At 37.9% G+C, this 72,089-nt stretch overlaps 1 protein-coding gene across 1 annotated transcript; it reads left to right on the top strand.

The window, feature by feature from the left end:
• Window positions 1–8,716: 8,716 nt before the first annotated feature.
• LOC149785226 (heat shock 70 kDa protein 12A-like) lies at window positions 8,717–25,847 on the top strand. Its single transcript, XM_089979057.1, has 6 exons — window positions 8,717–8,832; window positions 10,820–10,979; window positions 13,188–13,340; window positions 20,617–20,838; window positions 21,654–21,810; window positions 22,459–25,847. The coding sequence occupies exons 2-6, from the start codon at window positions 10,836–10,838 to the stop codon at window positions 23,520–23,522; spliced, it is 1,740 nt and encodes a 579-aa protein (XP_089835183.1). The 5' UTR covers window positions 8,717–8,832; window positions 10,820–10,835; the 3' UTR covers window positions 23,523–25,847.
• Window positions 25,848–72,089: the final 46,242 nt, after the last annotated feature.

Here is a 72,089-nt window from a genome sequence, read left to right on the forward strand (position 1 = left end):
ATTAGAATAAATAGGACAGAAAGACGACGAAAAGGACAATGATTACACAAAAGACAGCTATGTGTTACTTATCGGCACGATTTCTTCCAGAAATATTGTTGAAGTAAAACTTTTAATTAAGTTTGGTGATTAGAGATCTATCAAGATTAGATACCATTTACACCGCCAAGACAGACGTACCGTGGTATGATCATGGTCAGTATGTATTGAGGATTAAGGTTTTAATTCGCAGAATATTCGTAACAATATCCCCCCGATGGTAATGTATTTTATGGAGTGAGAAGAGGTTGTCCTTGTTTATCATTGTTAAAATATACATTTTCTTCTGCGTTTCTTCGTCTCTTCTTCTTGTGTATCTTTTTCGGTGGGTAAAAACACGTGTTTGCAAGGCTCTATTCATATCCTAGTATCTTATCTTACAACTTACAAATCGAATTAGTGAGTGTAATGAACAACTGAAAAATGAACTACTCGTTGGTGATGATATTTTTTTTCTTCATAAAACAACCTGCGGATCTAATTCCAGTTGCCGAGCTACATTCAGATGAGCATACAATAATTGTCTTGATGACCTCCCGCTTATCAACAGCGAGATGGATAAGATAAAATCTTACTTTTCACTTTGAGGACAGAAAATGTAATGCAGTTTATCTAGCACAAGGTTTCTATAACGCCGGTCGATTTATCAGGCGAAATACAGGTTGTTTTGTATTATTCGCTGGACTCAACAACATTGACGTCGAAACTATAGCGCGAGAGCAGTGCGGAGATGTATTAAAATTTAAATTTGCTGAGCGTCGGAGCAGCCAGCTGCTCAGGGAAATCACAATTTCGTTTGTTTTTATTTTTTGGATCAGCTAGCACGTGATCAAAATACATGTTTAGATGTGGAATAAACAACTTTTTAGTTTGTGAAAATTAATCTGACAGATACTTATAAAAATGGACGTGAAACGAATAGAGCTTCTTAAGAAGTTTGTTGCAACGGGAGCCGCATTTAATAAAAAAGTTGAACAGGAACGTCGAGGACAAAAGGAAACTGCAGAAGACGCTAAAGGAATTTTTAAACCTGTTACTGAAGCTGTACTTGGCAAACACTCAGATATTTATGCGGTATCACCAGAAGATTAAAACTAATTTTTGAAGAAAGGACTACTTGGTCTGGTTGAAGAAGAACAGATGAAAATTAAAAAACAAATTATTGAAAAAATTGGAGATCCATTTGCATGACAGGCTGAGTTACTATAAAAAATAGAAGATCGCGAAGAAATAAAAATATAATTTCAGGAGTTGATGAGAAAACAGTAGGAATTACCATATAAAGAAAAAGATATTTCTGGAATTATAGTTCGAAAAATGTTAATAGAAGAAAAAGTAAGGCTTATAGAGAAAATACAAAAAGATGAAATCTCTGAAGCAGATTATGAGAGATTTCTTGAAAGATATTATTCTACTGAATATCACAATCTTAATAAAATTCGCGAATGGCAAGACGACAAATACAAAAGATTTATTAAAAAAGTTGGTAATTATTCCAAAAACAGGCACAACGCTGAATAAAGCATTATTAAGGCTGTTGCATGTTTAGGCTCGAATAAACTGTAACACAAGAAAGAGTGAAAACATCACGCTTTGAAAAATTTAACAAATTATATATTTCCCTGGAAAAACACAGTAAAATGGAAAAAATAAGAACTTTTAGAAGTCCAAATAATGAAATGTTCTAATGAATTCAAGTTCGAGTCCCGACGAAGAATCAAAGATGGAAGGCGCTTACGTATGCTGTATCCGGTACAGCACTCCGGTGATGGAAATCAGAATAAAAGTTTTAAGAAATGTCTTTGTTCAAGAATTCTGTATGAACACTCAAAATATTTCCAGGAAAAAAGAATCAATCACTTTGAATCCAAATAATTCGAATAAACATAAAATACCTCCAAACTGACACAACAGAAGAACACCTTGACATCAAGTGTTTAAAGCCCAGACTGTGATTATTTCTAAAAAGCAATGAATATGCAGTGATTTTGAGCGCAGAATGGGTGCCCGTATGAGGGTCACATGATCATGTTTACATCACGTAGTCAAAACATGGCCCTGACGAAAAACAATAATTTTTACTCCGAGAAAATAAAATGGTTTACTTCACTAAAACTATTTAAAAGTCGAGGGTCACGTATCCAACATAGCCTCGATCTCAGCCTTATGATTCCCACAATAAACTTTTTCCAAAAAAAAAGAACTTGTTCACGTGGCTGTACTAATTTTGAATTAAGGTCGGGAACCAGGTCATCCTTAGGTGTTTACAAATGAATCAGTCAAGGTCAAACTAATTTCTGAAATAATTTCCAAATCACGTAAACAAGATTATGTTATAATAGCATGCACAATAAAATGAATTTTTTTAAAGCTAACAGACAATAAAATTAAAAGGAATATGAATTAAATCAGATACACGCAACAAAGCAAAAACAGAATAAGAACTTTTGGAATCGTGTGATGAAATTCCTAATTGAATTATTGCTGATGCTATGTTCCAAGCTGCTAGTCAGTACAGAACTAGAAAAAAAATTACGATAAGTCATGGCCATTTTACTGGCCATTTAACCAATATGAAACAAATCGTTTTAAACAAATTTTAAAAATAAGATCAGGCTCTGGCGTTAAGGTCTATAACTCTCAAGCTGAAATAGTTGATCGACTAATGATATTATTCTCGTCAATAGAAGCCGGTAATGTGAACACAGAAATCGACAACGAAATTGTTGAAATTTGAGATAATCTCAGATCGAATGGTTATCTAACATCCGACGAATATTATATTTTATATAGTGATCTTATCACAGCGAATTAATTCGCCGCAAAGTAATTTATAACCACAAAAGTACTCCGAGTTTTATCTATCAGATAAAAAAAAAATGTTATCAACTACATTACTATTTGACTTATCTCAAACTACGTCGGACAGTGCAAACTTTTCTGTATTTTACAACTCAGCTATTGAACCTGACAGCGATAAACAATATGAAATAGGATTAGCATCGTCTACTGTCGGGCACTCAATGGCAAATATTAAAGCTAGCATCAAACATTATTTTATATTTGAGATAAAATCCGGTGGCGTCATCGTATGGAACTATGTTAAGATAAAAAAGGCGCCTACATCGTTACAGGTCTCAACAAAATAATAAAATATCTTTTAACAGCTGGCAGCAGCGGTATTTCATCAGATAATTTCGAACTAATTCCAAACTATAACACATTACGATCAAGAATAACACTGAAAAACAACTTGTTCATAGATCTCAGTAAACAAAATACAATCGGATCATTACTCGGATTCAACAAACAACAGTACGGATCTGAAACAGTTGCAACAATACCGTATGATAGTGAATCAGCTATCAACATCACATATATAATCATGATTTTAGTGAACTGCTCTATTGCAGCTGGATCGTATTCAGCACGAGGTAGCCAATGACAAATCATTTATAGTTTTTCTTCTGATGTTCCACCAGGTCCATTGAAGCAAGTAAATCCAAGACAGATAATATACTATCCTGTTAGTGCCGAAAATTAAATATCGTCTATCACAACGAGGCTCACTGATCAATCAGGTCGACAGATCGATTTAAACAGTCGAATTGTAACCTATTATTTCCACTTGAGGTCAGTTAACTAATCACAGTATCTGATCACAATAAATTTTATCAGACAGTTTTCTATAACAATGAAGGTTTCTTTGGAAACATGTTCTCTAAAATAATTGAAACTATACCTGGAATGGCAAATATAGTAGCACCTATTGCGTTAGACGTATCAAAAGCTTATACCAAAGAAGCCGCCTCTTCAGCAGGTACAGCTGTCGGACAAAAGATTGCTGATGAAATAAAGAGAACTCCACCTATCGCAAGCGAAAGGGATATAAAAAAAAGCAATTTCTGAAAGAGCACCAACATCAGAAACAGCTACGACGTTGATAAAAACGACAAAAATAACTACTATATCCGCTATGAGAAGAAATTATCAGAAAATTAGAAACTAAAACTAGACCACATCCAGATATTGCCGCATTTTAGTGGGTTGCCTTTACAACCTCAAAACGCAAAGTGGTTCGCGATTTTATGTAAAAAATTACAAATCGAAAATATCTATCAAAAATCACTTTGAATTAGCCGAGGAAATAGCAAAAGATAATTCAACAACAGACTTTGAGTATGTTTAGTATAGTGATGAAAATTGAAATGAGCTTAACACAATGCGCATACCTGTAACACACGTGACGAAGATGTGTTTTTCTTGCCGCATAAAGCCGTACTTGAAGTACAAGGTAGATTCCGAACGACTGCTAATCCATCTGGAAATATTGCTGCTGATACACTCGTGAATAACGGTAGGAGGATGTTTAAAATCGCAAGATATCAACTAACTAATCAAACTGTAGAAGATATTTCTATGCACTTGCCAATAGCATGTACTATTCTTTACCGTGTGTCTTTTGTGAAGATTACTTGAGATCTGTTGCAACAAATATGATGTGGTTTAAAGATACAGGACCTGGCACAACTGCTGGAAAAGAATTCATTCCTTACAATATAATTAATGGTGGTTAGAATCTGCTTCTGATCTAGTTTTGGTAAGAACTTTTCATATTGATAATACTTTATCTCTTGGAATTGCAATACCAGCTGCTGATGCAGATGCTGATGATGTTAGAGCATTACTAACTACCGCATGTACAAATAACGGATTTACTGCACCAGGTGCTGCAGATACATCAACAAAAATGATATCTTTCACAAATAAATTAATAAAAATATAAAGTAAGTACTAAAACGAAGGTTATTCTAAACGACGAATATTTATAGATAACTCAAGTCAAGTAATAATGATACTTCCGCTTAGCACAATATTCGGATTTTACAATAAGGTATTTAGTGCTAAAAATATACACTTATACTTGACCAAGCTGATCATGACGATTGTCTGATGGAAGCTGCAGGTGTCGTTGATGCTCAATGTATAATTTCACGACTAGCTCTGTCGTTCCGTTTATCAATAAAACAATCGAACTTGAGGCAATCTAACAGCATTTCCAAGAAAGTTTTTTTTTAATGCAAAACAAAATTTATCAAATAGCAGTACCAAATGCGGTAAATAACACATGGCGAATAACAACAGCACCAAGCGAACAGTTACCAAGACATGTGTTTATCGTCTTTCAAAAAAGACAAAACCCGACTGGTAGTCAAGAGCAAAACAATTCGGCTTTTGAAAATACAAATGTCAGACAAATATTTGTCAGAATAAACTCAAAACAATATCCAGAACGAGCGATCGAATGTAATTTGATACTTGGAGATGATAGAAATATATCTCATGCGTATATGCACCTTATGGAAGCATTGCAAAAGTGCAATTTTGTCTAACAATCAAATATAAAAATGACTTCATATTGGCTCAAGTGCAGAAGTAAAACAGAAAACACAATCGAAACTATGGAAACAACTAAAAATAATAGACTAATGCTGAAAAGTGTTTGTGCTACCTGTGCCAGGAAAAAGAGTATGTTTCATAAACGTGACTCACTACCTGGATGAACGCAAAGAATTCCTGATGTTATTGTAGTCGACGATGAAACTATAATGAAAATGCAGAGCACTTCATGCAAATGTAAAGCTGACTACGATCTGTCAGTTATAAACAACTGTCAGTGTTATAATCAACAAGCTTTAATCGGATCCCGCTTCGATATTGACAAGTTAATTGCAAATTCCCTAAACCCAGCAAAGGATGGCATTGCCACGTCATAGGTATACTGGTCCTTGGAATCCGTTCGATAAACAACTTGATAAAAATGAGAACCCAATTTCGGGTCAAGATCCGTATAAGCAGGTAGATGAAATCGCAATGCGTCATGACATATGTTACCGTGACAACGAAAACGATAAATCTGGTTGTGATCGTATTATGCTTGACGAGCAAAGAGATATGGAACTGAAAGGCGGCCTGTTTCACAGACTGCGAGAGCAAATAGGTCGTAAGCTAGTGCACGGTATTATGGGAACAAAATAAAAACTTGGACTTGATAATAAACTTTCTCTAGTAAATTTTTCTGCAAAAAACGTAATTCATCTACTTCTGCCAACAATTAAATCCGAGCTTGCCGCACACAAGGGTCTAAACAATACTGCAGTTTCATATTCAGTTTTCTAAGCTAAACATCTATTCGGGGATTCAAGAATCTTAGCAGCTTGCGTCTAAACAGCAACGCGAGGAATTTGCTGATCCTTATATCACATCAAAATCTCGTCTAATTTTAACTGGGACAGTTTTGATGTCGTTCTCAGATAATATATTTCAGGAAATATGGAAAAATCTATGAGTACACTGCATCAGGATCAGTTTGGAGATTTGATAAAATAACAGAAATAAGAGATATATCTTTAACACCTTGAAATAAAATCCATTGCGAGGTAGCTCATATGCTAAGCTTCCAACTAAAATATAAAGCTGAAAATGTTGTTTGAATATTACGAACAGTGACGACATGTATTTTTTCAATGGGCTATATTATCAGTGTTATTTCCAGCACGAGATCATTTTTATCGAGTATCGAATTATATTAGTCATATTAACAATCACAATCTAAACTTTAGCTGTTAAACATTCCATGGATAATACATTTTAACGGGCTAGTCGGAGGTCAGTACAACGAGCATAAAAAATATAAATATTTCTATGGGACTCGATCGGCTGCAAAAACTTGTGTGATTATCATGACTTGTGTCTTATCACAGATGTGTTGTTCCTCGCAGAAATATCTGAAAATTCAGAAATGTCGGCGCTGATATTTACGGACTTGACCCAGCTCGGAATTTTTCTGCACCGGGACTAAGCTGGGATGCATTACTGAAACACAGCAAAATAACACTGAATTTGCTAACAGACTCGGACATGTTCTGTTTCATCCAGCGGGGAATCAAAGGCGGAACAAGTGTCATAACAAACAAATATGACAAGGCCAATAATAAGTATTTACACGATAATAAGGCGCCACCAAATTTTATAAACAATATCCACAGCAACAACATGCAAGAGTATGAAATGTCAGAGTCTATGCCGTTTTGTGGCTTCAGATGCATCAGTCAAAACGAGTTTTTGATGAAAATGATAAAACTATACCGGATGATATTAGTTATTTTATTTAGGTGGATCTTGACTATCCTGTTGAGCTGCACGATAAACATAATGACTGTCCGTTTTGTCCAGAGTAGATGCTGATAGATTACAATTTATTATCTGATGAACAGAGAAATTATTCGCAGGATAAATCTATCTCAAACAATTCTGCTGTTCATAAACTAGTTCCTAATCCGCTTGACAAACGGATATACGTTTTACATTATAAAAATCTGAAACGGCACGTGCTAATGGTGTGGTATTTAAAACAAAATCAACGTGTGCTAAAATTTAATCAGTCACGTTTAACGAAAGATTATAGCCGAAGAGCAGTTACAACAACGGAATTTGAAAAAGAACTTTTTCTAGCTCATGAATAACAGCGTCATTATTGAGATCGTTAATAACGTGGACCAAAGTAATAAACTTGTTGCATCTGATGATTTTGTTAGCATGAAAATATTTAACGAAAATCTAGTAGCCGTTCAACAACGAAGGACCTACTTGAAGTTGAACAAGCCAGTTTATGTCGGTATGGCAACACTTGAGATATCAAAGACGTTAATGTACTGGTTTCACTACGATGATGCCGAGAATTATTTGATCTTTCAGATTATCAAAAAAAAAAAAAAAAAAAAAAAAAAAAAATCACCGGATTTCGATGTGACAATAACAAAAAAGTTATAGGAATGTTTAAGGACGAAGCACATTTTGTTCGTTCTATCATCGAATCCATATGATTGCGAAGTAAAATGTACTGTTTAAAACTAGCCGATGATAAAGTTAAACTTGCCAAAGGAATCAAATAAATATGGTTGGTAAGGAGATAGGAGTCAATAAGGCTACGCTAGACGAATTTTCTGGTTATGTTGAAATGATGGCAATAAGATCAAATCGTCATAAATTTGAGACTAATATTATCATAAAATCTGGTCTGTGGAATTTTGATGATAAGCGATATTGTTCTGATGGCATTAACACATTCTCGTTAGGATATAAAAACTAGTCTGATGTTGACTTTAGCAAAGTGGAATCTTTAGTTTCGTCATTGCGGTAAATTTTGTGTGAATATCACAAATAGGAATAGTAAACTTTTGTATGAAATATAAAATGAAAACCGCATTAGTGAATATACGATTTATGGTTTTTGAGCCAAACCTATTTATGTTTGACGCATATGATGATTTCCATGATAGGTCCTCAAGTTAGGTAATCCATAATGAAATCGACTCTATTGAATCAGCAAAGTTGTTTTCGTATTTTGTTTAGACTAACCCGGGGGATCTGGGAGGTGATTAAAATCAAACTGTCGCCCTAGTATAAAATAGATGCTTGGTTCAGAAATCCCCATTAATCTCCTACTGTGCCAAATATGAGTAATTTAAATGAAAAATAAAAAGGTGCATTTTCTAGGAAGAATTTGACACCGATTTTGAGATTCACTGTGAGCGAAACCTATTTGAAGTTTTTAGTTATAAAACTATGTTTTCTATGATTAATCTTCATTGTACTAAAGCCCATAATAAAACGAAAAGTACATGACGAAGCCATCAATTGCACGTAAATAGCTTCCGGGTTTATTTTAGAGCTGACGACATGGAAGTTCATGGAAAATTTGTATGAAAGGAGGTATTAACACAGATACAGGTTTGTATAATCCTGAAAGAATTCATTTGTTTTACTTGAAAATGATTTAATATTGGACTATGATGTGACTGGATCTGATAATGTCAGAATAAAAAGAACATCGCAAAAATGGGTTATGTGATAATATGTGGGATTGCAAAGCACCTCTCTCTCTCTCTCTCTCTCTCTCTCTCTCTCTTAACAGCTTTGCGGGCGGCACCGTTGTTAAATCAACGGCCGTAACAACTTTATACCATGTATGTACCATGCATGTATACATTCACTGATGTTGATAAATATCCATCTTTAAAGCAAAAGGCTTATAGATCAAAACACGCATTTTAGCATTAAAGTCGAAATGTCGATTCTGTATTGGTAAGGAGTGGCTGTAACAAGCCAAAAAATAAATAAATAAGGCGGCAACATCCCTGATACTCCATCACCCACTTTTTTTATCTCTCCCTCTAGCGCTCTTGCACGCACAACCACCGACCCACCTACCAACATTAACATAGAGGTTTGATTCAAGAGGATAAATTCAGCTGAGATAAAAAATGTCATGTATCTTAAAGAATACGAGACGCGTATAATCGTGTGTACTTAGTTAAATATATGTAAATATAACTAAAACACATCAATGTCGTTGTTGTCGTTGTCATCATCATCATCATCATCATCATCATCATCATCATTTTAAAGATTTCTGTTACGTTATCTTATTGCTTAGCGATTTATAGACTTTCTAGATTTGTTGTTTAATGATTGCAATTTAGTTTCAAGCTTTTCTTAATCCGCATTCAATCGTCCGTATTAGATTTTTGTTTGTGTTCACATTTATTTTCTGTATAGACTCAAGGGAAGTAACACGTCTGGTTACTCTGACTTCTTTCCCTTGAAATTTGATAGTAGTAGTAGTAAGTATTTAGCCTACTAGGATATTTTGGAGAATATTGGATCGATTTTGATTAAAATAGGTATAAGAGATGGTAGTACAATGGCCTGTAGCACTAGAGATCCGATGATCTTATCCACTATTATTAAAAAGTGTTACAAAAACAGTAATAGGTTTATCATCCATGCAGAAGCAACTTGGGTACCTACAGTACAAGATGGAAATATTTAACATATTTCACACTGAAGCACGACAAAGAACAATATAGCTTCATATAAAGCTGGTCATTCAATTGTCGAAAATTCGTCCTTTTGGGGCTCTTTTTTCTGACCTCATATATATTTTAAACCTAGATCGATTGATTTTCTCCACTGACCTTACAGATTTTGAAAGTAATCTTATTAAGTTTGTATTGTTTCATGTAATTGGCTCTTTCTTATATCTTTGGATCAAGCACTTTGAAATTTTTTCCTTAAGCCAAGGTAGACTGGTATTTAAAAAAATCTTCAGCTGAGAAGAACATAGTAAAGAAGATAATCAAGCACTTACAGCTTTATTTTTCCATAAATAGTCTCCGATCAAAGAACACCTGATTTTTACATTGGAAATCTCTTTCGTTCAAAATGTCTGATACTTATTGCACTTGGCTGGATACTGTTCTGAAACAGAACAAGATTTGCATAGTAAATGCTGTTCGTATTATTTTAATTGTAAACTGTAAATATTATTAATACTATTTCAATTGGAAACATTATTAATATTGTTTTAATTGCAAATTAATCAGCCTCAATAGACGCTTACCATAGATGCATAAAAAAGGTAATGATTGCACTTAAAGAAGGAAAAAAGTGTGCGGACCCTTTCTTTGGATTTACATATTTTAGTTTGCGTTACTGTTATTCTATTAAAAGCATTGAAAATCATTGTACAGACTTTGGTGTAGAAAGTCTACAAAAGTCTACAATTTAGCAATGCCTATTTCCTTTTCGTTGTCATGAAAAGTTGCCTTTATTGATTTTGCTGTCATGATTTTTTGTATGCTATTAAATTCAAGAAAAAGTTTAATATGATTTTAAAATATGATTTTTTTTATTTTATTTTGTAATTTAAAATCAGGGTAATAATTGTGACGATGAACACATATGTACTGGCAGCAGCCATTGATTTGGGCACGACATATTCCGGATGGGCCTGTTCCTTCGTGCACGAATTCAAGACAGACCCCAGAAAGATCTTTACCAAGCAATGGAATACGGGAAATCACGTATCTCTTAAGGTATACAGGGTGGCTATTGGAAAGTTTTAAACATGTGAAATTGTCTTTTACATTCAGTACCACGCATTACTGTATGCTCATTTTTGTCTCAGTTAACGTTACATTGCAGAAGGGATCTGAGTGGTCTAAAGCGCTCACCGTTACAGATCACTGCCAAACCACCTCTGTCTGCCTGGGTTCGAGTCTCGGGTTCTTCCAGTGTGGGCATGTGAGAAGGCTTGTCATTAGCTTCTCGTGGGTCAATGGTTCTTTCCAGGTTTTACCCGGGGTCTTTCTCCACCATTAATACTGGCCGCCATGTATAGCCTATCTTGGGCTGAAAAATGGCGTTAATCCCGACAACAACAACAGAAAATTGTAAGAATCGTGCAGTATTTTACGATACTTAAAACCTTCATATTGCATGCACGTGCACGACATGCGTGCCTAAAGATAATCTAGTGTATTAGGAACTACTCTGCTAACAAACCATGTACACTCGTGTAGTAGACACTTTAGGTTTTGGTTGATTCAATTTGTTTGTGAATGAACTAAAGCAGACGTTTCCTCCATTTGAAAGTATAGATGATAAAGTTAACAATGTGGATGAGTTCACTGAGTCAGAAACGAAACTTTCGAAGAACGTGATGTTCGCAATTGTCAACATCAAACGTAAGAGAGGCAGTTATTGAAAATAGCGTTCTGATCTTTGAAACAGCTATTTAGGAGAATATTCGTATCTTTTCGCAAATAGTATAGTTAAGACTATGACGAGTGCTCTCTAGGGTCTAAAAATATAGTATAGAAAAGCATTTTGAAGCTAAGGGCTATCGCATATGTCGCATATATCAGAGACGTATTTTTACAAGTCTGTCAAAATACTAGATTCGCGAAATAAATTAAACTGAAAGTTTGATACAATGTTAGGCTAGCGATAAATGATACATTGTATGATACAAGTCATAGATGGGGTCCCTCCAACATCGAGATGCAAGTGACAAGGAATCAGCATGTTTTCTGTAGCTGGTAATAAGAATGGTAATAAATATACTTACATTTCTGCGTCTTGAATTTCCTCAAAGTGTACTTTCTTAGTTCTTCAAATCCGACCTACTTGTCATGCAAAACCTGATACATACAGAAGCTGTACCGGAATTTATATTAGCCTACATTTCCAGCTGAAATCCCTTCACATTATTTCACTGAATTGACCCAATAATCCAACCCCTCATAATCAGAAAAGCAGAATTGAGTTCGATCAACACAGAAACGAAATCCGTGCTCATTCATCTACAATATGACTCTAAATATTTCAATTATAATTAGCTCAAAAGGACAATTCGTTTTGAATCTGATATAGAGCTCTCGACTAAGTCGAAAGGTCGCTGGACGGAGCTATGTGCGCATGAATACAGATATTTTGTGTATGGATGAATCTACGGTTATAAACTTTATTTGGAATAAAGCATAAATTTAATTACATTGTTTCTTATATAGTCTTTTGTTGTTAAGCCTTAGGTGGTTAATAAAATGAGCATATAATAAAAAGGTACTGCATTTGTATGGGAAAATATGAACTCTTTTTATTCCCTGAAAATTATCTTTTTGAAAAACTCGTACATATTTTCCAATACAAATGCAGTAGCCAATACACACTGCATGTACGTTTCTAAACCTCAACAACAGTTGTTCTTAGAGTTGTACCTTCAACTTACGAGATGAAACACAAAACATTCTGCAATTTGAATTTTGAAAAGTTTTGGATTTAAGGGGGTGGGTAAACTTTGAAAGAAGATATAATTAAATTTCAAAACATTTACACCACATTCTGCATTTATAGAGCTAAATATATATTGATGTGAACTGTATCAGAGAAAAACAATTTCTGGTCCGTCATTCAAGTACACAGAGAAAAAGAGACTGTGGGGATATTCCAAAGTACCAACTATTATTCTAGAAATGATGGAATTGTTAAACCAAGCAAAACAACACAAATAGATGATACAGTTAAATAGTTACAGTATAGTTCTAATGTCATTGATTTTTAAGGAAATTATATGTTCAATGTTTCTAAGGACATTGCTACTGCCTTAAAATGTTCAAATGAACTATAAAATCTCCTCGTCCAGTCCATTTATATCTATATATGACAATGCAATAATTTTAATAATTTTAACTAATTGATTTTATTTTGTAAGTTCTTCAATTATCCTACTTTCTATTTCAAAGGCACCTACCACGGTCCTTGTCCGACCAGATGGGGAGACTTTGGAAGCGTTTGGATACAAAGCGGAAACAAGATACGCCGAACTGGCGGATGAGGGAAATCACGAGGACTATTTCTACTTCAAAAGATTCAAACTGATGCTTCATAATAATACGGTACATACATACATACATACATACATACATACATACATACATACATACATACATATATATATATATATATATATATATATATATATATATATATATATATATATATATATATATATATATATATATATATATATATATATATATATATATATATATATATATATATATATATATATATATATATATATAAGCCACACTAATTAGAGGAGGTAATTAAAGAAGACAGTGTATGTTTCCTTGTCTTTGAAGCGTGATGAATCTACTATATATTTAGATCAATATTAATCCATCTCTACCAAGAATATGTATTGTCATTTTTGTGAATTTTTACTCATCGTACTTCTCCCTGTGGCGAACATCAAATGCTAGCGACTTTGTAATAATATCAGGCAGGATACCAATGTGGAGCATACTAGTGACTAGTGAAAAAGAAAATGTGCCCAGATTCTCACCAAGATCTAGCATATAATTTGTTTTATTTTGTTTTTGTTAGTTATAAAGTTTTTTGCTATATCACGCCGAGGAAATAGGAGCCAAGAGCCTTTCTCAAGAACAAACTGAGCTATTGCGCATCCGGCGGAGATAAGAAATTGCGTGATTGGTGGCCTCGCGTTCACGTTTACGACTTAATTTTGACTTGATAACTAGGTACTATCACTGGAGAGTTTTTATTATATAACACTACAGGCAAACAATGTTAACTGCCCTGTTTAATGGATAATCTTTAATAAAAGGCAACAATTTTCTAGAAACTCTATCTCCTTATAAGATCCGTGAAGCTTGTCGAATCACACTCTGTGTGTGTGTGTGTGTGTGTGTGTTTGCGTGTGTGTGTGTGTGTGTGTGTGTGTGTGTGCGCGCGCGACTGTGTGATTTGGATTTTTAAAGCAGCTTTAACAATTTTTCAGTCATATCGCCAGGATGTCTGCAGTGTGGCAGTTTATAGTAATGTTTAGCAATGGGGCATCATGCCGCAGAAATGTGGCATCAAATCCCACCGAGTCACATTATCATGACATTAGGCCGACCAGTCCTAACATAAGGTATCACGGTACCAATTGTTTTTCCATATACCTCAATGCTAATGTTTTGTGAAATAAATATACTTTCTGTCCTACTTGGGCATGCATGTCACACGCTGTCATATAGAACAATGCTAGATTGTCAATTTGACAATGACATAACCAGGTACTCCATTGCATTTAAGAGAGATAACTCTACTGGAACTAGACAGGGGTAAGAGTTATCTAGTCACAACAAGCACATTTTCAGTCATGTGTACCATATTTTAAAAAAATCATAAAAAATACAAAATATGATCTAAATAGAAATTAACACAAACTCACATGTTGCCAAGAGGCTCAACTTTTTTTAAAGCCAAACAGAAAGTACAAGTCTTACATAATGCACCAATCACAGCTAGTTTTGTTCTTTAATTCTGAATACAATGTTCCATACACCTTAAGCTCCGCCCACCTGGACTTGCGCAATTGGTACCGTTATACCATAAACCTCTTAATGCTGAGCGCCAAGCGAGGCAGCTGCTAGTATCATTTGATAAGTCTTTGGTATGACTCGTTACCGCGACCTCGAGCATCTGAGGCGTGCCTTCTAACCACTCAGGCCACCGGATCAGAGAATCATCGTTCAGTGCTATCAGTGGTAAATACATGATACGTCAACGAACCAATCTTTGCATCGCCTTGGCAAATTCAAACGGTTTCCAGTAACTTCTTGCGATTTGCCTCCCTTTAAACTCGAACACCTCTAACGGATTACTAACTAATCACGGCATTTGTCGAACAGGCCTTAAAAGGGTGCCACTGGGACAATATTCCCAATGTAAGTAAATCCAGATGGTTCACAAACATATAGCAGCGTGTAGCCTATATCACGATAATAAGTGTCAGGATAATGTGACTGGCTGGGGCATAATAGGCATGATGCACCAGTCCTAGACAACACTATAAACTGCCACACTGCAAGCATCGTAGCGATATGCACAAATTGTTAAAATGTCATTAAAATAATCCAAACTCAGTAAAACCGGTCTCATTAGCACTCTTTAGGCAATGATGGTTTTGTGCGAAGCACGAACTCATTTCTGAACCAACGACGACAAGGTAGTGATTCTAGAAAGGGAATTATTCTGTTAAAGAAAAGATAAAAAAATAAAATAAAAAAGTCTTCTGCTACGTCCCAGTGTAGCCCTTTTGTTCGTCGTGGAGGCGGCAGAAGGATCATGTCTCGAGTATATGCCGATATATGTCATGCAAACCATCTGGGTTATTTATGAACTTGGAATTTACCGCAATGTAAAATGTCTGTATCTTCCCCGCGTTCAGCTGATAACTTCTCTATCCCAATTTTTTTAAATGCATCAAACAATCTGTAACTATTTGTTGAAATATCTTCACGAACACACACACACACACACACACACACACACACACACACACACACACACATTGCCAATAGTTTGCTGAATCCATTGAAAAACAAACCCAGTATGAATGTAGTGTAATAAAGTTGGAGTATGCGCATTTGATTATAGCGCCCCGTTTTAAGGAATTCTTAGATCTGTGTGATTACTTGTGTGATTATTGGACTTCGGCGCAATGGAAATATCCTTAGCCCGAAATAATTAGGCAATTACTAGGAGCAAACCTCACGGAGTGAAGTGTTAGTGAGTTTCCATGATGCCATGGTTCACTAATAGTGAATTCAGGCCAAAACCGAATGAATGTCAAGATAGTCCATATTAAAATCTAGTGATGTATATTGGTGGTATGACTGCAGTGGCAGTATTTATGGTAGGAAACCATGAATTGCACAAAAGAATATATACGAAGGGACTCGGCAGATACCGTTTATGTCGCCATGGTGGCAAATGTGGTGCAGTTATATTGGAGAAATGTGCCAGGAAAGCGTACATTGACTGGCCTAAGGTGGAAGAGTAAAATAGTTTCCAGTGTTAGAGGATACTCGTATAGTTTCTACGGCGTGAACGGCTGGCGGTACGGAAACCTGATGAAGATAAACCATGCAGATGTGCGGTTGATAGATATTTGGCAGGTTGTTTTATCTGTGGTCTTACATTAATTAGAGTAAAATTTAGGTATAGAATGGACACGTCGGGCTTTCTAATTTACAACTGAAGTTGTATGGAAGTCTTTGGAAATTTGGGGTAAACTTAGGACTTCTAGCGGGAATCGCGCCTGTGTTTGACAACCGCTCGGTCAAGTAAAGACCCCTGGCTTGTAACAATAGTAATTATTAACCTGTGTTGCCCACAGCCATGTTCACCTGGATCAAAAACAAACCCAGTATGATTATAATTATTAACCTTTGTTACAGACAGATATGTTCACCTTGACATCAGATAACAATCATAGAAATACCTCTTTTTATTCATGTCAGTTAAACGAAGCCAAAATTAATACATCGTGTATAATCGCTTACACATATTGGACATCTACCCAATTCTCCAAAAGCAGACACATTGCTATGAGAGCGTGAGAGATTAAGATATCGTTCACCAAACTTTCTGTTGTCTTTTATTATGTTACTTTTGAATGTTCGTAGCCCCAGACTTCGGAATCACTGCACAAAGTTGGTTTAACCATATCAAAACATTTGAAAACATAACACTAAATGAAGCAGCCAAGCTTACACCTATATATAAAAATAGATTCAGTAGATTCCTTTGATCGAGTAGTCAATTTATGTTTGACTGTACTCCATAGACATATCAGTTTTGGGGTCAATACTAAACCAGTATATTTTTACATGTACTAGTGTCATTATTGGACTCTCGCTTTTTATTCCTGAGACAGATCTCAGTCTCTATCCCCGATTACATTTTGTTTGAAACTATACTGCAAAGAAAGTATTTCTCTGCAATTAGGTTGTTTATTTTCGCTACACAGTGTCTACACATTGTGGCAGAGTACCATTTTCTATAGCAGAGAATTTGTACTGGCCGAGGAAAAAATATATAAAATAATTCCCCATAATGTATACTTTTCAACCTTTTTTCAACTAGCTAACCTATAACCAGCAAGAAAACCAACAACAGAAACACATCTTCTAAACCGACAAAATCCCACACAAACAATTATACCTATTTTTTCGCCTACCAAAAAAAAAAAAATACACAAAAAAGATGCTGCAACCAAAAATGCAGCCAATTCAGACAAATCGATGTATATTTCAAATCATGGAATATTTCCATTGATAATCATTCCATTTCATTATCATCCTACAGAGACGAATCCAACAGCAAAAGCCGAAACATCCACGGCCAAAAACTTTCTAGAAATACAACCATTAAAAATATGCACAAATCTGTCTTACTATACGGAATAGGAAAAACAGCCAATAGCCTCCCTTCTCTAAAATCGGTATACAATAAAGCTTATAAATAAAAACAACAAATACAAACAACTAATCCAAAACATCCTGTAATCGAAACGTTTTCCAACTGGAGAAACAATATCACACACACACACACACACACACACACACACACACATATATATATATATATATATATATATATATATATATATATATATATATATATATATATATATATATATATATATATATATATATATATATATATATATATATATATATATATATATATATATATATATATATATATGTATATATATGTATGTATATATGTATGTATATATGTATGTATATATATATATACATATATATATATACATACATATATACATACATATATATATACATATATATACATATATATATATATATATATATATATATATATATATATATATATATATATATATATATATATATATATATATATATATATATATATATATATATATATATATATATATATATATATATATATATATATATATAAGGCAAAAGCATGTTTCTACTACCCGAAGGAAAAGTTGTTCGATTGAAAGTCTTGTCTACGGAATATTCCGGTATTTGGAATATAGACAGCTTGGTTAGAATTGGCTGCATCTTTGGTGGCAGCATCTTTGTTTTTGTTGTGTAATTTGTCCGGTGGGCAAAAAGATAGTTGTTTGTGTGTTTCGTTGGTTTGGCAGACGTTTTGTATGGAGTGGTGGTGGGGTATCGTTATGTAGAGGATGAGTGACCTCGGTGTTTTTGCCAAGGTCGATTGGACGATACAAATATGAACTTAATGGGTGAAATATGGAGATCGGAGCAGAGATCAAGAATAAAACAACACGAGCAAAACGTAGACTGACTAACTCAACTGCATAATACATTTATAAAACAGAAAACTCCGCATGGAAACACACCGCTACATATTAGCTTAGCCAATCAGGAATTTAGGTTTATTTAACGCCAAACTTAGCGCACGACCGCCAGCGTTTCATATCATTTCATGCTTCTTTAATAAACCGATCTTGGCAAAGTTTCAACTGATGACAATTATCTCAGCAATTCCAAACGCTGTTTCTGCAACATTTCAACCCTTGGCATTTTTCTATAATTGAAACAAATTGCATCGTAGTGACCATTGGCCTGGCAAAATTATCGGACTGTCCTCATTGAGAATCAATGATATCCCCATCAGACACATTAGAATACCGTATCTGTACACCCTGCCATTAATGTAATTCCGTGCTAATGACATACATTAACATGTGTCACCCTGACAAATTCCAAGTTCCCTCCGTTATGTGTTCCCATAACATATACAAAATTCACTATGTCACACTTTTGTTGGCGTTCATTTTGGTTTCTCGATTTGTTGGTTGTACGATAGGTAGTTGAACATGTAGTTGAAATGTATACATTAATGTGGAATCGTTTTATACATTGTTTCCTCAGTACAAATTACCTGCTATAGAAAATGATACTCTGCCGCAATGTGTGGACACTGTGTAGAGTAAATATTAAACCTTAATTGCAGAGAATTATTTGCTGTGCGATAGAGTGACAATCAGTGACATAGGCCTGACTGAGGACTTCACCTTCGTGGAATAATACTCCACGGATCGCATGTATTATGTAGCTTTTATGCTAAAATGAGCACAAGTCATTGGGGATAGATGATTTCATCTGTATCAGGAATAAAAGACAAAAGCCATATAAACGCTGCTTAAGGAGGAAACAAAATCAATATATTGACCTCAGTAATAAAGTTTCTCTTTCGTTCTTTCTCTCAGCATTCCACCATTTCTGGAAACAATTTACTTTCGTGTGATCTATATTGATTCTCATATCTAATATATATATTAGTTCTGCAACAAAAACACTGTTTCGGAGCAATTTGCAACATCATCGGCATACAAAAAAGCAAATATATCATCCTCGTTTAAATTTACGCAAACACATTAAGACATGTTACACGTAGCTTTCGATACGATTATTTATCAATAAGGAGAATAACCTGAGACTTAGTTTAGAACCTTGTCTCATACCGACTTAGCTGAATAAAAATCAAATTAATCGTTGGGAGTTTAACAAATGAATTTCAACTAGTATACATTCATTTAAGTACATACCTGAATTTGCCATAAAATCATTCCTTGATAATAATACCCAAAGTTCGGTATTAGATACGGTATCAAAAGGTTTAGAAAAATCAATAAATAAACAATAAAATACACGACCATTGCAACTGACTTTATAATAAATATATTGCTTGCTGTAGAATATCTTTTGGGAAACCTGCTTGCAACTCGTGAATAATATTGATGCCAATAGTCCACATATTGAATCTGGTATTCAAGACATTGTAAGCATTTGCACAACACATCTATTAACGAAACACGTCTGTATTTTGTTGAGATCTTGAGCTTGGCCTTTTTGATGTTACGGACAATAATTTAGATATCTACTATCAAAATTTCTGATTGTTTCGTAAATAGTCATATTAATTTAAATTTACCGTAATACTTGATTGGGTAACATATTGAGACTGATAATTCACGTATCATTTCTCACGTTTCGAGGGAGTTTGTCCGATGTGGTATATACGCCATATCATGTTTCTTTGTTTATTTGATTTTTACGATGTAAAAAACAATGCTTAAATATACAGTGAAAAATGCTTAGCTATTCAGTGTGAACGAGATTCGAAACATTATGTGGAATCACGAGAATCTCCAGACTGGCAGTGCATTTCGCAAATATTGATTGAACATCTACATCAAACGCCAGATCACCCATGTAAAATTCAGTGGGTATGTAATATATCACTTCTGTACTTTTTTATTTGTATATCCATCCTCTTTATATCTAGGACTTAACGAGGGAAACCCAAATCACTGATGGCAAGGGGAAAAAACTTCCTGCCATGAAGGTGTTCTCGCTGGCCATTAGGCATCTCAAGGACGATCTTTTGTCTACTGTCAACGGTCGATTAGACCGGGGTTTTGCAGCCTCGGACGTTCGCTGGGTACTGACTGTTCCCGCCATTTGGAATGATAAAGCCAAACAGTTCATGAGAAAATCTGCAGAACAGGCTAGTATTCTTCCTTCTATATTATGGTATAAAATCATCATCTTATTCATTCGCTGATGCTGCTGTTGATTTTTATGTTCTTTCTAGTCGATTTCTTGTTTTGGAAAAAAAAAACAATTAATTTTGAATACAGAATGTTAATTTTGAACTTACCTCCCAGTATTATTTACTTGTTATTATGTCCATGTCGACGACCTCCCCTCACCCATCTTGGATTTTAAGCTCACCTACCTCTTGGTTTTATAATGTATACATGTCAAAATCAAGGCATGGAATGCCATTGTGCAGGAAAAGATTATATTTGTATGTTTTCTCAAGCGTACAGTCTCTTAGAGAAGGAACCTTCTGGCAGAGAGAGAGAGAGAGAGAGAGAGAGAGAGAGAGAGAGAGAGAGAGAATAAATAATCTTTACATTTTTTTTCCAATATTTAGCAAGAGCGAACAGCTTGAGCAATAGCAAGATATATTATTTCCTCCATTTTCAGATTGCCTTTGTTGCTTTGTAAACATTAAAATGTTTTCTAATTTCTGGAATACGATAGCACACACGCACACACACGCTAAAACATATCACATATACAAACGCACACACATTTTTATTTGTATGTGTGCTTAGCTCGTTGTATACGAATGATGAGTTGAATCAGAGATTACAACACATTTTTACTAGCAAAATAATTTTTTTTTATATGAATCAATATTATTTGGTCTCATCATCGATCTCATAAAGAATTTGGGACTAAATGCTGCATAAGGGTCTGTCCTTGATTAATAAAAGAGTAATAACACTGTAACAATGTAATATTGTGTTCTAGGCTGGAATAGAAGGAAACCATCTCACACTTGCTCTTGAGCCAGAAGCAGCATCCTTCTTTTGCCAGCTTCAGGAGACCACACGTGTTGGACAGAGAGGCACTTCAACGGAAGCTTTGTTTAAGCCACGAGACAAATACATGGTTTTAGATGCTGGAGGTATTTAAAAATTTGTAACAGTTTAATTTGCAATGTCCTGAGTGTATATTTGACAGCATTTAAATAACTATGGGAAAAGGAAACCGATTTAAAGAACCATTAGAAAATTTATATGTTGACTCTTAAAATAAGACCACATAAAATTAGATTCGTAATTTCTCAGTCAATCGCTACTGTGTGATGCAACCTCAATCGAAATGAAGGAAGTGTGACATTTTATTTGTAAAATGAAACTGCATAAATCCTATGTATGACATTTCAGAAGAATGAACGAATGAGGTCACGGTTCATTTAAATTAGTTTTACTTCCTTGTCCAGCGTAGAGCATTCTAATCATTATCAAAGTAAAGAAAGAAGAATGTAACTAATCCGAAGGAAAACAACAACAATATTTCGAACAATAAATAATAAATGTATAATGAGATAATCAATAGGGTACTTATATCTATATTTTTTTCATTCACTTGTATGAACAATAATGTTTTAACATTCATAATACACATTACGAGTAACATACCTGTTCTAGAGTTTAAAAAAAACGAGAAATATATTTATTAATGCAAAACAGCTAAGTAAGGTGTCCAAAACTGTACTCCTGTTGTGACAACGTAGCATCTAAAAGAGTGTCTCTCAATGGATATTTGACAGGTGGAACAGTAGACATTACTGTACACGAGGTAGAAGCAGGAGGAAGGTTGCGAGAAGTACACAAGGCTACCGGTGGAGATTGGGGAGGAACCAAAGTGGATGACGCGTTTGCAGATGTTTTGATTGAACTCGTCGGGAGAAAGGCCCTAAAAAAATTCAAACTAGAGAATGTTGAAGACAGCCTGGATTTCTTACGTGACTTTGAGTTGAAGAAAAGAGATTTTCTCGCGGATAAAGAGACGCGCACCTCTCTAAGACTCCCTGCAAGCCTGGGTCGCAGCTTGCAGGAAACAGAAGGCATAAGTCTGCAAGACAAAATAACACAGAGCAAATTTAAAGACGATATTCACATTGCAACTGATAAGATGAAAATCAGCGCATCTTTAATGAAGAGCATCTTTAAAAAACCTGTTTCAAGAATTGTGCAGCATGTATCTGAGTTGTTTGAAATGGAAGATCTTAGAGGAACAGACACAATACTAATGGTGGGTGGATTTTCAGAGTCTGATGTCCTTCAGAAAGCCATACGAGAACATTTTTCGAACAAAAAAGTCATTACGCCGTTAGAGGCAGGCTTGGTTGTTTTGAAAGGAGCAGTTGTATTTGGTCATGATCCAAATATTATGCGAGGCAGAGTCTGCAAAAATACATACGGCGTGCAAACTTGTACAACTTTCGACCCTCGCATACATCCATTTGTCAATCGTGTGATGAGGAATGGGATGGGTTACTTTGACTTTGCATTTGATAAACATGTAGAAATTGGTCAAACTGTAATTTGCGGGGAACCCCAAGTGTCCAGAGCGTACATACCATTTTACGAACACCAGACAAGTTTATCATTTGCAATTTATGCCTCTACGAATAGATCGCCCCTTAGCGTGCATGATGAGTCATGCATCAAATTAGGTGAGGTCAACGTCGATGCTTTGGACACATCTGTACCATTAGAAAGAAGGTCTGTTTTGGTTAGCTTTACGTTTAGCGGGACAGAGATTGAAGTGAAAGCGAAGGAGAGGATAACTGGTAGGGTAGTATGTGCAACGGTAAATTTCCTGGGTTGACATGTGCAGAATGTTATGTATCTGCCTATTCGGTTGTTATCTTATTATCGAATATACCTTTTTGACTCATAGTGCCGTTCGTGTTTGTAGATGATTATGGATTATTTAACATAGACACTTTCTGAATCAGGGAATATTTTGTCATGCTATTTTCGTGTTAATTCAAACTGTCTCCCTTTTTAACAGTGTCACGTTGTTGATTTCTTCCACACATACTCATTTTCATCTTACTGTCACTACTCACTTATAAGTCGAGTCCAACTTCAGACAGAACAGACCCGAATCTGCCGTCGCATAATACTTCGGCATATCTGTGTCTATGGAGTTCGCTAGGAGTAATCGGTTGAACAAACAATATAGACCTGATCTGCGGGCGTATTATGCGATATCAGATCAGCGTTTATGTTGATTGCAGTTTGACTTGACAAGTAAGCAGGTATAAACTGAATATAAAATGGAAATAAATGTTAGGTCGCCGTAAGATCACATTTGACAAGTGATGGTGTTTTGTTTCATGCATAACTGATCAAGATCGTCATTGTATTTGTGAAGATCTTCATTGTATTTGTGAAGATCGTCATTGTATTTGTGTACTTTTTAACATATTTAACTAGTCGTTAACTATTTTGAGCTATCAGGTATAACTATTTTTATAGAAAGATTTAAACAAAAGGAACAACATTGGCAATTTGCTTATTATCAGGATGATAAGGTGGACATTGACTCATCACGTCATGCCCTACGTGTTGGTAGTCCAAGCCAAAATCTGAGGAAAGTTGTAACAATATCATATCTGAATAATCAACGACAAAAAATTTAATGCGAAATTTAGAATCAAGTTAGGAAAGAACTAATCAACACTGTAACATGGGATATGAGCTATCAAAATGCATACATTCAGGCCCAGTGCAACAATGGAATTTCATTTATTTATTAGACAACAAAGAATGGTCACATTAATATTGTAGGAACATAAGTGCAGTGTTTTGACTTGGTATATCCGATTGTGTGAAACCAACATATGAATGGAATGGAGAAATGTCTGTTTTTCTGATGGTTTTTAAGAACAGTGATGTGATTTTGGATGGATGTGAAATCACAGTATAAAATGGAGGATGGTTGGTTTATCTGTACGTATTTAAATATAATATTTTAACATTGTATGTCCGTGGCTGTGAAATAAACAATAAAATATAAATGGAAGAATGTTGTTCATATTTCAGCCGATAAGATGAGTGATGTTGAATGCTACAAAATGAAGTAATATGAAATTTGCGTTAATGATTCTTGTGTAGTTGATGCACGAGTTCAAACTGTAAATCGTCCGAGTCATTTGAGTACAATTTTGCTGAAGCCAAATCAAGCCGGAATCTTGGCCTGAAATAATGTCCCACTAAAACATTTAGACTAGGTTAAATAACCCTAAAATTTCTCAAGGAATACATCAACTGTTGTATAGGTTCATACTATATGACTTAAAACCAAAGATAAAACACTTTTTTGGACGAACATTCGTCTGGTACCAATATTATCAAGATTAATACAGTCCAAATTTTATAATGTAACATCAGTTCAATGTAATAAACACTTTAGCATAAATTAGCTTTTATCTTTTACATAATATCTTTTAAATCAGTTTGAGTCAAATAAATAGTTTTGAGTGTTATCCATTTTCATTTCTTCTGTGATTTCTTACTACCCTGTTACATTATGTACCAGAGTTTTGCTTACGGGTGATGTTTAAATGTACATTTTTTTCCTGGTTGCGGGTGATGTTTTAAATGTTCATTATTTACTTTTCTGGTAAAAGTAGTCCCTTTACTGTTGGAAACTTTATACAATGATTGACATTTGTGTGATGGATAACATTATTGTAATGATTGACATTTTTATGAAGGATAACATTATTGTTATGATTGACATTTTTATGAAGGAAAATAAATTATTTTTATGATTGACATTTTGTGAAGGATAATATTATAGTAATAATTTACATTTATGTGATGGATGACTTGAGGATATTTGCTCGAAACGAGCGAATAACGGATATGTTTGAACAAGCGGATGAATAACTTAATATTTTTAAGAGTGGCGAAGTCACGAGTTAAAATACTTAAGATTTTCACCCACGAGATGAAATGCGTCAATCTTCACTAACAGCGAGCCACATTTATTTTTATTTTATGCCGAAACGTATTGTCTATCAAGATTTACTGTATAATAGATTGAAGTAGCATATTTCTTGCTGGATACCGCCGATGTCAACAGTTTACCGTTTATGTTCGGCTGTGCTTTGTGATTATTGTGATAAAATATAAAAATGTGTTTTTTATTTTCCTTCCCAATTTAAAGTTACAATAGTCCATTAAGAAAAACAAATTATTTGCGCCTTGTCGAGTTTTGAGCTTGAGTTTTCTTTTATAGGAGGTGGCCGATTTACCACTCGGCCACGTAAGCGTAGTCATAGTATAACTTCACTGTTGTCATGTTATCGACGCTGCAGTGAAATTATTTATCGTAATTCACTCCATTGAATTATCGCAGTCACTATACTTGAAAAAATCCACTAATTTCAAAAGCCTAACAAAAAATTATTTATTGCAATGATTGACTACTGTGTGATGGATAACCTAATTGTAATGATTGACATTTGTACGATGGATAACATTCTTGTAATGGTAGATATTACTGTAATCGATAACTTTATTTTAATAGTAGACATTTTTGTGATGGATAACATTAATGTAATGGTGAATACTGCTATAATGTTTATCATTTTTAATTATGGATTTCGCTCTGATGAATAACAGTATTGTAATGCTTGATATTTGATGGATACTATCATTGTAATGGTGTAAATTATTGTGATGAATAACATTATTGTAATGGTTGATATTACTTTAATGGATAACATCATTGTAATGGTGGAAATTTTTGTGATGGATAACATCAGTGTAATGGTTGAAATTATTGTGACGAATAACATCATTGTAACGGTGGATATTACTTTTATGGATAACATTATTGTAATGGTGGATATTACTTTGATGGATAACATCACTGTAATGGTGGAAATTATTGTGATGGATAACATTATTGTAATGGTTGATATTACTTTGATGGATAACATTATTGTAATGGTGGATATTACTTTAATGGATAACATTATTGTAATGGTGGATATTACTTTGATGGATAACATTATTGTAATGGTGGATATTACTTTGATGGATAACATCATTGTAATGGTGGATATTACTTTGATAGATAGCATTATTATAATGGTGGATATCACTGTGAAGTGACACCTTATCATAACAGTTGTAAGCATGAAACCATTTAACATTTGCTGCATGAATGTATAATCACTAGATATATATGGACGTATTTCTCCAATTGGATCCAAAGCGACGGTTCTTTCTATTCATCTCAAACTATTAGCAGAGATATTATTTATGGTTATACATGTATTAATAACTGAATCCTTCCAGTTAAGCATTGAGCTGATAGATGTAGATGATTTTGGCATACAACTATTTTGTTGTTATAACCATTATGCAAATATTAAAAAGATATAGCTATTTCAAATGGAAAATTAGTCAAAGTTCTTTGGCAAGTTGTATTCTAGTCTTAATATCGAATACCTTTTAATCTCGAACTAAACTGAACGATTTCTTTACTTATGGAAGTCCTTTAATTTCATGACATTATACATATTGAAATGAAAATAAAGAATTTGTATAAAGCCATTTAAATAAGAGAGGCCTGTTGAATTAATCGTCCTTGTACTGATGAAAGACTGCGACTGACGATAATTATCCATGTAATGGTTAATAATCTTCTGTTGATTAAACTTATTGTAATGTCTGACCTTCCTCTGACGAATGTCCTAATTATAATGGATTATCGTATGTATTATCATGTTGCATTGTCTGACCTTCCTCTGACGAATGTCCTAATTATAATGGATTATCATATGTATCACCATGTTGTAATGTATCACCATGTTGTAATGTCTGACCTTCTCCTGACACTGATGTACGACCGAATTGAAATAGTTTCTTTTGTAATTATGGAAATGTCATTGTAATGGTTGTTATTATTATGATGGACAACGTTTCTGTAAATATAATGGTTGCCATGATTGATCTGACTTTAGTTCATACCTGACATCTCGGCCATGGTTGTCCTTTATGGAACGGTCTGCTCACAGTAATGGTAAAAATGGTAAACATTTGTTACTTAGAGAGTGGGGTTTAGTGGGTTAGAAGGTGAGGATATCAGTTAGGTCAGAGACCAGAAGAATTTGTGAGATGTCCAAACTGCCAAAACACAGCACTGATAACGAATCAGCACCATTCCATTATGCTATCCTCTTTTTATTTATAATAAATATAGCAACACCAGTAATATAACTAGAGAGCTGCAATATATCTCTCGCTTCCTTTTGATATAGAAATGAGAGCCCGTGTAATATATGACTCAGACTACAGTAACTCCTGTCTGTAAATGATTCAAACACACCGACCCCAATATTACGCCAAGATCAACCATGCCACCCAAGCAAGCCACAGGAAGCAAAGGAGCAAAGAAGGCTGTGACAAAGTCTTATTTGTGTGAATAATACCATAGTATAGTATTGGTGAGACATTTCGTTACTAACACCTTTTACATTTATTTTGTTATTATACATAACTATTTATCTTGATCTGGTCTTCTGCATGTAAATAATCCCGGCTGGGATTAACAAGCAGTAGACGGGAGTGAGATATACTCAGTATATACATATCATCGTCTAAAACCTTTGTTTTTTTAGACATATAGCACTTTAAACATTCTCTGTATTTAGGCCCAGCCTAAATCAGTTTGAGTGACCCCTAAAATAGATATTTTGACCAAAAAGCAGGAATATTTACCGCCTTAATTTAGGAGAAAACCCTTCCAAAACTTACTTTTATAGAAATAGTAGTGTGAGACCTGTAGTTTTTGTTTTACAAGCAAGCCTACATCGCAAAATGGAAACGGAGACTATGCCTGTAAGAGCCATACCGTGAAGTTCGAAAATCAAACAGTATTTCCACACTATAATCGAAGACACGAGGACGATTGTCTGTCACCCAGAGGGATGCCAAACGCTCGATTTTGGGAACACAACATCCATGCCTAGACAAGGGGAAGTACTCATGGGCCTACACACTCTTGGCATCGATATAGGGAAGATAGATGCCTTAAAGAATGGAGGGATAAACAAATTTGTTATTTATCCGAAACTCAACATACCTCTGATTGAAACTGACACAATGGAGATACAAGGGATGCCAGTTATGGTTACTAAGACACCTCCTTTCATCAGAGAAATTGAACACAGAGCAACGGAAGTCCACATCATGGGACTCCCGCTAGAAGTGGACAGCAGAGAGCTAAATCAAAAGATAGAAAAGAAACTCGGGGTCAAAGTTATTACTCATAAAATGGCCACTGTGTGGGGTTTTGCCCCCATCAAGTCTGGAAATAGACTCGTTTACGTGAGTAAAGAAGATGCGAAGAAAATACCTGTCTTTTTCTACGTTCTTGGATTTCGACTGAAATTATGGTATAAGGGGTGGGAGAACGATAGGATATGTCCCATGTGTCATCAGATAGGACATGGCCCCAGAGACTGCCAGGCGACAAATGCACAACAAGTGGGAACTTATGCCAGCAAAGTCGCTACTCAGAAACCACCACAGCAGCAGCAGCAGCAGCAACAACAACAACAACAACAACAGCAACAACAACAAATGGGGAACGTAGAACAAATTTCGGAGATACTCAAGCTTGTAAAGCAGGTGAGGGAAGGAAAAGAAACAGAAGAAGTGATTCAAACACTACCGGAACTCGACATGACCCACATAGAAGGACATAAAACCGTAGAGTGGGAGCAGTTTCTAAGTCCCAACAAAACAGGAAGGGTTCCCACCCAGGCAATGGAAACATATGTAAACACCAAAAACAGATTCGAGGGTCTTGAGATTGAACCGACCCAAAAGAAAGAAGAAAATGAAAGCATAGCAGCCACGCCCTTAACATCCACACCTCTACCTAGGAGAAATAGGAAAAGAAGAAAAGCGGACTCAATATCCCCCCAAGAGAGGGATACATCACCCATAAAAAAAGCCAGTCAAAAGACCCAAACCAAACAAAAAAAAGATAAGAGAAGAAGAAACAGATGAGGAAACTGATCAAGAGAGTGAGAGGGAAACAAATGCTTCTGAAGAGGATGAGGAAACTGACCACGGAAATAACCAAGAAGATGAATCAGAATATGAAACAGGAACGGAGATGGATACAGAAGAACACACCACAAATGAAGAGACAAAAGAAACAATTAGGACCGAAACAAATGATGGAAAAAACATTACACTACAAAAAACAACTCCAACAAACACACTAACATCAGAAATTGAAATTACACCCAATTCATCTGAGGGGGGTGGGGAAACCAGTGCCCCCATTCCGCAAATTACAATATAATCCCAATGAAACAAAATTATTTAAAGATAAACAAAATCTTAAGGTATAACCATCAACGGGACACCCTGGTAAGAGAAAGGAGTGGAAGGATATTAATGTTAATGGGATTAATAAAGATAAAATACTAAAGTTTCCAAAACACCTAAAGTATGATTTAATCTTTATTCAAGAAACGCACAATGGTTTTAATAATGAAAACAGAATATTGTGTGAAAGTTATTTAGATGCATAGTCTTGATGGACGACTACGAAGGAAATGATGTTAAAGGGGGAGTAGCGACTCTTATAAAAAATAAAAGGGGGCTAAATTGGGAAAGAGTAGAGGAAGGAAAAATTTTCAAAGGAAGGCTCCTACATATAGTTATAGAAAAAACTCACTTTATAAATATATATATGCCAGCTAATTGAAATTACAAGAAAATATTTCTAGAAAAATTGTCAAAATACCTGGAAAAGTTTTCCATGGAAAATGTAATAATGGGGGGGGGGGGAGGATTTTAATTGGGTAGGTGATAATATAGACAGGGAAGGGGACCTAGCACCAAACGACATAAGAATCAAACCGGAAATGGAACTTTTCATCAAGAAACACAATTTAATATTCATATATAGAAGGTTAAACTTATTAAGAAAAGAATACACATATGTGTATAAAATAACTAAAGGAAGTAGGTTAGACAAATTTCTCTGTACCAATTACAATGAAAAACATACAAAAAAGCTGGGATAGAAAATTTTAAAATTTCGGACCATAAACTTATATATATGACTATGGAAATTACAAATAGGAAAAGATGGGGAAAGGGGAGGTGGATGCTTAATAACTCATTACTAAAAGATACAAACTTCATAAATGAAATTAAACAGGAAATAGAGAACTTTAAACAAAAAGGAAATATAGATATTATGATAGAATGGGAAACTCTAAAACAGAAATTTAAAGAAATTGCAATAAAATTTTCAAATATTTAAAGTAAAAAATTGAAAATGGAAAAAGAGGCAATTACATTTCAACTTAAAAAAATAAACAATAAAGAATTAGAAGCCAAGCTTAAAAAAGAATAGACAAAATTATAGGGGAAGAAATTAGAGGAAAAGAAATCAGAACGGGAAAATTTACCCAAATCTATAAAAAGGCAGAAGGACTATATTAAAGGGAAGAAAGAAGAATGGGGGGAGAAAAAATACTAGACCAATTAAAAGAAGCAGATAATAAGATAGCAACAGATAAGGGAGAAATCATGGAATATATAAAAAAAATTTGCACTAAATTATATAAATCACAAAATATCACAGAAGATTTAATTGATGAATATTTAAAAAAAATCCCCTGTGAGGTGATATTGACCGAGCATAAAGACTTATGTGACGATTTCATCTCGCAGGAAGAAATAAGAGAAAGCATCCTAACACTAAACAAAGGAAAATCACCAGGAGGAGATGGACTCTCCGCGGATTTCTATATGAAATTCTGTGGAGAGTTGTCGCCCATACTTGAATGGTTATACAATAATATATTACTTAAAAATAACAAAATGCCTGAAACAATGAGGGAGGGTATTATAATATTAATATATAAAGGAAAAGGGGAAAGAGATGACCTAGAAAATTGGAGGCCGATCTCCCTCCTAAATAATGATTACAAGATTTTAAGCAAAATTTTATCAAATAGAATAAAAAAAGGTTTGGACCAAATTATAAACATACATCAAACACGTGGACCTAAAAAGAGAGAAATCCAAAATAACATTTTAAACATAAGAACAATCATAGATTATCTACAGGAGAATGGAAAAAAGCTGCCATTGTATTTTTTGACCAAGAAAAAGCATTCGACAGACTTGAACACAACTATATGCAAAAAGTCCTAGAAAAATTTGGCTACGGAGAAAACTTCCGAAAATGGACTAAAATACTGTACAATAATATAACCTCTAGAGTACAGGTAAATGGAGCCACGACAGAGAAATTTGATATCCAAAGAACAGTGAGGCAAGGATGCCCACTATCCATGCTATTATACGTAATAGCAATCGAAATGCTAAGTATCAGCATAAAACTCAACAAAGATATAAAAGGTATACAAGTTCCAAACATAAAAGATGATGTGAAAATGCTACAACATGCTGACGATTGCACAAACTTTATAGAAGATCCTAATTCCTTTAAACACTTAATTAAGGAATTTGAAAAATTCGGCAATGCATCAGGATCGCAAATCAATCACGATAAAACAGAAATCCTAGAGATAGGCAACTGGCGTGGTAAGCACTCAGACTTACCGGCACACCTGTTCAAAAAGACAGTCAAAGCATTAGGGATATATTTTGGAGCAAATGAGGAAAAAGAAAACTGTAAAAAAAAAATGGAAAATGAAATTAAAAGAAACGTTGATATCTGGGCATTAACGCCACTATGCATCATGGAACGGGCCCAAGTGGCCAAAACATATATGTATACTAATGTGAATTATACTATGAAGTCCACTGATATAAGTAACGTTATATTAAACAATATAGATAAGAATATTATTAAATACATACGGAATTTTAAATTACATTATATTAATAAGGAAACCCTATACAGAGCTAAAGAAATGGGGGGAATTGGTCTACCTAGCCCTATACTTATGAAAATAACCAATATTATTAATAGATTTAAAAAATTAAATGCGGACCCCAAACTACCGTGAGAAACACTATATATATATATATATTGGTTCGGCTTTATTTTGAGAAATAGGGTAGATATATACAAAAATAACAAACTTACAAAAATGTTAGAAAGTCCGAGGAAATTTAAAAACATCAAAGACTTATTATTACAATTTAGGGATAGGAAGGAATTGTGGGAAACAGAAGAGAAACTTACATACGATTGGATTAGAAATGATATAACAGGGAAATTACCATGCGAAATTGAAAAAGAGCACATGTATGTCAATTGGAAGAGAGCATGGGGGCACTGGTCTAAACTAGGCCCCTAAAGATTCAAAGCCTGTCCTTCAAATACATGCATGATGCATGGTTGACGGGAGAGGATGCAGCGAGACGGCGCATGGGCAGAGTACCGCCCAAATGTCCGCTGTGTAAAATAGCACCCTTTAGCAAAAGACACACACTAATACAATGCACACAGACAAAAGAACATAGAGAAAGGTTAATAGCAGAAATTAGGAAATATGACAGATATAAACCTCAGAATATATTATTTTTAGATGGAAATTTTAATAAAAACACATTATACAAGATCACAGAGTTTATAGTTACCACAATGAAAGCGTGTGGTCAGGTAATAATAATAAATAAGTAGTATAGGAGTCCTCCATGAAGAAAGTACAGACAAGGACGTTATGGGGCTATGTCACATGGCGCTACGCGAAGTGAGCAGGCCCATAAAAGAGTCTGGAAAAAGAACCCTCAAATGGACAACATAATTTATAGATATACCTTCATCAGATTACATGTACCCCTCCCTTTATTTCTTCTGCCTTTACACATACTAACATAATGCAGCTGCAAAGCTGCGCCAATGCCCCGAAAGGGAAGACTACTGAGAATATTTTTTCGACCTTTTGGCATATTTAAAATGGGTGGACATGCTCTAGATGGGAGATATACAACAAATAAATGAAGTATAAACCCCACCTCGGGCAAGGCCTATCCCTTCCTATCTGCGAAAGTGTTTCAGCACACACATACAAACCACTAAGGTTTCAAATAGTTTCTATGAAAAACACTTCTCGCCCAAATTTCAAAAATTGAATATTTTTCTCCTGATGTGATATAAACAAGGAGAAAGTCAGGACAACTGGGATTATTTAATTTGGAATAACTGCTGTCCCTACACGGAAACACAATATAGCAACTACAGACATATAGCACATACACATAGCAAACACGGGACATAGCAAGGTCGACAAATAAAGGGAAGGAACTCCGAAAGGGTAATAGAAACCACTTTCGGATGAACAACCCTTTAGATACACTAGGGAACTTAGAAATACCCCAATCGAAATTTCTAACGAATCGACTTTCCAAAATTTCTAATATAACAACACAAACAACACACCTTTGGGGGGTAAGAAACACACATAAAACTTTTATAAGCTTTGGCTAAGTGGGGCATCTGTCTGGTGCCCCCCCCCCAATAATACCCCCCACCCAAAAAAAAAAACAATATTACGCCGTGACAAGATGTCCTTTATTGAAAGGTTGGATGTACAGATGTAACAATTAGAAAATGGGTCCATAAAATGTTGTCCAATATGAGCAGTTGTCTTCGTACAAATGTGTCCGCTACATTTATGTCACTCACTGTATATAATAAACTAAGAAATATCGGGTTGAATAATTTATGGAATCTTTTCCTATATTACAATAACTTTAAAAATAAAATAATATAAAAAACCCCAAATAAATACACATATGCAAGAAATCTGAAGGAATATCAAGCTTTCTGCACGAACATCAGTAAATAAAAAAGAATTTGTTCAACTTTTAATAACTAAATGTACAGAGAGCGTTTCTTGCTCGTCAGAAAGTCGGTAAATTTCGATGGTGCTGTAACATAGACGTGTCTACAAAAATGCCAACCAAATCTGACGTTGGAGAAAGTGTTAATTTTACATTCACCAACCTATCAACATGGTAAGAAAAACCTCACGGCGCCAGTTGAGAAAATTTATGATAATTTATGAGGGCATTATTTTGATATCTCTCTCTCTCTCTCTCTCTCTCTCTCTCTCTCTCTCTCTCTATATATATATATATATATATATATATATATATATATATATATATATATATATATATATATATATATATATATATATATATATATATATACGGTTTTAACTGGCATAGAGACTCATAAGCTATATTGCATCCAAAACTGTGTTTATCCGACTTGAAAAATGTCTTAATATAGTTTCTTTAATAAATAAACCATTTTCTCCCCCCCCCCATCAATTCATTCATTTTATGTTCAAAGTCACTCGTAACGTAAAATCGCAGAGCAACCGATATTTCAAGGGTCTGCCATTAAAACAAATCGCCTGCTAGATACAGTTGTCTTCGTCAAAATCGGCAAACGGCATTTATTTTTTTACAGCCCCCAAAAAACAACAGCTTCTTTTGACAGTGAAAATAAAATATTTTTCACTCATAACAAAAATATTCAACAAATTTACTACAATACCATAAGTCAACGGGAATTATACGATCAACACACCGTTGCATATAAAACAATTGCGACATCATGGTGCCAGCTTTATAATTACTAGTACATCGTCCTGTCTTTGGTAAAATCAGGGGGCAGGGGCCAGTTTTTATGTTCAAATTTAATGCCGCTGTCAGCGACCTAGTATAAAAAATCATAAAAAAAATCAAATACAGAAGTGAGGTTAAAAAAGGTCCATATTTTTGGATACCTATATTAAAATAAAGCATAAGAATATTATCCACTTGACCAAAGAAGTCAATAGCAGTTCATATCAGAAGAAGTTTTTGCACCCCAACCCCAAAGTTGTACCTGCAATTTTCAGGTCCGAAGGTCATTTTTGATACCATGTGATGCTCACAGTGCAAGTACAAGCCCTTTTCCTGGATGACAATTTTGTAAAACAGTGTGTACTAAACAGGTAGATGCAACTGAAAATAGTTGTCATCCAAGCCGTTTTTGAGATATTCTACTTACCCAAAATCCACGTGTCTACTGCTAGTGGAGGCTAGCTCTTCTTCCTAGCCGACTATTGGTATTTCATTATCAACATACTGCAGAGTAACTATGGAAGGCGTACATGCCTGACATCAATTTCAAGAACAACACAAGCCCGAAACACCTAGTTCATAAATATATCCATATCTTTAGTTAGTAAACAATCATAGCTGAAAAAGTCACACCATAGCCTTAAGTTAAGAAATTTGCCAGGGGCCAATTTACGAAACTGGACCTTGCCACCTTAAGAATTTGGCTGAAAATGGTTTATGTCAATAATTGTGCACATATCACATATTTAGACATTATCTAGTAAAAATGGTATAAAGGAAAACGTTTGTGCGCAAAACTAAAAACGGTATTACGCTTTTAGAAAGTGACTACTTTGCGGCAAAAAGCACTGCATTATTTACATTGTGAGTTATAACTGACTGCATTTCTTAAAAGATTTAAAATTGTTTGCAACCTACAATGCTTTTGGTCTTTGTTTACCACCATAGCATCGGGACAGAATCAAAATCCCTTTAAAATGTTTTATGAATGTCAAGAGGAGATTTGGATGTTATACATTTTAGGAGGAAATGACAGAAATGCTATGTTAGTTGTCAGTGACAGAAGTGAAACGTTTCTGTAAACTCTTCTAGAAAAGTTAAAGAAATCACACATTTAAGTCAATAATGTGCTTTAGAAGTACTTTTAGACTGATATAAAACAATCAGTTCCTAACCTTTCATTATCATTCTGGAGATGCTAATAGCAGCAGTGTGTGTGTTTGGGGGTGGGCATTTTAATCACAACAACAGTCATCTAATCTGGAGAGATCAAATTTTAATGATTAACATTAAACCATGCTGGAATATTGAGATACTAATGTGTGGGACCCTGTTAAACTTACAATGTGACATATCAAATAAATACATTGATACATAACCATTGAAACTGACCATACATATACAAGTATTCAACACAATTTAACAGAGAAATTTCTTCTCAGACACCAGTTAACTTACAACTGACTTTGATGATTTTTGGAGTTTACAAAATCATAGAAAATAATAAGACAAGGTATAGAACAAATATTTACAGTGAGAAATTCAGTTCAAGGTTAAAAGCATTTCACCTGCTTGGCTTTTAATAAGCACATACAATAAAACAACTCCCGTGGAAGGTAAATCTGTCCGTCAAAGTCACTCTCTTGTGCACTTAGATCAGAATGAGTATCTGGATGAGATTGAAGCTATTGTTTCTTTCAGCTTGACTAACCGATTAATCCTAATTATTTACCATGCAAACTGAGACCTGCAAAAAGAAAAGAAAGAAGTGATATTGATGTACTTTTAACATTCAGTGAAAACAGGGATTTCAGAGGAGAAACTGTGTGCGTATTGTCAAATGCCTGAAACTGCCACTTAATTTTAAGCTTTTCCCCCTTTGTTAACTAAACTTAGAATTTCAAGATATATACATAACATTAAAACATTTTCTGTTATCATCCAAGTGTGAGATATGAATCTCTTATGTCAACTTCACAGCAGGGTCACGAAGGTAGGAACTATGTCGGTGTACTAAAACTTTCATTCTCTTCACCAGAATATAGCAAGCAATATGCCATATGCATCACTATTTCTAAGACCGTTCCACTGGTGACATTCAACATTCACGACGGTATGTTCATGTATGATTTCTCTGAAGTATATCTGCTCATGTGGAGTTAAATTAATTTTAAGAATGCATGTTGACATGTTATGCAATTGTTTCTGTGTGTCTGTATTGAAATGTAAATACTATTCATAAAAAGAGGGCTGCAAACCTTGACAACTACAGAAAGAGCAAGACAATACATTATAATCACCATTTGGTTCCCATATTTAGTAAGTTAAGTCCAAAATATGCTACTTTGTCATGATGTATACAGTTCTCACATTGAAGTACAAAACCCAGTTACCTCCCTCTGAGGGATGTAAAAATATTATTTTGATGCACCCTCATTTCAAATCATTTATAACTACCTATCTACGTACGTATCTACCCTCCAACCAGATACTTACCTACCTGCCTCGATGTCTGCATGTGTTTATACCCATTTACTTTTCTGTCGATTGGTCTCCGTGTCTTGTAGCCTGCCATCTCAGTAAATGTACAAGCATCTTTAATTACGCCTGCTGTGATCACTGAAAAGGATGCTTCTCTGGATCATGAAGGGTACGTAAGGGTAAGTCTATGTGCCTTCATTTCTTTCATGCTCACTAACACTTTTTTATAACATTTTTTTTTTGTATGGGCTTGTTATTTTGTATAGCGCAAATTCAGATAAAAAGAGTTATATGTCTTTGCATAAGTAAATATCTATCTATTTCTTGGGATTTTATTACTTTTTGCCATGTTATTACCTTTGTTGGATTATTCTCATATTTTTAACGAGGTGTATTTACATAGTATAATTAATGCCAAGGAAGATTAAAACAGAGATAAATCAGTCTTCACAGTTAGTTCCGCAGAGATAAATTTTTCAATCATTTCCGAACATTTCAAATATCTGGATCGAACTCTTCCAAACATATTAAAATATCACGTAGGGAAGAATTTGTTTGACTTATCATTTATGAAATGATGCAGCTGTTGATGGGGACTGAGCCTTTCCTTTGTATTTAACTTCCCGAAATTATTTTTTGTCGTGATTTTAAAATTATATTTTGTTTCTTCTTCGGTTTAATAGAAAGGAAAATGATTTGTATTTCAAGTATCAATTAGCGCAACTAAAATTGGTTTATGGTATTTCTAATATTTGAATGCTATTGAAACAAGGATCAGATGTTTGTATAAATGTACAAATTTGAAGAGAAAAAAAAAAAGAAAAATTGGTACAATTACTTTTCTTACAATTTGGTACTTGGTTCTTAATCAGCCTATTTTCATAAAACCCGTTGAGAAAATAATAGTATTTTTAAATATTTTTTCAACAGATGCATTACAAATACAGTATATATATATATATATATATATATATATATATATATATATATATATATATATATATATATATATATATATATATATATATATATATATATATAAATTTTCGTAAGAATTGAACCACTGCAAAGCTACGCATTTTATTGTTGTCACCATAACCCTTATTACAAACAAATTTTGATGGATACATGTCACACAAATCTTAACTTTTTGATCACTTTGTTGGGCAAATACTCGCATGGAAAAGCCACAAATAGAAAATTAAATGTATTAGACAATAGTCCATATTTTTTCTCTTTAGACAAGTGTACGCATGTTAGTAGTAATAGGGGCTGTATAGCGACAATGGAAATGCCAGTCGAAAAGGTCGTGGGCACTTTTGGCGACAAGGTTTTTACAAACCTCTTGGGCACGTATAAGCGACAAGGGTAATTCAAGATGGGGAATATTGGGCTGTATAGTCACACGGGAAAATGGGGTTGTTGTATAGGGACAATAGGAATGGAACAGGTGAGGTGACGTTACGGTACTGAAGATTGGTAACAAGGTAGCAAGGGGCTGACCCTAAATAAGCGCTACTCTAGGGAGAGACAAATACACGAGAGATATAGACATAGACATATATAATACATACATACAATCATACATACATACATACATACATACATGCATACATACATACATACGCACGTACGTACGTACATATACATACATACATACATACATATATACATTGATGAATATCAATCTATCATACGTTAACTATAAAATTAATAAAAAGAATATTTTTAGGCAAGAAAGCAAATCTTTTCGAGGCATATGAGTGTCCTTGACAAGGTCCTTTGGTTTTATGTTAACATCATTCCGTTAACGTAGAGGGCATCGCATAGGTCTTTTTCTCTTCCTCAAACTTTTTCTGACTTCTGGATCGTATATGAGGACTCTCTTCAAACAGCTTTGCCTCTTCACATAAATTCTTCTTTTCCAAACGCTCGTATCGGTGATCCGGATGATTGTCCATGATAATTTCACATACATGGGTAAGTCCGTACGGAACAGCAGCGACGATACGAGAGTAAATGATTCAACATTAGTCCACATCTTGTGACGAGAACAGGTGAAGGGAACGAAATGAACTGCGGTTATTTATGGAAGAGCGGATCGAAACGGATTGAGTTTTTTTCACCAATCCTAACACGCGTTACAAAATTCAATCACAGTGTGGAGTCTGTCTTCCAAATTGAAGAGAGCTGACTGTGAAATCACATTCCCTTTGTAGATACGCTAGCGTCTGTGCGCAGTGAATCAATGCGACAAAGTTTTCAAACATGACGGAAACTAAGAAGACGATGAATTGGGGTGCACCGGCAGTGGAGAAGAGAAGCGATGGTATAGCAGCGGCAACCAAAGTCAACACAGTCTTGCTTCCAGAAGAGACCGATTTTAATTAGGATTTAGTAGATTTTCTTTCTTCTTCGCAAGACTTTGTTCCGGTACCAGTACCTTCGCCACCTTCTCCTTCTTTAGTACACGTCGAGGATTTTAAACAGAGACAGAAAAAAGAATTGGAGAACTTTTGTACAACAGCAGAAAGAAGCAGAACAAGCTTTTCTCCTTCAACAGCAACAGCGAGAAGAAAACGACAGGAAGAAGCAGCAGAGATGGTCTAAAAGAGAAAGAGAATAGTAAAAGTCAAACGGTGACGGTACTTTTGAAAACAAATGTATCAGAGCTTTATTACGACCCAAGAGAAAAAGACCTTCGTAAGCCAAACAACCCAACCCTGTTGCTTCACCTGAGATACCACTCCTAGTGATTTCTACCAAATCACTGACAGGGGCAAGTCCAGAAGCAGGCCTTGTCCGTGGTAAAGGCTTAAGGCAGCTAAAGCCGATTACGTCCCGTTCCCGAGTTTTTTTATTATATATAAACAAAAAAAACCCAACAAAAACAACATCCAACGGTCCTTTTAGGACCACCCACTTCTCTCGAAAAGAGATAGCATTCATTTTGCCAAAATCAATTAAAACTCAAAATCCCTTTTTTGCCTCATGACGTAAGTGTGTGAATGCGTGAGCTTAGATCCATATTCTAAAAAATCAAAACCAAGAGACACTTACGTTTTCTGTCTGGTCTATTCTGGTACAAATGTTACAATCCAATTAACAACACAACACTTGAAAGAGTTCATAGACTTCTTCTGTGCCTTTTTGACTCTCTATGTTTTTTTAAATAATTTGTTTACTTTCACAGGTTTTTCCTCTTCTTCTTCCTCACTTTCTCCTCGTCTTCTTTTCTTCCCTTTTTTCTTTTTCTGGACGTGTCTAGGTTTTTCCTTTTGGGAGGATACCTTTTCTTCCTGTTCTCAACCCCTCTCTTCCTCTTTCTCTTCTTGTTTATTAGGGCTTTCTTGACAATGATTACCGGTATCTTGACTTTTGCCTCTTCTGAAACCTGTCTTGCTTTTTGATTGTCTGGACACTCTGTAGCCCAACGCCCTTTCTTCTTACAGATATAGCAAGTATCTTGACTTTTATCACGAAAATAGGGGGAGTAGTCCGTCGGCTTGTCTGAAGAAAACTTTCGTAAGACACATCGTAAAACTCTGATCAGAAGTTCGATCTACGTGGGCTCTTCCATCATTCTGATCGTGAAATGATTATTGGGAGGGAAGACACTGATCCTTTATATAGGGAAGACCCTGGGTTAACATGGCGTTTAAAATGTAGTCATTTTGTTGTTGTTTTATTTGAATTTTTGAATTCAAGAAGAAACGATCGCATCATTTTGTGGAGAAAGGAGAAGAAACTAAGAGGCAGAAACGTGATTTATCGCCTCGTACAGTAGCTGAAGTCTTGGCTAAAATTCATGATAGCGATTTTGAAGATGACATAAGTGAGCCCGAATCCAGACCCAGAGAGCCTACATCCAACCAAAGTTCATCAGTAAACCCTAAAAAATACTATTACATTCGAGAGACGGAAAAGCGCTCCTCTAGAAAATTTAAAACTACGGCTTACACGTACACGGTAAAGTTTAAAGATTTAAGGTAAAGTCCGAAACATCATTGGAGAAAGCAGAGGGGTTCATAACCGAGGTTTGGGATTCTTAGTTAAGCACACTGAAATGACAATGTGAAGCCACAGAAGATGATCACTTGAGATTTTCCATTCATCACGACAGTTTGAAGTCCCCCGTTTGGAACGATTTTAGCAGCTCAGCAGAATTGACACCTTCCAAAGTCATCGGCAAGGTTCAACACGTGCAACAATCCAACAAGTTTTACATCACCAATGAAAAAACGACACTGTTTTGATCCACGTGTCACTTCCCCAAGGGACAAGGCTAAAAAAAGTGTTAATGGTGGACAACCTTCTTAGCATCAAGCTCTGCCTTGTCCAAATAAACAACCCTCAAGACCATATGTGTTTAGACCGTGCTATCGTGGTGGGACGAGCGTATGCCGACAAGAACGACAAGACAAGCATGGAAAATAGCCTGGAAAACTATTCAAAAATCGAAACGAGCCAAACAAAGATGTGAAGCAGAATTCTTGCTACAGCAAGCGGGGATATCCAAATACACACTCTTTGGCATTACTGAAATGCAAAAATTGAAAGACGTCTTGGCTCCAGGCTACACCTTTAAAGTGCACCCTCAAGAAGTGCGATGACCTCTGTTGTTTCGAAGCGAATATTTCAAATACGAACAATACATTCACATTCCTAATTTCTGTGTGGCTCATCGAGCATGCGGCAAGTGCATCCAAGAGCCTATCTTTAGTCATTGCTCTCACTGGAGCAAGAATCCTGGAGGACGTGAACAAATCTTTCGGGGACCGAACAAGCTAGCCGATTTCGCCCAATGGATCCTAGACCCCATCGACGAGACGTGGAGCCAAGAGGATATAGAACATTACGAAGATTGTCATCGGCATGCCACGGTGGTGGTTCACAATTTCTCGGGATACGATTGGCAACTTCTTCTCAGATACTATACGGAACAAAGTACCGATCGTCCGAAAGTGACTTTGAACGGAGCCAAAATCATTTCCATGCAAGTGAGACTGAAGTTGAAAGATTCAATGAGTTACTTGGCCATGCCTTTGAGTCGAATACCTTTTGGAAACGTTTGGAATGCCAGAAATGGCCAAAGGCTATTTCCGCACTTTTTCAATACCGAAGCTAATCAACACGTCGTTTTACCCCATTCGCCTGAGACTCACTACTACGACCCCGACAACATGCGTACTGAACAACGAGAAGCTTTCTTCGCTTGGTACCAGACTCACGACTCACACCCTTTCGATAGAAAGAAATAGTAAAGTATTGTCGTTCCGACGTGGACATTTTTCGACGTTGCTGTGGAAAATTTTAAGAATTATTCATGGAACACGGAGGGATCGATCCTTTGAAAGACGCCTGCACCATTACTAAAGCGTGTTCTTTAGTGTACCGTCAACGATTCATTCCCGAAAACATCTTGGATTTCACAAGCCTTCAAACGATGAACTTTGTCAAACGTCAATACTCAGTCAAAGCCCTACGCTGCCTACATTACTTGGAGGAGGCAAAAAGACTATCGGGAGGTATTCGGTAAATGGCTGGGACTTAGAAAACCCCAAGATCGTGTACGAGTTTAACGGATGCTTATTTCATCGATGTCCCTTCTGAAACTCTCAACGTGACACTAAAAATCAGTTTTTACAACGGACCATATACAATGGAAGATTTGTACGAGGCCACTTGTCAGCGGCACTTGAAATTAGAATAGCAAGGATACCAAGTGGTGTAAATGTGGGAACATCGGTACGATCACCGTTTGAAAACCGATCCCGAGTTTAAACGCATCGTGGGCAGTTACAACCTGGTGGACCCATTGAACCCAAGGGATAGTTTGCACGGAGGACGAACAAACGACAATGCAAAGGATTGATCAAGTGCAAAGTCTTGCATCCCACGGACTTGTACTCTCCCGTTTGATCTCAACTGATGCTTCCCTTGTGCCGTACTAGTGCAGAAACGTCTAACCAAGAACAGCCTTGTCAACACACCCAGGAATAACGCGCATGTTATTGTTCAAAGGTCTATACCTGGGAAACCAACTTTTAGAAGTGTACAAAATTTACCACTTTCCCAATAGAGAATAGTACCACAAGGGTAATCAAACTCAAAAAGGCATTTTTGCAGACTACGTGGATGCCTTTTTGAAACTGAAACAAAGAAGCCAGCGGCTATTGTTCATGGTGCCACACTTCCGAAGACCAAACAAAATACACTTGATAAATAATGGGAGCATGAAGGCACAACATTAGACTATGTGGAGAAAAACGAAAGAAGGCGATCGTTTGGCAAAGTGATGTTGAAATGCTTGTTGGGCAAAATGGCAGAGCGACCGTGTTTACCCAAGAAGGAGTATTTGACAGAACCTTCCAGCTACTTCCAGATGATTCACGTGAAAACCAAATACATGAAACACGTGGACGTCGTTCGTGAGGATTTGATCCTGGTCTATAACGAACAAGAAATGGACTTTTTAGAAATCGACAAATTTGGAAATGACATCATTGCGGCTTATGTCACAGCCCATGCTCGCTTAACGTTGTACGAAGTTTTAGAACTGTTAGGAGATCGCGTCCTGTACTTTGACACGGACAGCTGCATCTACATAAATCGCCTGGTTCACTGTTACCTTAAAATCGAAGGAGACCATGTAGGAGCCTGGACGGAATAGCATTCTGACGACAAAATTCTAAGTTTTGCTAATGGCGGTCCTAAAAATTACGGCTTCGAATACCGGGACCCACAAGGAGAAGTGCATACGGAGTATAAAGTGAAAAGATTGACTCTCAATTATCGCACCAGTCGAGTGGTGACCTTTGGCGTGCTGAAAAAAAGCTTTGCAGTCTGGACAGGATGGAAAACTTAAAGTATACACCTACGAACCGCAAAAGATTGTCCATTTACCCACACTGCAAGTCGACCTTTGGAAAAAGTGTATCAAATCGTGTACCAGAAGCAAGTGCGGCTTCCCAGCCACATCACTTTGCCGTATGGATGCGTCGATATTGGTCAGCATATAAAAGGGACAACGTCCAAAACCATTAGTTCATTGTAACTACCAAGATCAAGCGAGAAAGATGAATACTTTTATGCAGACATCATTCAAGTTCGGTGATTCTCAAGTGGAGTATGATGCTTTACCTTACGATGAGAGCGATGCCGTACGCTGTGAGCTCAGCGATTCAGTACCACATCATGGGAACTTTGCTATGGCTATTTCAGCAGGAAATCATGGGAACTTTGCTATGACAACTACTACCACTACACCTACCATGGAAAGTGATGCTGTGCGTGCCCAACCTGACGGATGCAAAAGCGATGCCGCTAGTTACAGAACACCTTGTCATCCTCCACGTGAAACAATTCTGCTACCACCCTATGGATGTCATCCATAAATGAGCACACTCCTGAGGATTTCACCGTACCCTCGTCGAAATGAACCTGTGAAAGACGAATATTCGTTCCCTGTACTTTTGCCTGAATACTGCGACTTTGAAAACTGATTTCAAACGACCCAAGGAAAATGGTCTATCTATCTGGGATGACCTACCACGAAGAATTAGCCAAAGCCGGATTTATCTACTTGGGCAAAGGGGATAAAGTCAAGTGCTTCAGTTGCGGTGTGTCACTTCACGAGTGGGAGCAGAAAGATTCGGCTTACCTGGAACATGCTCGATGGTCTCCGTATTGTCACTACCTGCCTTTAGCGGGACGACCTCAGTAATCTCTTAACGAATACTTTGCAAGAGAACATTCGTTGTTTTTCTGCGGAGTTGAGAGAACACATTTACAGAGAGCTAGTCAAAATACAAGTGAAACGCAAATTCAAAATCATTTCTCCATTTTTAAGCTATGCCCTTTTCCAAAGTCAACGAAAACTGATAATGGGAGGACACTACTACAGTCACAAATATAATCGAGGCTATTGGCCATGACCATGTGATTCCTGATTCTTGGAAGACACGGAATGGATACTTTACATGAGAACATTCGTGGTTTGCCTGCGGCACTGAGAGAACACATTTACCGAGAGCTGGTCAAAATACAAGAGAAACGCAAAGAAAAATTGCATCCGTCACGTCACCGATGTTTAAACCACTGGTACCTGAATGCTATAAGAGGACTGATTCAGATGATAGTGTTCCATTGGTCAGACATTGTCAATCTGGACGTGGGCGAGAAGGATTGGCTTGTTGTGATTGCTTGATTTTACTACAAGGTATGCTTACTGCAACGAATTCCAGAGGAAGAGTTAGAGGGTTACCAAAATCTTTTACACAGCGTAAACTTAGTTCAATAGGAAAGTTCTGAACGGTGTGTTGTGATGTGCAAGTTAGTGACTAAACCATTTAAATTCACCACTGGAGTACGATCATCTTTGTGCAGAATGTACACTTATTGCCTCCGAGTAAGTGGTGATACAACAGATTCCGTGAAAAGAAATCAATGATAGTATTCAAACGATAGAGGTTTACCAACACTTATTACTAGAACTGTGTCCCATGAATTGGGGTCGACGTGTGGTGTGTGTCTTAGTGACTTACTTTCTATGATTTCGTTTACCAGCCGATTCCTTGTGGACTCTTTACGAACAGTACTGTATCAAACAAAAGACAGGATGGTGTTTCCTTTAAATGAGCACGAGAAACTCGTTCTGCTAAAAGCTTTGCACTTTTATTTACAAATTTGTCGACAACTGTTTGAAGAAAAGTTTCCTTTTTAAATTTTAGCCACTCCGGATGCTTACGAAGATGTGTGTATAGTTTGTGACTTTCACTCTCATTGGAAAGATGTACGTGATTGGAGCAGTTGGGGTTTTGAGGCTTGGACCAAAGACGTGGTTTACATTGCCCTAGATTTGTATTATGCATTTAGATTAAAAATTGAACTTATAGTGTCCAGTGAAAAAAGAAGTTTTAAACCTATGTTAACTGCAGAGCCAGAAGAACTAGTCACCGAAATAAACCACTCCCTTCAGGAAAGGACTGTCATTGACATTCCTGAAAGGCCATTCCCGGAGGACACCTGTGTGACTGTACCCAATGAAGAGACTGTAAGAACATTACACACTGCCCCTAGGACACTTTTTTTTAAACCAAAAACATGTTGTACAGTGAATTGTTTATATTCCACTTTGATCGTTTTGATGTGGATTTTATTGATGTACTTAACCATTTGGCTTTTATGTATATTTATCTTTCGTGTTGTTCACTTTAAAAAAAATAAACGTGTTCTGAAAAAAGTATAAAAACTCTTGTTTTGTTTGTCTTCGTGTCAAAAGTGACATTCCCTGCATTATGGTTACCTCTATTGTGTCTGCTTCCTCTTCCTCCACTTTCAAAGACATTGGCAAATACTTAGATCGTGACAGTTGGGAGGCCTTGTATCTTCGCCATCCCTTTAACATGTTAAGTGAGGGACCCAGCGGTTCAGGCAAAACCGAATTCGTCAAACGTTTTATCGAATATAAACATCATTTGATCGATAGTCCACCTCAACGGATTGTATAGTGTTACAGAGAGTGGTAATAAGCGTACAGTCTCTTGTGAGAAACTTAGGGCGATTCCATCGTGTTTGAGGAAGGCTTTCCTGGCGAAGACGACGGGAATGTGTCTGAAAACAGTCAAACCATTCTGGTAATTTTCGACATGTTAAGAGAATATGAAAAAGAAATTAAACTGGTTTACGCGCAAAGGGCATCATCGTAATGCCAGTGTCATATACATCACTCAAAATTTGTTTCAGCAAAATAAAGCCCATCGCACCACCACTCTCAATGCTCATTACGTGGTCTTGTTTAAAAGCCCTAGAGATAAATCGCAAGTGAAAGTCTTAGCAAAAGAGTTAAGAACGCCATGGCTGACTCATGCGTACGACGATGCCACCCAAACCCTACACGCCTATTTACTCGTGGATTTAAAACCCACCACCCTCGAATTTTTGCGATGTCGTACCCATCTGTTTAACCACTTGTGCCAAGACGGAGGGCCTGTCGTGTACACGTCTCCGTCGTCGACTCAACAACAACGACAACAACAACAATAAATCTATAAAACCCCAGACACTTTGGGTCTGTCTCATACAGCGTCCCTTCAGTCTCATCTTCCGTCAAATTGATTCGTACCTTGTACGGCATCAGTCGCGAAAAAAATCCACAAATACGTGCTCGTGCCTTAGAAGCCAGTATAAAAAATGTTTTACGATGGTTTACGTTAAGAGCACGTCATATACTGCAAGGCATCATTCACATTCAACATCAAACTAAACGGCTTTTTGAGAGAAACAAAGTAGCTTTGCCGCATCTGTCCGACACTGAAACCAAAAGCAAACCATTTTGAAACCTGGAGGTACCGGTTCTCTGAGAGGTGTCATCATTCGCTCCCTCTTAAAATGGAATTCTAATGCCCCCAAAGTCCTCTCCAAGAAAAAAGCCACTCCCAGAATAGCCAAACGAACCCGAAAGAAGAAAATAAGCAACGGTGTCAAGACCAAGTCACAGCCCCAGAAAAAGAAAAGTCCACAGAAAAAGAAAAAGAAAAGTCCCCAGAAGAAGAAAAGCACCGAGAAAACAGCTTCTACCCACAAGAGAGACACTTCGGCCAGGACGCAACCTTACATTCGCAAACCACAACCTTCGGCGACGGTGATTGCGTCTCCAGTTGCCTGAAGTTCTTCCACTTCTATGTTGCTGGTGATGCCTGTCAAACCCAATTTCACATTTGTTTTTTCTCATTTGATGAAACAGTGGAAACCCGCGTCACTAAGAACTTCTCGTCCAGCGGTGGCACCCTATTTCTCTTTAGATGCAGTGGCAGCTGCTTACAAAGTACCTGCCCCAAAGATCAAAGTCCATGAGAGATCAGGCGTGTTACAGAGTTTACTGGATTTGTCCAAGCAACATCTTTCCCAATTTAGTCCGTTGCGAGCCCCTTCACGACGTGTGCTACCTATAATCAAGTTGATACGACGTAAAGACAATCAGCGGCGAGGCATTCCAGTATAAAAAAGACCTGCGGTAAAGAATGAGAATCAGTGTATTTTGTGCTCCGGAACAAACAAAGATGTAAACCCCCAGAAACCATCCCCTTTCTAACTCCAAACGAAAGAAAAGGAACGGGAAAGGACTTCCTCCTCGTCTAGCCAAACATTAGGACGTGTTGTCTGTCCTGTCCAAAGCCCCTACAACCCACGCAAAAACAGATTCCGCGAGTGAATGTTGCCTGAATGTCTTGAAAAGCACGATAACCTTGTCTCCACATGAGAAAGAATACTTAGCCAAGCATCGACACGTTCTTCGCCAAATGGTCGCGAAGAAAATTCCCATCCGTCAAAAGATGAAGAAGTTGGTATAAAGCGGAGGAATTTTGCGTATGTTGTTATGACCCTTGCTGAAAGGAGTATTGGGAGCAATAGTTGGAGGACTCATGGGAGCAAGATTTTTAAAAAGACCAAGAAGATAAAAGAGACCTTTGGAGTTAAAAGATCTCAGACGTGACCACTGAAATCCGAAAGTGCCTTACGAACGACAGATATAATTCCATCGTTGGCAAGAACAACGGACCCCGCATTTGCCTCCCAATCCTCATTTGACCGAGATATCCCAGTTACAAAACGATCTGCAATCGTTGATGGATCGCAACGATTTGTCCGAAACAGAAAAATCGCAAAAGTACGGTCAACTGTTCCAACGACTGCAACTCTTTCACCAGAAAGCTTTAGACGAAACAGCTTTGCCAACTCTGAAAGATTTTAAAACCTGTTAAAAAGTCAATCATCACTACCACCACCACCACCACCAGAGGTGAAGATAGACGTATCCCTACGAATGCCTGAGGAAGAAGAGGCATGAGATGTCTTTCAAACACCGTCAGCAGCTACCATTCCTAGTAAGATTGTAGCGTCTTTGTTGACCCCTTCCCCCACTCCCCAAGGAGAAGAACTTAAAGCTTGGGTTAAAAAGATGATGTCCACTCCTCCTTCGATAGAAGTCAAAAAGAAAGAAGGGAAAACAGAAGTGAAAAAAGAAAAGAAGACCAGAGCCATCACATTACCACCTCCACCGCCACCACTACCCTCGACTTCTTCTCCGGTGGCACATAGGACACTTAAAGCCGTATCCAAACCACCATTTCGCCCCATCCAAAGTAGCATCTGCGAAAAGTGGGTGACGTATTGAAAATGGAGAAGGTGTTAGGTAGCATTTACTATAAACCATCCCATCCTGCAGGTCACGGAGGAGTTCAGAAATTGTATCGTGCTGCCAAAACCCGTCTGAAAAGTCTCCGTTCACCTCAAGTGCAACGATGGTCACAAGAAGAAACCACGTACACTTTACACAAACCCATTCGAAGAAAATTTTCGAGAAGTCGCACCCGAGTGGAAGGTATCGACCATCAATGGAAATCCGATTTAGCCGATGTATCGCCTTTGGCCACCTACAATCGTGGCTACAAATAATTGTTTTGTGTCATCGACGTTTTTTCCAAATTTGCCTGGGTCGTGCCATTGACTTCCAAATAGAGTAGTGAGTCAGTGCGAGCCCTCAAACTGGTGTTGAAACCAAGTAGTCGTCACCCTCTTTGATGGCAACCCGACAAAGGCACACAATTTCTGAACCAAGCTTTCCAAAAAGAATTAAAGAAACGTACAATCATTTTTTCATTACATAGAATCTGGAACGTTTTGAACGAACTATGAAAGAACGCATGTTGAAATAGTTTACGCATCAACACACTCTCAAAGACATCGACATCTTACCGCACCTGGTTCAATTGTACAAACAATCTTACCATCGAAGCATCGAAGGTCCCTAGGAAGTGACCGTTTTTAAGCGCCTGTTTGGTACGTCCCTGACGGTGACTGTCCCAAGAAAGGTGGATTGTTGGCAGTAGGAGATTGTGTGCGCATTGGCAAAACCAAGCGCACTTTCGACAAAGGTTACTTACCCAACTGGACTACCGAATTGTTTCGTGTCACTGGACGTGTGCGTGGTAGTCATCCTGCCGTCCATAAATTGGAAGACGTGAACGAGGAAGTGTTAAAAGGAACGTTTTATTTGCCCGTGTTACAACGCGTGACCAAAAAGGAAGACGAAGTGTACGACATCGAGAGCATTCTTGAACGAAGAACTCGAAAAGTGGGAAAATGCCGCGTCAAAGAAGTCAAAGTGTGTTGGAAAGGATATCCTCCCAGTTTTGATTCTTGGATTGACGCTTTGCAAGTCATCGACTATAAAAAGAAGTGACCATCATGCTCTTCCACACAGCATCAGCTACCGCTGCCACCGCAGTAGTGACCACTCCTGCACCCAGTTCCTCTCTGCAAGATCTACAACAGCAACCCTTGTGGATGTTGTGTAGAGAACGTGTGCCTAAAACGCAAAAAGACTTTTTCTGCCAAATCTTCGTAGTGTATTGTGTCATCGGTGCTGACATTGCCAAGCTGAGTTTGCAACAAGGAGACAAACACGTGTGGACTATTTTTCTGAGCAGTTGCATCAGTTACCTTCTTGCCAAACCTTCCCTGAAATATGCCTCAAAAGGTAACAACGGAAGTCTTGTGTCCAATGTCAGTCACCGCCTCAATAACAACAGTCACCAAATAATCTTCTTTTAGACACTCTCCTGACTTAAAGTGACCCCTCGGACAGCAGCAGAACTCTGGAATTATGAATAAGAACTACCAATTTTACTTGACGATACCCAGTGACAGTGCCATGGAGGTGTTCCCCAACAACACTTTATGCTGTTACACGGCCAAATTACCTCAGGCCATCCAATTGGATCACGAAGCCCGTTGGGAAGTGGCTTTGTTAGAAATGATTCACCCGACACAAACCCGAAACATCACTTAAATGCAAAACACTTTTCACGTTGAAATTATGGACAATCAAGTGCAAGAAGAGTTGATTGCAGAAGCATTTTTTTTACAAAGACAAAAAAACATCAATAGCCAAAGCTAACTTAAGTATCTATAAAATGGAAATTCCGGTAGGCGATTATTTTAGCGGTTAACATTTGGTAGACACGATTGCCAGTATTTTCAACGCTCAGCTTGGCAAAGTCCTGACCAAACTGAACAAACCTGTCACTATTGAATACCATAAAGGAAATCTTCGTCTGTCTATGAAATTTGAGGATGCGAAAACGTTGTCCATTATATTTTGTTTCGAATTGTTTGACATTTCGGGTGGAGACATTAACAATAAGTATTTTAAATACCCTGTAGAACTGAACCGAGGACTGAATTTTATCTTTGTTTACTCCGATGTGGTGGAGTACACACCTCCGTACCGTTACTGCATGTCATTCCTTTCAAAGCGGAGTCTGTCACGACCATTGACTAGGGGGACCCCAAGTGGCCGAGTGGTCTAAAGCGCTCTCCGTTACGGATCACTGCCATCTCACCTCTGTCTGCGTAGGTTCGAGTCTCGGATTCAGCCAATGTGGGTATGTGAGAAAGCTTGCCAGTAGCTTCTCGAGGGTCGGTGGTTCTTTCCGGTGTTTTCCCGGGTTCTTCTTCCACCATTAATACTGGCCGCCATGTATAGCCTATCGAGTGCTGAAAAATGGCGTTAAACCCTACAACAACAACAACAACAACCATTGACTAGGAAGGTGGAAAAACCTATCACATTCACCGCGAATTTGTACATCCTCATTATTTGCCTGTCAGTAAGTCGTATTTCGACATTGTCAATATTGCTATAAAAGGAGACCTGGGACAAAATATTCCATTCTCGAAAGGGAAGGTCACCGTAAAACTCCATTTTCGAAAAATGATTCGCTAACTACTCGTAAGTCGTGTATACTGTGTACCAAGGAGTCACTCGACAACGAGGACATTGTTTAGAAGATATGTTAAAATCGGCCTTTCGTTCGGTGGCTCCTGTTCTGAAACCGATGTTGATACGAAGATTGCATGCCTTGAAAGATGCCGCGTTGGGCAAGGCAAAGAATTTCTCCAAAATGTCATCATCAACAAGCAAAACCCTACGAAAGCTTCCTTGAGAGCAGGCAAAATGTCTCGCTTCAAACGGGCAAAGACATTTTTGGCCGACGAAAACTCCTATAAATGCCCTGGACATTGCTGAGTCAGGCATTCCTGCTTTCCTGACGCCATAGCAAGGACAATGTAGAAAGAGACGACGAAAACACCTCTTCAGAGGATTTCATACTCATAAAGCTAGAAAGACTAAGAAAAGAATAAGCGTCTGAGACTTAGACGTTTTTGATTTTTAAAAAACACACAGAGAGAAAAAAGAAAGAGAGAAAGAAAAAATGATGCACCGGGAGTCTTATGTCTGTTCCAAGTCGGAACCGGATCTGTTTGCCATTCCACCCACTATGATGACGATGCAAGAATCCCCATGGGTAGACTTTCATCCCGTCTCCTCTTTGACGGATTTGCTTCCATTGGGTTTAAAATCAAAGGACAGGCCGAAGATTACATCGATCTGAACAGCAGTTACTTGTACCTGAAAGTCAACATTCTAGATAAGAATGGAGGTGCTATAGAATGGCAGATGAGAAAGTAGCTACCGTCAACAATTTCATGCAATCCTTGTGCAGCGGAGTGGACTTGTACTTGAAAAACAAACTACTCAGCAGCAGCATGGATACTTATCCTTAAGTGCCTGCCTGTAAAATTTCTTGGCGTACGGAACAATCGCCATGAACACCCATCAGAGTGCTTGCATTATATGGGAACGTGACGACGCGGACAAATTTGACAAATTATCGAAAGAGTATAATCGATTTGAAGAGCGACGAATCAAAATCATAGGAGAAAACAAAAGTTTGAAACTGATGGATCACTTGCATTAGGGCACGTGGTTGCAAGGGAAGTATTTGCTGAACTGCGCGGATGTTTGCCTGAGACTGAATCTCATCCGTATCGCTTTCCATTTGATGGCTGATGATCCAAATTACAAAACCAAAATCGAGGACGGCAGACTCTACGTGCGTCGCGTGGAAGTGTTACTTTAAGTGGGAAACGACATCAGTTACACTTTGAGTAGAACGACTGCCAAGTATTCGAATCTAAGCGTGGAATTGAGAACTTTCACCATTCTCAGTGAACGTCATCCTGTATGCTAAATTCGATAATACGATAGAAATCAACGGTTTGAGAGAAGTTATTGTAGACAATTAGAAGCTATAGAAGACTGTAATCCTTCTTTGAATAGTGAAGAATCTATGGACATGGAATGGAAGGACACCGTGGAAGTAGAACCCCAAGACAAAGACGAAAAGGATGAAGTCCAGATGGCCAGAACAAGAACAGCATTTAGTCCCATGTTTTGCCAAACAATTGGCAGAAAAAATTACGGAATTGATCAAGAAAGATTGCTATGATGTCAAAACGATCATCCCAGTCAAATTAAACACTATAAATGTCTGATGCTGAGTCAAGGAGAAAAATTGGACGAGTATCTGGACAAAGCTTGGAGACTCATCTCGGAAGAAACCGTGTTGTATCAGTGGTATAAAGACTTGCGTGATCATTCCTCCCCTCCACTGATGACTCTAGAGATCCATCACATCGAATCTCTCTTGGCTCGGAGTGCGGAGACCAAGCGAAGAAATGGTTACTTGTCAGACATTTTAAAGCCAAAAGTTCGGATTGAATTGATGACTTATCATTACCTTTGAAAACAATCCTGACAAAAAACAACAACACAACATAAAAATGGATACTTGAGAACTTTATTACTCTTTGAACCATAATTCGTACACCGCTTCTTGGAAACCTGTCGTGTGTGCTAAAGATGTACTGCCTCATCGCAAATCTCACGACCTTCAAGCTTATGTCATCAACAAGGAAGAAGGACACTCAAGACCATCAAGCTTATGCCATCAACACGGAAAACAGTCATCTCCCAGGAACCCACAAGGTAGTCGTCTACTTTCCTCGTGATGGTTGTGTGGAGTATTTTGATTCGTATGGATTGACACCTTTGAAAGACGATATCATCGACTTTATGAGAAGAAATGCCCAGACGACACGATTCAATAATGTGAAATTACAATGCACAGATTCCATGGTATGTGGACAATATTGTGTGTATTTTCTTCATCAACTCAGTCTTGTGTATGCTTTAGAACATTTAGTGACTTATTTTGATAATCACTCTTCTAGAAACGATGACAAAATAGATTGATGGTTTTGTGACTATTATGGCTATTTTTTTATTTTTGGCTAGGAAACGTAGTGTACATCAATGGCTCGATGACTTACATCGATGTTTTCCTTCACGTCCTTGCTTGAAGGGAAGCGTTCATCATTCGCGCCCACTGAATTGGTCGAGTGTGTGTTGGGTCTATTCCTACTCGCCAACAAGCCCTCCATTCAGACAGTTAGGAACTAATCTTAGTCCCACTGCCTAACGGCTTCAATCAAACAGTGCTCCGTGAGCACATAAAAGCCTGGGGAAGAGGCTCGAATTCCTTCCCCGAGGAGTAATCAAACAACCTACCAGCATTGAGGGCCATAAGAGCTCTTGGTAAAAAAACAAGCAGCTAACTGGAGTATACGAGCAGGGAAAACCAGAACAACCCTATTATTGGTCTGGACTACCAACAGGGAGGGTGAGGACCTATGTGTCGGAGATGAGCAAAGCTACTGTATAACCAAAAGGAAAAATAGCAGAAAGTATAAACAGAGAGGGAAAACTGACCATAAGGTAACAGATAACCGCTGTGATACACCTGCTACTAACCGAGGCAATATACGAAAGCAGCAACACTCGACAAAGGCTCTCCAGATGATTGGAACAACAACAGCTACAACATCAACCCAGACCATCGACCGGCAACAGGAAGACGCAGAAACACAAACTAGGGTGTCCTCAAGAGATGCCACCACCATAACCACCACCGAAACCGAAATCCAAGAACAAACACTGGACGAAACAACTACTACTACTACAGCAACATTGGAAGAAGAAACCACAGACGAGGAAAAAGAGGAAGGAATGAGGATTGAACAGTGCGCTGAACTATTGGGACTAGAAAAAACTTTAAATGACCCGAAAAAAGCCAAGAATTTTATCAGCACGATAAAATATATGGCATGGAGGTCGCTTAAACCAAGAAGAAAACCCAATACACAACAATGGCTCTTCGCTCAACGCATCCTGACTCATCACTACAACAAAGCCTACGTAGAAACACAACTCACCAGCTTTGTGGACTACGCTACGGCATTAGCAAAATACTACGAGCTTGAGGCATTCCCCACTGAAGAGTACGAAGAGACTCGTACAGCGGAAGAAACATGGTTCTACGGGAACGACCGCAACACATTCAGTCTGCCGACCTGAATAAAATAGCCCTTTTTAGGACTAGAGAATGCCTATTACTACGGGGTTCCATTTTGGCTTGGAACCCCGATTCGACACAACTATCTAAACTGATTCGATCCTTTTACCAACGCCTCTAAATACAACCAAAAATATATCTAACAATGACCGCAAAAAATATATATATTTTTAACTTTCAAGTCGCTAAGACAGAACGTTAAACTCTAAGGGCAAATAACGTACACTTTGTACTAGAATATTGGCAAAATTAACGAATTAGGAAATAGGAAAATTCCGAAACTCGAACAATTTGACACAATTACAGAGGTGGCTAACATATTATTGGGAAATTATTTTTGTCCATTAGTAAAATTGGACTTGATTTGATAAATAAATGCGACCTGGCGTTTTGGAGCTTAAACAACAAGCAGCTCGGCGTGGGAGAAGACGACGGATTTGTCAACACGATTCTGATTGGGTATTCTACAAGTTGAAATTTCAATCCCTACTGAAACTCACACGGATTGAAATTGGAAAAACTGGGCCCGCAACTTTGCGCGGGACAGTCAGGTTTGTTAAATCGATTCTGATTGGTAGTTGGATTACAATCCTAGGACAAACTCATACATCAAAGATTGGCAAACGGATTGAAACAAAACGGATTGAAAACTGAAAAACTGGATCCGCAACTTTGCGCGGGATAGCCAGATTTGTAAACACGGTTCTGATTGGTAGTTGAAACTTAGCTGCCTTTTAAACCAGCAGCAGGTAAAACTTGTGGAAATAAAAACCGCACTTTACGCGAAAGAACCAGAATACAACCTTGATTCTGATTGGCAGTTAACTCAATAGCTTATTCTTCATATTGGAATTTTTTTAAAACAACTTTGATTAATACTAACTCAATTCAACGCATTTAATTACTAGCGGTTCAATTAAGTTTGGTTTTTTCTAACCTTGCCTGGACAATTTTCCACTTTGCCAAGTCCAGATTAATTAAAAAGTGCGGCCATCGCACAGTAAACACGGGATTATAGTGGCTCTGATACGTACAACTGACCAATTAAGTAGCCTAGCAATTAGGCATTAACCAGACGCAAAAGCACTCGTTTGCGTAGGCGTCTTTAATTTATATTCGTTCGTTCGTACATACCGCGTAGGTATAAAACAGTGGTACATGCAACATTGTGCGAAAACCACTTAAATCTAAATTAACTAACTATATTCGCGCCATTCAGCATTTAATAAACCAAGATGGCTTCAAACTGTCTTGACAAGATGAAAAAGTCGCAAGACATCCTCGACAATTTGAGGATGATAGAGGAGAAATTGGTTAAACTGGATGACGATTCTTATTCTTATAGCCCCCATCGAGAGAAGATGAAAAAAAAACAATTTAAGAAAGTCAAAGGATTTGATAAGAGATCTCTTTAAAGAAGAAAAGAGGAGAAGAGGAGAAGGAGGATGAAGATGACAGAAAACAAATGAGAGAGTGGTATGAAAAACAGAAAAGGGAGAGGAGAATGAGAAGAAAAATAAAAAGGAGAAGAGGGAGAAACAGGAGGAGGACAAAAATGACAAAAGAAGAAGACAACAGCGATAACAAAACTCTGAAGATGTTTCAGGAAAAGAAGAACAAGCAGAAGAAACCCGAAAGCCCTTTTCAGGGCCACTCATTCGCCTCGAAAAGATATTTATTCTCTTTGCCATATATGTGTTTTTGATGTTGATCAATCTATGTCTGTGTGTGTATGTGTGTGTATGTGTGTGCGTATGTATGTATGTATGTATGTATGTATGTATGTATGTATGTATTATATACGGCAATGTCTTTATTTCTCCTGTATTTGTCTCTCTCTAGTATAGCGCATATTTAGATCAGCCCCTTGCTACATTGTTACCAATATTCAGTACCGTGACGTCACCTCACCTGTTCCATTCCTAATGTCCCTATACAACAACAAAACGTTCCGTTGTCGCTATACAGGCCCAATATTCCCCATGTTAAATTCCCCTTGTCGCTATACGTGCCCAGGGGTTCTGTAAAACCTTGTTGCCATACGTGCCCACGACCTTTTTGACTGGGATTTCCACTCTCGCTGTACAGCCCCCATTACTAATCATGTTTCTAAAGCAAGTCCAGGCGTCAAGAATCGTATGTGTGACAGATTACACTTATCAGCCATGTCTGCTGTATAAAATCGTATTTAGCTTTTTAAAAACAACCAAACATTTCATGTCGTTTGCAATCATTCCACATTTACTGTGTGAAATGATGATTTACAACATTCTCTTATCTCATATTTCATTTGTTTAATGTAAATATCATTACCGTCTCTCTCGATTTCCATGTCAAATTTCAGTTATCAGGAAGTACACACCATACAGCCATCTCCCTTTCTCCTGACCTACCACATTTAAAATAGCTGTTTTATGACGCAAGTCTCAGGTGTATTGGTATATTCGCGTCATGTAATTGTTCTTTATTGCAGCTTATTTACGTTGTAATTATTTTTTCATTGTAGTCAGACAGGTACGAACAAAGTAGACTTAAGATTTTATCCGTTTTAGCTATATACAAAAATTATTTCTCAGTGAAACCTCTCCAAATTTTGGACTGAGTTAGATATCCAGAATCAGAGAGTGTATTGAAACTCCTTGATATTATGTTCACTTGATACAACTTCATCCCGGAATCTTCTGTGCATTTTCTGGAACACTAAGAGATTTCTTAGTATTTAGCGGATACTCGACACGTTAAAGGTTAGATCTTGCTGGGGCAATTATAGCAAGGTGTCTACTCCAGAGACACACCATAGAGGCCAGCGCAAATCTTGGCAGGATTTGAATCCTAACCTTTCAGTCCTTAATTTTATTTTCAGATACATGTCCAGGAAAGTGGCATTAAAAAATCACTTGCCCTGACTAAAATTCCATTCGCCCTAAAGGGACTTTTATTTCTTGAATATTTTCGTTCACCGTTTATTGAAACTGCTATACTTAAATATATATGTACTTGAGTCAAAAAAGTTGCGGACCACCCCGAGGGCCTCAGGGGTTAGAACATCCGCCTCAGATGCAGAAAGTCGCTGGTTCGAACCCAGACCGAGTCATACCAAAGACTCTTAAAATGGTTTTAGCAACTCCGACGTTTTGCGCTCAGCATTAACAGGTTATTGTTAGTGTTAGGACTGATCGACCCGATGTCAGGATAATGTGACTGGGTGGGACATGATGACACATATCTGCGACATGACGCCCCAGTACTAGACATCATTATAAATTGCCAGTGGTCAAATTGATAAAGTTCATTAAAGTCACACACACACACAGATATATATATATATATATATATATATATATATATATATATATATATATATATATATATATATATATATATATATATATATATATATATATATATATATATATATATATATATATATATATATATATATACATACATATATATATATATACATACATATATATATATATATATATATATATATATATATATATATATATATATATATATATATATATATATATATATATATATATATATATATATATATATATATATATACAAAACTTGTGTGACAATTTGTGTACTAAATGTTTTCTCCAGGATCGGATCACAGCTAGGCCTACTTAATACCAAAATAATATATTCTTAAGTGTTTTGGTCCTTCCAACTTTGATTCCATTTCACGTAAAAAATAAAGCGTTTCCCTACAGTATTTTCTGTCATATAATGTCCAGTTGCTTTACCCTACAATAGCTGAGTTGGCAGAGTCCTTGTTTATTTGCAGTGTATCCTGCATTAGACAGCGTATTGATGTATACTAGTACTCAGCACTTAAATAGTTTATGTTTTACACCATTTTTAAACATTTATGTCCGTCTTTATCCATTTCACTAAATAAACTGTTTTCCTTGAGGTCATCAGGTCATTCATTGTTCATTTGTTCCATCAACGTTCTCTTTACTGACTGGATCAACAGAATTTATGTTCATCAGCAACTGAATTGTGTCTTGCTTTAAGCAGTGTTTTCTCTATACTTTTGAAATTTGTCACCTGTAAAGAAGGCTTAAAACTTGGATAATTTATTAGAGCTTTAAAATTTTCTGCATGTTCTTGAGTGGAATTCATAATAACGTCAGCATACACAAATTGACACATCTATTAAAAGGATCACAAAAAAGTATCTGTATCAATGTCAAGATATTTTAGAATATTTTAGAAATAAAGAGAAAGAAAATACACAGCTAGATTCCGCACACTTCTTAAGCGCGAGTAGTGAAGGGGGCGATAAAGCATCAAGGGGAATTAGCATTAAAAAACACCCTGGGGGGATATAGCGTCAATGGGAAATTTAACATTGCGGAAACCCCTGGGGGGATATAGCGTCAAGGGAAATTAACATGGAAAAAAATCGTGGGCCTGTTGAGCCTCAAGGAAATTTAACATAGGCAAAACAAAAAAATCTTGGGCCTGTTGAGCATCAAGGGGAAATGGAACAGGGTCGGGACCCTATTTTAATACCGTCCCGACCCGATGGGTCTATCGAAATGGAACAGGCGAAAATTAAAACAGGGAGGGGTCTCTATTTTTTTAAAAAAAATAAAAATAAAAAGGGGTAGGCAATGAAAGTCAAGGTCTTTTCGAGATATTGGAGTGGCCCTGAAAAGGGCCTTTGGTTTTATGTTAATATTAAGGGTATATTAACATAAAGGGCATCTGTGACATCTTCTTCTTCTTAAGCTTCGCCTAACTGTAGGGCCATATATTAGTACTCTCTTGAGGCATCCTTGCCTCTTCACATAGACTCTTCGTATCCATAGGCTGGTGTCTGTCCTATGGACAACTGTCCACTTGGATCGGACATACATCGGTATGTCCGTCCGGAACATCATGGAAGACACAAGAGTGGATGATTGCACGTCGGTCCACATGTTGCGGGTGCCGAGAACAGGTGAAGGAATGCAGTGAACTGCACTTATTTATAGGGAGAGGGGGATTGAAACGGATTGAGTTCGTTGACCAATCCAAACACGCGTTACAAAATTCAGTCAGCCCACGTCCAATCCGAAGACAGTAGTCTGTGACGTCACGTGGTCTATTTAGATTCGCTAGCGTTTGTGCGCAGTCAATTCATCGGACATTTTTTTTCAACATGACGGAAACCGTGGAGACTACCCAAGGGAACCCGGACTTACTTTCAGAAAAGGTGAATTGGGATTTTGTGGATTTTCTTACCTCGCAAGAATTTGTTCCGGAACCTTCGTCACCTTCTCCTTCATTACCGCACGTGGAGAATTTTAGACAGAGATAGAAAGAAGAATTGGAGAAATGTATACAACGGCAAAAGAAGAATTGGAGAAATTTATACAACGGCAAAAGGAAGCGGAACAAGATTTTCTCCTACAGCAACAGCAGCAAGAAGAAGAGGTAAGAAAAAAACTAGAAGAAGAAGAAGCAGCAGTAGCAAAGAAACAAGGGTGTGAAAGTCAAACGGTCACGTTACTGTTAGACATTTTAGCGGAGTTAAGAAGTCTGAAACAAATGTATCAGACTTCTTTATTACGACCGAAGAGAATACGACCTTCCCGAGCTAAACACTCCAACCCTGTGACTAAGCCTACCGTACCACCCTTAGTGATTTCAACCAAATCATCATCATCATTAACAGTAATCAGTCCAGAAGTAGGCCTTGGTCGTGGCAAAGGCTTAAGGCAGTTAAAGTTGATTGCTTAAACTCACCCCTACACCAAAAAAAGGCCCTTTTCAGGGCCACCCACGTCTCTTGAAAAGAGATAGACTTTCAATTGCCAACATCCATTCAAACTAAAAAAAACCCATCTTACCCCTATAATACGCGCGCGCGCGCGCGCGTGTGTATGTGTGTGTGTGTGTGTGTGTGTATGAGTGTGTGAGTATAGGTTCTTATTTTAAAATCAAAACCCAAAGACACTTACGTTTTATAGACTTTCTATTCTGGTACAAATTTTACAATTCAATCTACAATTCACAACATAACACTTTAAAAAGTTCATACACTTCTTCTGTCTCATTATTTACTCTCTCTGTTTTTTAAATTTCTTCACAGTCACAGTCTTTTCCTCCTCTTCCTCCTCACTTTCTTCCCTTCTTCTTTTCTTCTCCTGTTTCTTTTTCTTTACCTCTCTGCTTTCTTCCTCTTCTTCCTCTTCTTTTTCCTCTGAAGAATCCCTCTCTTCTTCTGATTCCTCTTGTTTCTTTTTTTGGGCAATCTGGAGACCAATGTCCTTTTTCTTGACAATGATAACAGGTATCTTGACTTTTGTCTCTTCTAACCCCTTTTTTTCTTTTTTGACGGTCTGGACACTTTGAAGACCAATGCCCTTTCTTCTGACAGATATAGCAAGTATCTTGACTTTTATCTCGAAAGGAAGGTGAGTAGTCCGACGACTGGTCTGAAGAAAATTTTCTAATGACCCCTCGCAACGCTCTGATGAAACGTTCGATTTGTGTAGTCTCTTCCATCGTTGTCCTCGGTTTGAAAGTGAAATGAATAGTGAAAGGACAAGACACATACCTTTTATATACGCTGGTCTGCTATAACTATAAATTAGTGCATGGTGTTTAAACTTTAGTCATTTGACTTTCTGCTATCAAGATGAAACGATCCAATTCATTTGAGAAGAAAGAAGAAGAAAGTAAGAGGCAGAAACGTGATCTATCGCCTCGTACCAGGGCTGAAGTCTTGGCACAAATTCATGCCAGTGATTTTGAAGAGGACATGAGTGAACCAGAATCCAAACCCTCCAAACAAAGTTCACCACCCTTAGTCAACCATGAAAAGAACTATTCCATTCAAGAGACGGAAAAGCGTCCCTCTAGAAAATTTAGAACCACGGCTTACAAATACACGGTGAAGTTTAAAGATTTCAAGTCCGAAGTACCGTTAGAGAAAGCAGAAGGGTTCATCACCGAGATGTGGGATTCTTTGCTCACCACACTCAAGCGACAATGTCAACCCAAAGAAGACGATAACTTGAGACTTTCCATACAACACGACGGTTTGAAATCCCCTGTTTGGATCGAGTTTAGCAGCCCTGCAGAATTGACCGCATCCAAAGTTATGGACAAGATTCAACACGTATAACAATCTAATGACCAGTTTGACATCACCGATGGAAAAGCCACACTGGACATGACCCACGTCTCTCCTCCTCAAGGGACTGGACGCAAAAAGATGTTATTGGTGAACGAGCTTCGCAGCATTAAGCGCAGCCTCGTCCAAATTCACAATTCTCAAGACCAGATGTGTTTAGCCAGGGCTGTCGTGGTGGGACGCACCTATGCGAACAAGAACGACACGGTAGAATGGAAAAGAACCTGGAAAACTATTCAACAATCCGACCGAGCCAAACAACGAAATGAAGCAGAACTCCTGTTACAACAAGCCGGGCTGTCCAAAGACACACCCTGTGGCATTCCTGAGATGCAAATATTGCAAGATATCCTAGCTCCACGATACACCTTGAAAGTGCACCCTCAAGAAGTGCGTGGGCCTCTGTTGTTTCGAGGGAAAGACTTTAAGGATGGAAAATACATTCACCTCTATCATCACGATAACCATTTCGATACCACTATCACTGGATTCCTGGGATACAGTTATTACTGTGAGAAATGTGACAATGGTTATAATAATCGAGAGCAACACAAACATTGTGGATCGAAATGCTCAGCATGTTTGGCCTCTCAACCCTGTCTGAGCGAAGGACAAGAACGAGTGCATTGTCCAGCTTGTCGGCGCACGTTTGTCAGCCCTACCTGTTACGAACAACATCTGAAGACGCAAGGTTCACAGAAGAAATGCGCTTGTCAACTGATGAGATTGTGCCCCGCGTGTGGACAAGGCATACGTACCAATAATGCCAAGGCACACGTATGTTCAGGAAAGAAAAAATGTCACATTTGTCACCACATCGTGGACTTGGAACATCAATGCTACGTGCAAAATTACCAACCCCAACCAGAGAAAGAGGACGGTCACAAGAAGAAAGGCAATTTCATCTTTTTCGATTTCGAATGCATGCAAGAGACTGTCATTCACATTCCTAATTTCTGCGTGGCTCATCGAGCGTGCGAGAAGTGCATTCAAGAACCTATCTTTAGTCATTGCCCTCACTGCAGCAAGATTCCTGGAAGGCGTGAAAAAATCTTTCGAGGACCAAACACGTTAGCCGATTTTGCCCAATGGGTCTTAGACCCCATCGACAAGACGTGGAGCCAAGAGGACATCGAACGTTACGGAGATTGTCATCATCATGCCACGATGATGGCTCACAATTTCTCCGGATACGATGGACAGTTTCTTCTCAGATACTATACGGAACATGGTACCAAGCGTCCTAAAGTCACTTTGAACGGAGCCAAAATCATTATTTTCATGCAAGTGGGACAAGTGCAGTTTAAAGATTCGATGAGTTACTTGGCCATGCCTTTGAGCCGAATGCCTAAAACGTTTGGAATGACAGAAATGGCTAAAGGGTACTTTCCACACTTTTTCAATACCGAAGCCAATCAACATACAGTTCTACCCCATTTGCCTGAGGCTCACTATTACGACCCCGACAACATGCGTACCGAACAACGAGAAGCTTTATACGCTTGGTACCAGGTCCATGCCTCCGACCCTTTCGACGTGGACATTTTACGGCGATGCTGTGGAAAATTTCGAGAACTGTTCATGGAACACGGACGGGTGGATCCTTTGAAAGAAGCTTGCACCATTGCCAAAGCCTGTTCCTTAGTGTACCGACAACGATTCATGCCTGAAAACACCGTGGCTGTCATCAGTCCTCAAACGACCCACTATGTCAAACGTCAATACTCGGTCAAATCCCTACGCTGGTTACATTACTTGTGCGACAAAGAAGACAAATGGATTCAGCATGCCCGCAACGGAGGGGGTGAAAAGACCATCGGAACGCATTCGGTCGATGGCTGGGACTTAGAAAACCCCAAGATCGTGTACGAGTTTAACGGTTGCTTATTTCACGGATGTCCCGTCTGTTACCCTGACCGTGGCACTAAAAATCAGTTTTTACAACGAACCATGGAAGACTTGTACCAGGCCACTTGTCAGCGACGCCTAAAGTTAGAACAGGAAGGATACCAAGTGGTGGAAATGTGGGAACACGAATACGATCACCGTTTGAAAACCGATCCCGAGTTTAAACGCCTCGTGGAAAGTTACCAGTTCATGGACCCGTTGAACCCGAGGGATAGTTTGTACGGAGGAAGGACCAATGCCACCTGTTTGCTGTACCAAGCCGACGAAGAGAAAGGAGAAGAAATCAAATACTTGGACGTGTGTTCGCTGTATCCCTACGTGTGCAAATATTGTCGCTTTCCTGTAGGGCACCCACAATTGTTCACGGAACACATCGACCTGAAAAACATTCGACAATACGAAGGCTTGATCAAGTGTAAAGTTTTGCCTCCCACTGACTTGTACCATCCCGTGCTACCTTACCATTGTCAAGACAAACTGATGTTTCCTTTGTGCCGTACGTTTGCCGAAACGTGCAAGCAAGATCAACCATGCCAGCACACCCATGAAGAACGCGCCTTGACGGGGACGTGGGTTAGCGTAGAATTGTTCAAAGCTCTGGACATGGGATACCAACTGTTAGAAGTGTACGAAATTTGCCACTTTCTCAAGACAGAACAATACCACAAGGGTGACCCCACTCAGAAAGGCATTTTCGAAGACTACGTGGATGCCTTTTTGAAACTGAAGCAAGAAGCCAGCGGCTATCCTTCCTGGTGTCACACTCCCGAAGACCAAATACAATTCAAAGAGAAATACTGGGCACAAGAAGGTATCACTTTAGATCACATCGAGAAAAACGAAGGCAGGCTATCGTTTGCCAAAGTGATGTTAAATTGCTTGTGGTGAAAAATGGCACAACGACCGTGTTTACCCAAGACGGAATATTTGACAGAACCTTCCCGCTACTTCCAGATGATTCACCACAAAACTAAATTCATGAAACACGTGGACGTCGTTCGCGAAAATTTGATCTTAGTCAATTACGAAGAAGATCTGGACTTTGTAGAAGCCGACCCCTTTGGAAATGTCATCATTGCGGCTTACGTGACAGCTCATGCTCGCTTAAAATTGTACGAAGCTTTAGAACTGTTAGGGGAACGCGTCCTGTACTTTGACACGGACAGTTGCATTTACATCGATCACCCGAGTGAACAGCACCCTGACATCGAAGGAGACCATTTAGGAGCCTGGACAGACGAGCACCCCGACGACAAGATTCTAAGTTTCGCCAGTGGCGGTCCTAAAAATTACGGCTACGAATACCGGGACAAACAAGGAGAAGTGCACACGAAGTGTAAAGTGAAACGATTGACTCTGAATTATCGTACCAGTCGAGTGGTGAACTTTGACTTATTGAAAGAAGCCTTGCAGTCTAGTAAAGATGAACACTTTAAAGTGACCACCTATCAACCCGACAAGATTGTACGTTTACCCACTCACCACATCGTCAGTCGATCCTTGGGAAAAGTCTATCAAATCGTGTACCAGAAGCGAGTGCGACTTCCCAATCATTTCACTTTACCGTATGGACATGTTGGTATAAAACACTGGTTGTAAGAGGATAGCCACCCACCAGAAGTATGACTTCGCCACAGCAAGAATCGAGTGAGAAATCCAGTGAGAACTCCAAGTGCAAACCCTACCATTTTCCGGTCTTCTTACCTGACTATTGTGATTGTGCCCGTCGATTGTAAGCGTTTCAAGCATGGCCTACGGATAGGGAAGGATTACCTTCTTCGAATGTTTTAGCTTGAACAGGATTTGTCTACTTGGGACCTGAGTCTGGATTGCGATACGAAGTACAGTGTTTCGCTTGCGGACTGAAGTTACGAATGTATCTATGTATCTATAAAGATTCAGCTATTCTGGAACATACTCGATGGTCTCCGCACTGCCCTTACCTTTCTATGACCTTTCCACCCATTACTCTACGGTATAATTATGACAGTACCTTAGAGACGGTACCTTCCAAAACTAGACATAAAAAAGGAACGATGTACAAGCTTGAGACTGCATTGCGACTAGTATAAAAAGGGGCTATGGTCAAGAACGATAGTTCATTGTGACTACCAAGACCAAGCGAACAAGATGAATACTTTCAGAGAAACACAAAACAAGTTCAGACAGGCACAATTCAAGTTTGGGGCCTCTGAAGTAGAATGCGATTGTGAGCGTTGCGATGGGAACGATGCTGTACGTTGTGACCTTAGTGATGCCGTAAAGCATCATGGGAACTTTAGTGTCACTACCCCTATCATGGAAAGTGATGCTGTGCGTGTCAAACCTGAGGGATGCGAAAGCGATGCCTCTCGTCCTTTTGGACACTTTACTGGGTTTCGTTTTAAAGGTGAATGTCCACCTTCACGTCTACCCCCCTACGGATGTCATCCAGCCCTGAGCAAACTCCTGTCCATGTCACCCTACCCTCATCGAAACGAACCTGTGAAAGACGAATATTCGTTCCCTGTACGTTTGTCGGAATACTGTGACTTTGAAAATCGTCTTCAATCGTTCAAAGGAAAAAGGCCTAAGTATCTGGGAGGACCGACCCCCGAAGAATTAGCCAGAGCCGGATTTTTCTACTTGGGCGAAGGGGATAAAGTCAAGTGCTTCAGTTGCGGTGTGTCACTTCACCACTGGGAACCGCAAGAATTGGCCTACCTAGAAGATGCTCGATGGTCACCGAATTGTCATTACTTACCCTTAGTGGGACCGAGACATTGAAGTAACTTAACATGTCGTTGAAGAAGAAGAAACCCGATTGGTTAGGAATCAAATGTTAGACATCCCCGAGACCAGTATTTAAACTTCATTTCAAAAACGATATTGAATCATTACCTAAAGAACTGCAAGAGAAGATTTACAAGGAAGTTTGGCAGGGACTTGCCAGAATGAAATCTCAATGGGTCACTGTAGAACTTTTGTGCCGAGAAATTCACAAGAGGAAAGTGAAAAAAGTCAATCAGTGTGTTAGATTTCTCTGGGTCAAGTGTGCATTCGTCCTATTATATCACTCTAGACCGTTTACATCAAAAGAGTTCAATGAGATTCTTGGACGTTACCCTGAATGGCAGTGGTCAGAAATTACTCACTATGTGGATTACTTTTGCTCTAGGAGAGGATTGTGAATTGTACGGACTGACCTATTCATGGATACTTTACAAGAGAACATTCGTGCTTTGCCTGTGGAGTTGAGAGAACGCATTTACCGAGAACCGGTCAAAATACAAGTGAAACGTAAAGAACAATTGCATCCGTTACGTCACCGGTGGTTGAACCAGTGGTACCTGAATGCTGTAAAAGGACTGATTCGTCTGAAAGTGTTTCATTGGTCAGACCTTTATCAACTATCCCGTCGTTCAAAGAAATGTTTTGTTACTGATGATTCTATTTGCTACCAGGTAGACCTACTGCAACAAATTTCAGAGGAAGAAGAGTTAAAGGAATATCAACATCTTTTACAGAATGTCACCTTAGTGGAAGAGGAAACTTCTAAACGAACTGTAAAGTGCAAGTTAGTGACTAAACCATTTAGATTTGCTACTGGAATAAAACCATCTCTAACCAGGCAGTACACTTATTGTCTACGACAACAAAAAGTTTTTTAGTTTGACCTGTTTATGGATACTTTACAAGAGAACATTCGTGCTTTGCCTGTGGAGTTGAGAGAACGCATTTACCAAGAACTGGTCAAAATGCAAGTCAAACGTAAAGAACAATTGCATCCGTTACGTCACCGATGTTTGAACCACTGGTACCTGAATGGTATAAGAGAACTGATTCGTCAGAAATTGTTTCAGTGGTCAGACAATGTTCAAAACTTCGAGGTCGCCAATGATCGACATGTTCATAATTTTGGTTACTTCGAGATTCACCTAGTGCAACGCATTGAAGAAGACGAGTTAAAGGATTACAAAGGGCTATTACGTGGAATCTGCTTAGTGGAAGAGGAAACTTCTAAACGAAGTTTGAACTGTAGGTTACAGTTTGGAGCATTTAAATTTCCTACTGGAGAACGAAGATCTCTGGGTAGAAAGTACGTGTAATGCATCCGAAGAAAAGAGAATATAAAAACATGCTGCCATGCCAAGGTTTTTATCACATGTGATTGAACAGATTCCGTGGAAGGAAGTCAATATCCGTATTCAAACCGTGGAGGATTACCATAACTTAGTACGACAACTGTATCCATTGAATTTGGGTCGACGCATAGTGCGTGTCTTAGTGACTTGTTTTCTGGGATTTCGTTTACCAGCCGATTCCTTGTGGACTCTTTACGAACAGTACTTACCACCCCAATGGCCTTAAATGGTCACGAAAGACTCCTTTTGTTCAAAGCCTTGCGTTTTCATCTGGATACTTCTCGACCTCAACAGGAAAAAAAGATTCGTCAACTTTTAGCTACCGAAGACATGTATGACGATGTATGTGTAGCTTGTGACTTACACCCCCATTGGACAGATGTCCGTGACTGGAAAAAAGGGGATTTTGAGGCTTGGACCCAAGAAGTGACCCAGTATGCACGAGAGTTGTTCAAGGAAAAAAGTTACTTTTCAACCTGTGTTAGTGACAGTGCTAGAAGAAGAACCCGTCACCCAGGACAGGACTGAAAGGCCCTTTCGGGAGGACACTTGTGTGACCTTACCCCCTACTATAGAACTGGTTAGAACATTACCCAAAACATGTTGTACAGACACTTGTGTTTATTCCACGTTGATAGTTTTCATGTGTCTTTTATCGTTGTACTTAAGCCTTTGGCTTTTATGTATTTTTGTCTTTCGTGTTCATGTTTAAAACATTCAATAAACGTGTCCTGAAAAAGTATATAAACTCTTCTCTTGTCTGTTTTTCGTGTCACAAGTGACATTCCTAACACTATGGCTCCTCTGCTGTCTCTGCTCCCTCTTCCTCTACTGTCAAAGTCATCGACGAACACTTAGATCGTGCCAGTTGGGAGGCTTTGTGTCTTCGCCATCCCTTTAACATGCTCAATGCTGGACCTAGCGGTTCAGGCAAAACCGAATTCGTCAAAAGTTTGATCAAACATAAACATCATTTGATCGATCGTCCACCTCAACGCATCGTGTGGTGTTACAAAGAGTGGCAATCGGCGTACAGCCTCTTGCGAGAAAGTCAAGGTGATTCCATCGTGTTTGTGGAAGGCATTCCTAAAGAAGACGACGGAATCGTCTCTAACTCCCGTCAAACCCATGTGGTCATTTTCGACGACATGTTAGGAGAAGACGAAGAAGTAATTAAACTGTGGTTCACGCGCAAAGGGCATCATCGTAATGCCAGTGTCGTTTACATCACCCAAAATTTGTTTCAACAAAGTAAAACCCATCGCACCATCAGTCTCAATGCGCATTACGTGGTCTTGTTTAAAAGCCCTCGAGATAAATCGCAAGTGCAAGTCTTAGCCAAACAGTTAGGAACGCCTTGGCTGACTCAGGCGTACGACGATGCCACTCAAACTCCACACGCTTATTTACTCGTCCATTTGAAACCTATGATTTGCGATTTCGTACCCAATTGTTTCACCACTGGGGCCAAGACGGAGGGCCTGTCCTGTACACGTCTCCGTCCTCGACTGAAAAACACCAAAAAAATCTATAAAAACCTCAAACACTTTTCGTCTGTCTCACACAGCGTCAACATGACGTCCCTTCAATCACATCTCCCCGTCAAATTGATTCGTGCCTTGTATGGTATCAGTCGAGAAAAAAACCCACAAATACGAGCTCGTGTCTTAGAAGCTAGTCTCAAAGAAGTCTTACGATGGTTCACGGTGACAGCACGTCAATTACTACAAGGGATCATTCAGATTCCTCATCAAACCAAACGCTTTTTTGATCGAAACAAAGTCGCTTTGACCCAACTGGCCGATCCCCGCATCGACACTCAAACCAAAAAAAAAATCATTTTGAAACCTGGAGGGAGCGGTACTCTAGGAGGGGTCATCATTCGCTCTCTCATAAGATGGGATCCTAATGCCCCCAAAGTTCTCTCCAAGAAAAAAGTCAAACGAAGCTCCAAGAAGAATAAGAAAAAGAGCCACGGTGTCAATACCGGGTCCCCAAGGAGACCTGTGTCTCCAAGAACTTCTGCAGTGGCGGGACCCTCCTCTTACCAGACACCACCCCGGAAAAAAATAGCCCCCAGAAAAAGAAGCAGAGAAAAAGTCCCCAGAAAAAGAAAAGTCTACAAAAAACTAGTCGCAAGAGAGGCACTTCGGCCAGGACGCAACTTTACACTCGCAAACCACGACCTGCAACGTCGGTGACTGCGTCTCCGGTAGCCTCAGGTTCATTCACTTCTCCGTTGAAGACACCAAGAACTGAAAAGTACTTGGAGACGTTGATCACACCACGAACTTCTCCGTTGATGACCCCAAGAACTTCTCCAGTGTCAGGACCCTCCAATTTAGTGGCAGTGGCTGCTGCTCACAAAGTACCTTCTCCCAAAATCAAAGTTCAAGAGAGATCGGGCATGTTACAAAGTTTACTGGATTTGTCCAAGCAAGAACTGGCTCGATTTAGTCCGTTGCGTACCCCTGCACAACGTGTCATGCTTGTCCTGAAGTTAATACGACGTAAAGACAATCAGTGGCGACGCGTTCCAGTACAAAAAAGGTGTGTGACCGAGTAGGGTATCAGTGTTTTGGTGCTCCTGAAGATGTCACCCTCCAGAAAACATCCCTCTTCTAAACAACCCCAAGGAAAGAAAAGGAAAGGACTGCCTCCACGTTTAGTCAAACATGGGGACATGTTATCTGTCCTGTCCAAACCTTCTCCACCCCTACGAAAAAAACTCATTCAATCAGCCTCCAAAGAGGTCATCGATTCTGTGTGCGAATGTTGTTTGAACGTCTTGAAAGGCACGATCC

Source organism: Sinohyriopsis cumingii, chromosome 13, assembly GCF_028554795.1.
Source record: "Sinohyriopsis cumingii isolate HCF-2022 chromosome 13, ASM2855479v2, whole genome shotgun sequence".
NCBI lineage: Eukaryota > Metazoa > Mollusca > Bivalvia > Unionida > Unionidae > Sinohyriopsis > Sinohyriopsis cumingii.

Bases quoted from the DNA above. Each gene is read 5' to 3' on its own strand.
- LOC149785226 (XM_089979057.1), top strand. From the start codon at position 10,836: ATGAACACATATGTACTGGCAGCAGCCATTGATTTGGGCACGACATAT. The intron at 13,341-20,616 runs GTACATACATAC...CTTTATATCTAG, and splicing joins TGATGCTTCATAATAATACG to GACTTAACGAGGGAAACCCA. The intron at 20,839-21,653 runs GCTAGTATTCTT...ATTGTGTTCTAG, and splicing joins TGAGAAAATCTGCAGAACAG to GCTGGAATAGAAGGAAACCA.